We start from the raw sequence: 71,978 nt of genomic DNA on the forward strand, positions 1-71,978 counted from the left end.
TAATTTAAATAAATAAAATAACAAAATTTAAAAGTTAGCAAAATATCTTACATCTATTTAAAATTACATGATTATAGTTATCTTATTTTAAATTTAAATAAGGTCAAATTATTTAAAAAAATTTAATTAAAAAAAAAATTAATATCTGACCTTAAATTTAAAAATAAGATAAGATATAATCAAATTTAAAAATAAGATAGATAATTAAGCAAAAAAGATAGATATTTACTATTTTTCAAATTCAAATTACACTAATATCATGAATTAAATTTAAAAAATATTAATTAATTTAATTATGATAATTAGAATTGAACTAGGAATAGTAAATGTATAAATACAGAACTATACAAAATATCGGAACTTAAATCAATGAAATAGCATGAAAAATTGAAGAAAAACAAAAAAAATGCGAGCTGTACGGACGGTATGTTGTGCATACCCGTCCGCGCGCGCATAGGAGTGCACTACCGAGGTTTCTCGGCGCAAGAGGGTCACCAGCACGATTTCCGCGTGCGGATGCTGGTTGCCCGATTCCTAGATTTTTTCGACACTTCAAAAAATCATAACTAATTCAAATTAAATCGAAATTGAGTTCCATACTATCCAATAAAAATAATTCCAGAAACAGATATTCAATTATTTTTCACGAAAATTCATAAACATCAATCAATCGTCATATAACACTCAATACAACATGATACCATCAAAAACATCAAACAATCGTTTTAAAGTCCAAATTTCTTGCAAGCAAATCAATTACCATGGCTCTAAGGCCAGTTGTTGGAAATTATTTTACCAGGACCTTAGATCTACTCACAAGTATGTTGATTAACACCCTAAATATGAACTTTCTAAAACGATGAAATAAACACATATAAAGTTTAGTAAACCTTACATTGGGTGCATCGGAATAATTGTTGGAAATTTATTTTACCAGGATCTTAGATCTACTCACAAGTATGTTTATTAACATCCTAAATATGAACTTTCTAAAACGATAAATTAAACACATATAAAGTTTAAGAAACCTTACATTGGGTGCAGCGAAATTAAATGACTCCTTCCGTTCAGATATCTAGCCCTTGATTCCTTTCTGTAGCAGAGCATTATCAATATCTGAACCTGGATCTCTTTCTCTGAATCTTTGATGCTGAATCTTCTTTGTTGATGATCTTTCTTCACGATCTTCCTCACTATGACTGAGGTATCACTTGCTGTGTGTGGGCACTACTCTTACACTAAGAATTTCGAAATCTCAATGAGGAAGAGAGAGAGAGTGGGTTCAGCCAAAGATAGGGAGAGAGAAGGCTCAGGTTTTTCTCTGAAGGAAAAATAGAAAATTTAAGTGTAATTTTCCTAAAGCCTTCACTATCTATTTATAGCATTCCACTAGGGTTAGGTTTGAATTATTTGGCATTAAAATAATGAAAAAATCAGTTTAAATTTCCTACAAAAGTGGCTGGCCCTATACAAGTGGATTTGGGCCTCACTTTTTGCAATTTTGCAGTTTTATCTTTTCTGCATCTGATTTTCTCAAAAACGCCAATTTTCTAATTCAACCATTTAAATGCCAATTCTAACTATTTAATAACTATAAATAATTATTAAATAATATTGTCATTTATCATATTTATTAATTGAACCATACAAAGTATCATAATTAACAAATATGCCCCTAAAACTCTTTCTTTACAATTTCGCCCTTACTTAGTGAAAAATTCACAAATAGACATAGTCTAATTTGAGAATTATAATTGATTAATCAAAACCAATTACATGAGTCTTACAAGCAATATTATCTCAACTAGTGGGGGGACCATGGGTCTATATAACCGAGCTTCCAATAAGTAGATCAAGAATTTAGCACTAAAATTCACTAACTTATTAATTCTTCGTTGAATCCACGCATAGAACTTAGAATTGCACTCTCAGTATATAGAATGCTCTATATGTTCCACCATATAGACACATCATTAGTTATCCATTGTTATAATCCTAATGTGATCAATGATCCTCTATATGAATGATCTACACTGTAAAGGGATTAGATTACCGTTACACCCTACAATGTATTTATTCCTTAAAACACTTGACCCCGTATAAATGATATTTCAGCTTATGTGAAATGAGTACTCCACCATTTATGTTCGTTTGGTCAAGCTCGAAGGAGATTATCCTTTGCTTACTATTCGCCAGATAGAAGCTATAAATTCCATGTTTATGATAGCGCTCCCACTCAATTGCACTACCGTGTTCCCAAAATGTACGTATCACCCTGACCTAAAAGTAGGCTTAACTAACAAATCAAAGAACACGAATAGCCTTTCAAGATTGAGCCTAATCATAACAGGATTAAGAACATTTGATCTAGGATCAACTAGGCGATATTGACTTGAATAGATATTACAGTAAGTTTAATAAATCTAAGTCAAAGTTCAATATCGGTCCCTTCCGATGCATAATCCATGCATCCAACCTGAGCTTTACTTTACCCAATGCTCTGGAAAGAACATAGCATTTCTCCAAATGCAAGTAAACTCTGTTGTAGATTATCATATCAGTAAAACCCTATGTCTGATAAATCTAGGAAACTTTATTCACATAGTCATGTTTACTTTCCAATGTGTTGACGGCGCAATAAACAGGATCAAGTATGTGAAAAGGGTTTCAGATGAATTCATACATTATGTACATATAATCATGAAATAAATCATGTGAACCATGCAACATTAAATGTTATTTCTGATCTATATTAATAAGTAAATCTGATTATATTGAAATGAGTTTTATTTAGGGCATAAAACCCAACAAACTCCCACTTGCACTAATATAAAACAAAAAGTGTGTCTCAAATAATCTCAACACCTTGATATACAAATCAAGTGTAGTAGTAGTAAACTCCTCGTAATAGGATCTGAAAGGTTGAATTAACCACAACCTTTTCTCCACCATTACTCTTCCTTAATCACAAAATCATTGATAATGTGAAATTCCTCTCTATATGTCTACTCTCTTGGGATACTGGATTCTATATCTTTGGCAACTACTTTTGGTTAATCAGGAAATTAACACTAGTAGTTTAAGGCAATTTGGAATGATGCCAAAAATGTATAGAACTTTCCTTAGACTGAATAAGTACCTTTCTTGTAGCTTTAACATTCAGTCTCTCTCTGGTAAACCTAAAGACTTCAGATAGGTTTTTACACTTCTCCAAAATCACTATTCCACCCCCAGAGTAACCACCATCTTATCAGAAAGATTTACTAGCACAAAGGCAAATTTCAAAATCTGATATGGTGTAGTCTAAGAGTTTTAAACACACCCTTATAGACTAACATATAGTTCCTCCTCTTAATCTTAAGATTTACTTGATTGTCTTCTAATGTTCTTCTCCTGGATTAATCTGATACCTACTCATTACTCCCACTCAACACCAGGTGTCTGGTCTAAGGCATACAAAAGCATATCTAAGACCTCTCACTGTTGATTTAAGAAATTCTTTCATGGCTTTATCTTTTCTGGAATAGTTAAGACTTTTCCTTAGATAAATAAAATCTATGTCTAAGAAGTTGTGAAGCTTCTATAGATTGCCATTAGAAAGAAAATGCTTCAGCATCTTACTAAAGTAAGTTGCTTGCATTAGAGTAAGTAATTACCAGGTATACCACAAGCCATAGGTTTAGATAAACTCAAACCTATAATACTAGGAACAGGAAGTTTTGTTAAGTCTATTGAATGGACTTATAAACGAAAATTTCCTTTTATGTCCTTGTAATAGAAAACTTTAGGTTACTCCATGTGAATGGATTAAACCACAGTTATATTGGCTTTCTTCTTAGTTTCTTATCTTGACAATCCATTACTTGTTTAAACTCACAATGGATTTTAATCACTAGTGTCTCCCAAGTCATAAGAAGGTGAGTTCCTAGAAACTCTCCCACTACGACAAGGTACCGTGAATTATGTCGAAGAAAACTAAATGGTATTAACCTCTTTGGTTGTGACAAGACAACAGAGGCAGTGGGATCATCATATGTCATATAAGATGATAGAACACTTTTGGAATCAAGAATTAAATATCTCCTTTATTTGCTACTTGTTTTTCAGACTTAGTCATTTTCTTAGAAAAGTAGTATTTGTTTGAACAAACACTTTCTTATCTATTGACAATGGGATGGTCCACCCCTAATCACTTAGAATAGCTAACAAACCATGGTTAACAGTTCTAGCTTTTCTTAAGATTTTGATTAGGTCATCCATGAATCTAGTAATTATTTACATTAAGTACCCGACCATTACATCATTCTGAAATTGTATTACCATAGAAGGATTTAGGCAACGACTAGTAACTAATCATCAATATGCAACTCGAAATTTCTGGGGAGGTAAGTTTGGATATAATTCAAAAATCAATTTAATGATCTTTGAACTGCATATCTACTAACTATTTCTCCACCCCTATCAGTTCGCAAGATCTTTAACCACTTACCTTAATGGTTTTAACCATTGCTAGAAATTAATGAAATTTTTCAAATATTTCAAATTTCTTTGCTAAAAGGTATAATCTAGAGTTATCGTTTTAAGAATACAACGAAAAACTCATATCCACCCCTGAATGTACATCCATCTGCGAATGAGATGAACTACTTTCAGTGGATATAGGCATATTAACTCTTTGCAGAGATTGATCTTGTCAAATCCACTATGAACAAGATACAAATGCCATAGATTAAAAAAAATGTGGTTGTGTCTTTTTGATGACTTAGGTTTAGTTACATCAAAGAGTTCTTAGAATAGTGCAAGTGGATCCTGGTCACAGAATACCTAACTCATATTCCATACAGTTTAAATCCATTAATAAAAGATGGATATTAAACACTTGAGAAAGTGTAACTGTATTGTATCTGGAATTAGAAATATAAGAAAATTTCTGTTTGGATTCTAAAATTAAAGTCAAAGACTTAAATTCAACCAAATATAATGAGTAATTCTTTCTTGGACCACCACTACTATTTAAACTTTAAGTCAGATTTGCCCATACAAGTAGGAGATTTCTAAGATTGAGGATTTATATCAATTGGGAATAGAATTTCGGGATTATAATCATATGCGTCATTTAATTTCTTAAGAGAAAATATATAATGACATGAAATGATTTATAGACCATTCATCCAATGATATGTTATTAAGCTAATTCGAAATGAATAAGCTAAGAGGAATTAAGATAATTTCGTTTAAAATAAGAATCCAACGATGCTTCGATTAGCGAAAGTCAAAGTAATCTTATTTATACAATCTTCTTGTTTCATATCGTAAAAATACTAGTCTAAGGTGTCATCAATTGATGAACAGCTAGATGTCGCATATACAATATTTATCTTTCGAGATCTAACACTATTATGAATGTCTAATGGTGAAAATCCACTAGGGATTTATCTCATTAGATAAACAAGCCAAGTTGGACCAACAATGAAGATTCGAAATTAAACTACAGCTTAATAACAGAAAATAACATGGTTCAATATAAATTCATACACAATTCAGAAATTATAAGCATATAGCAAGTAGGAATGACAAGTGAAAATACTAAAACTTATAATCCTAAATAATTTCCAAGGTTTTCAATAAACTGATATCAGTGTCCCGTTTAGGCGAGAGTCAAAGCTACCATTCATTGAATAGAGTTGTCAGCTCGTCTAAAATGTTAAACATTCTAGCAACCTTTTATTCGATCAAGATTGGAATTCAGCGTTGTCCCGTTTAGGCGAGAGTCAAGGCAATTCTATGTTATGAGCTTCCACCATTGTTTCATAATTTGCAAGTCAAGTATGGTCGCCACCATTAGGGTGATCCATACCATACAAAACACTTACAAACTACTTATCATGCGAGGTTAAACGGTGCGAAATTGCTAATGAACGTTCCTCCATTAGGGAGGATTACTCACTAAAACAAACGCGGTGTAAAACCCACAATGGAGATCGAATGTCTTAATAATAAAGCTCATTATTTAAAGAGAGTTATATTTTCTTTGATTCCCTTTATTTATTCTATTTATTTTAAATATATATTTATTTAATTAAAATTTCTAATTTAGAATAAAAAATTCTAAATATAAATTTTAATTTAATATTTATAAATTTTACTTAGATGGATATGAAATAATATGAATTATTTCCATCTTAGAAGTAATTTCCAATAAATATTTAGAAAAATATTTAATTTAAGTTGTTACAAAATTAATTTTAATTAATTTACAACTCAAATTTAATTTTCTATAAATATATATTGCATTTCGAAAAATTAAAGTATATAAGAATACAATTTTCGAAAAATGCATATTAAAATAAAAAATAAATCCTGGAAAAATTATTCTAATCTAATGTTGGCCCAAAATTAATTAATAAAATTAATTTACAACAAAAAAGATAATTTTCCTATTGAATTAAATATATAAGAAAAATTTCAAATATTTAAGTATGATGATGAAAATCAACTTAAATATTAATTTTCTATTTAATTAAATACATTAGAAAAACACTTCAAGCAAAAATATCATCTATCTAGATTTTTCTTTGACTAATTAATTCAATTTCTAATAATATACTTTTATTCAATTTATTTTAAATTAATCAATAAATGAAAAAATCATTGATTTAAGTTGATCCAAGAATTAATTAAAATAAATAATTAATTTACAACTTAATCTATTTTTCAAGATAAAATTCGAAATTCTAGCATTTAAGAAATGCAATTTCGAAATTTGATTAATAAAATAAAGAAAAAATATATTTTGAAAATTATTTAAATTTAGTTGAAAAAATAAATTTCAACTAAAAATAATTTTCTATTTAATTAAATGTCATGAAAAAGAAATATTTAAGTATCATGATGAAAATCAACTTAGATATTTAATTTTAAAATTAATTAAATGTATTAAATTCAAGAAATAAATAATTAAGTGTAGAGAAAGCTTAATTATTAGTCTCTAGTTTAATACTAGGAAAAATATACTTAAAATAAATTGTACCAAAATTAATTATATAAATAATTAATTTCACAATGTATAATATTTTCCTATTTAATATTAGAAATAATAAGTAGTCTAGAAATAACTATCTAGAAAATATCTTCTTTGACTAAGTATCTTTTCCACAAAATTTTTAAAAAAAATATCTAATTTAAGTTGTATTAGAAAAAATCTGAAACTTAAATTTTTTTCAAATTTAAATTTAATTAAATATCAAAAATTAAGTTGTAACCACTTAATTTGATAATATTCCATTTTAAGTTAATATTCGAAAAGATATTAACTTAAAAAATATCTAAAGAATCTTAATAACCAATGCCTAAAATTCCTCAACTTAATTTTGAAATTTGAAATTCAAAAGATATTCAGATTTAAGTTGGTTAGTTGTAGATAACTAAATATCAACTTAAATAAGAATATTTAATGAAAAATTTAAATTAAGTTCCAGAAAGAATCTAGATGGTTATAATTCTATATTTAATTAAATACAAGAAAGTACATATAGTTTAGCTTAGAATAAAGAATTCTTTAAACTATAATTTTCTTAAATTAATTTCAAAATAAATGAAATTAATTATGTTGCTAATCAATTTTATTAGGTTAAACTAGTGTAATTAACCTAGTACAGTTGTTCAAATCAGGCAAATGGGCCTTCACAATTGGGGTGGTTCATGTGAGGGGGTGCTGGGTTCAGTATGTCGTACCCACTTCTATGGCTCCCAACTCTCACACAAGGCCCAAAAGAGAGGAATTTAACCTTAATAAGAACAACTGTTATTAATTGAATAAGCCCAATAACTAAATGGGCCTAAATAAATTCTATCAAGAACTATGATAATTTATTTTAGCAACAACAACCTATATGTATCTATAATTAAATTAAACACATAGGCTCACACAGGCACACTTTGGATGGGTCCTATCATGTTGCTAGGTCATACACAGATGAAAGAAGATTGTAAATATACCTGTTACAAATTATTAACTTGACCAAGGGAGCCATCAGATCATTAGATCTCGCAAAAAGTAACCATGGCTATTTGCAATCAAGTAATAATACGTTTTGAAAACTTACAAACAAGCTTAAACACATACTCCTGCAACAAGGTTAGCTGGAGAGTTGGATGTAGGATTTATTTAATTTTAAATTAAATAATTAATTTCGGAATAATTAATTAATTAAAAAATAATTTTTCGAAAATTTTAAAAAAAAATTGAATCATTCAAAATTTAAAAAAAATTTAAATTTAAAATTAAACCTACAATTTTAAAAAATTAGGTTTCAACCAACCTAAATATCATTTCAAAATTTGCTAACTACTTTTAAAATTTAAATGTTATTTTATAAATAAAAATTAGAAAAGATAAGTTAAATATCCTTTTCAGATTTTAAATTTAATTTAAATAAATAAAATAACAAAATTTAAAAGTTAGCAAAATATCTTACATCTATTTAAAATTACATGATTATAATTATCTTATTTTAAATTTAAATAAGGTCAAAATATCTAAAAAAGATTTAATTTAAAAAATATATATAAAATCTGACCTTAAATTTAAAATTAAGATAAGATATAATCAAATTTAAAAATAAGATAGATTTTTAAGCAAGAAGATAGATACTAATTCTATTCAAATTCAAATTACACTAATATCTTGAATTAAATTTAAAAAATATTAAATTAATTCAAAATGATAATTAGAATTGAATTAGGAATAGTAATAGTATAAATACAAAACTATACAAAACATCGGAAGTTAATTCCATGAAAAAGCATGAAAAATCGAAGAAAAACGAAAAAATTGTGAACTGTACGGACAGTTTTCGCGATCGCAAGAAAATTTCAGCACAGCTACGATTTTTTTCGAATCTTCAAAAAATCCTAACTAATTCAAATAAAATCGAAATTGAGTTCTGTAAAAGGCTAACTTGCTTAATTTTTTCCATACTACCCATTAAAAATAATTCCAGAAACAGAATCGCAATTATTTTTCACGAAAATTTACAAACATCAATCAATCATCAAATAACACTCAATACAACATGATACCATCCAAAAACATACAAACAATCGTTTTAAAGTCCAAATTTCTTGCAAGTAAATCAATTACCATGGCTCTGAGGCCATTGTTGGAAATTTATTTTACCAGGATCTTAGATCTACTCACAAGTATGTTTATTAACATCCTAAATATGAACTTTCTAAAACGATAAATTAAACACATATAAAGTTTAAGAAATCTTACATTGGGTGCAGCGGAATATAATGACTCCTTCCGTTCAGATCTCTAACCCTTGATTCCTTTCTGTAGCAGAGTATTATCAAGATCTGAACCTGGATCTTCTTCTCTGAATCCTTGATGCTGAATCTCCTTTGCTGATGATCTTTCTTCACAATCTTCCTCACTATGATTGAGGTATTGCTTGATGTGTGTGGGCACTACTCTAATCACTAAGAGAGGTTCGAAATATAGATGAAGAATAGAGAGAGAGAGTGGCGGCTAGAGAAGAGAGTGGAGGCTCAGGTTTTTCTGATTCAGAAAGTGTAATTTTCCTGAAGCCTTCACTATCTATTTATAGCATTCCACTAGGGTTAGATTTGAATTATATGGCATTAAAATAATGAAAAAAAATCATTTAAAAAAGATAACATAGGTGGCCGACCCTGGCTAGGTGGACTGGGCCTTGATTTTTGCAATTTTGCAATTTTACCACCTTTTGTATCTGATTTTCTCAAAAATGCCAATTTCCTAATTCAACCATTTAAATGCCAATTCCAACTATTTAATAACTATAAATAATTATTAAATAATACTGTCACTTATCATATTTATTAATTGAACCATACAAAGTATCATAATTAACAAATATGCCCCTGTTAACTCTTTCTTTACAATTTCGCCCTTACTTAGTGAAAATTTCACAAATAGACATAGTCTAATTCGTGAATTATAATTGATTAATCAAAACCAATTACATGAGTCTTACAAGCAATATTATCTCAACTAGTGGGGGGACCATGGGTCTATATAACCGAGCTTCCAATAAGTAGATCAAGAATTTAGCACTAAAATTCACTAACTTATTAATTCTTCGTTGAATCCACGCATAGAACTTAGAATTGCACTCTCAGTATATAGAATGCTCTATATGTTCCACCATATAGACACATCATTAGTTATCCATTGTTATAATCCTAATGTGATCAATGATCCTCTATATGAATGATCTACACTGTAAAGGGATTAGATTACCGTTACACCCTACAATGTATTTATTCCTTAAAACACTTGACCCCGTATAAATGATATTTCAGCTTATGTGAAATGAGTACTCCACCATTTATGTTCGTTTGGTCAAGCTCGAAGGAGATCATCCTTTGCTTACTATTTGCCAGATAGAAGCTATAAATTCCATGTTTATGATAGCGCTCCCACTCAATTGCACTACCGTGTTCCCAAAATGTACGTATCACCCTGACCTAAAAGTAGGCTTAACTAACAAATCAAAGAACACGAATAGCCTTTCAAGATTGAGCCTAATCATAACAGGATTAAGAACATTTGATCTAGGATCAACTAGGCGATATTGACTTGAATAGATATTACGGTAAGTTTAATAAATCTAAGTCAAAGTTCAATATCGGTCCCTTCCGATGCATACTCCATGCATCCAACCTGGGCTTTACTTTAACCAATGCTCTGGAAAGAACATAGCATTTCTCCAAATGCAAGTAAACTCTGTTGTAGATTATCATATCAGTAAAACCCTATGTCTGATAAATCTAGGAAACTTTATTCACATAGTCATGTTTACTTTCCAATGTGTTGACGGCACAATAAACAGGATCAAGTATGTGAAAAGGGTTTCAGATGAATTCATACATTATGTACATATAATCATGAAATAAATCATGTGAACCATGCAACATTAAATGTTATTTCTGATCTATATTAATAAGTAAATCTGATTATATAAAAATGAGTTTTATTTAGGGCATAAAACCCAACAATAATATGACTCCTTCCGTTCAGATCTCTAACCCTTGTATCCTTTCTGTCGTAGAGTATTATCAAGATCTGAACCTGGATCTCTTTCTCTGATTCTTTAGTGCTGAAACTCCTCTTGCTGAAAGTCTTTCTTCACGATCTTCCTCACTATGATTGAGGTATCACTTGCTGTGTGTGGGCACTACTCTAATCACTAAGTGTTTCGAAATCTTAAGGAAGAAGAGAGAGAGGGAGTGGTCGGCCAAGGTAGAGAGAGAGGCTCAGGTTTTTTCTTAATGAAAAGTGTGTTATTTTCCTGAAGCCTTCACTATCTATTTATAGCATTCCACTAGGGTTAGGTTTGAATAATTTGGCATTAAAATAATGAAAATATCAGAGGATAATTCCTATAAAAGTGGTCGTCCATGGCAGTGTGGATTTGGGCCTCACTTTTTGCAATTTTGCAGTTTTATCACTTTTGCATCTGATTTTCTCAAAAACCCCAATTTTCTAATTCAACCATTTAAATGCCAATTGTAACTATTTAATAACTATAAATAATTATTAAATAATATTGTCATTTATCATATTTATTAATTGAACCATACAAAGTATCATAATTAACAAATATGCCCCTAAAACTCTTTCTTTACAATTTCGCCCTTACTTAGTGAAAAATTCACAAATAGACATAGTCTAATTTGAGAATTATAATTGATTAATCAAAACCAATTACATGAGTCTTACAAGCAATATTATCTCAACTAGTGGGGGGACCATGGGTCTATATAACCGAGCTTCCAATAAGTAGATCAAGAATTTAGCACTAAAATTCACTAACTTATTAATTCTTCGTTGAATCCACGCATAGAACTTAGAATTGCACTCTCAGTATATAGAATGCTCTATATGTTCCACCATATAGACACATCATTAGTTATCCATTGTTATAATCCTAATGTGATCAATGATCCTCTATATGAATGATCTACACTGTAAAGGGATTAGATTACCGTTACACCCTACAATGTATTTATTCCTTAAAACACTTGACCCCGTATAAATGATATTTCAGCTTATGTGAAATGAGTACTCCACCATTTATGTTCGTTTGGTCAAGCTCGAAGGAGATCATCCTTTGCTTACTATTTGCCAGATAGAAGCTATAAATTCCATGTTTATGATAGCGCTCCCACTCAATTGCACTACCGTGTTCCCAAAATGTACGTATCACCCTGACCTAAAAGTAGGCTTAACTAACAAATCAAAGAACACGAATAGCCTTTCAAGATTGAGCCTAATCATAACAGGATTAAGAACATTTGATCTAGGATCAACTAGGCGATATTGACTTGAATAGATATTACGGTAAGTTTAATAAATCTAAGTCAAAGTTCAATATCGGTCCCTTCCGATGCATAATCCATGCATCCAACCTGAGCTTTACTTTAACCAATGCTCTGGAAAGAACATAGCATTTCTCCAAATGCAAGTACACTCTGTTGTAGATTATCATATCAGTAAAACCCTATGTCTGATAAATCTAGGAAACTTTATTCACATAGTCATGTTTACTTTCCAATGTGTTGACGGCACAATAAACAGGATCAAGTATTTGAAAAGGGTTTCAGATGAATTCATACATTATGTACATATAATCATGAAATAAATCATGTGAACCATGCAACATTAAATGTTATTTCTGATCTATATTACTAAGTAAATCTGATTATATTGAAATGAGTTTTATTTAGGGCATAAAACCCAACAATAATATGACTCCTTCCGTTCAGATCTCTAACCCTTGTATCCTTTCTGTCGTAGAGTATTATCAAGATCTGAACCTGGATCTCTTTCTCTGATTCTTTAGTGCTGAAACTCCTCTTGCTGAAAGTCTTTCTTCACGATCTTCCTCACTATGATTGAGGTATCACTTGCTGTGTGTGGGCACTACTCTAATCTCTAAGTGTTTCGAAATCTTAAGGAAGAAGAGAGAGAGGGAGTGGTCGGCCAAGGTAGAGAGAGAGGCTCAGGTTTTTTCTTAATGAAAAGTGTGTTATTTTCCTGAAGCCTTCACTATCTATTTATAGCATTCCACTAGGGTTAGGTTTGAATAATTTGGCATTAAAATAATGAAAATATCAGAGGATAATTCCTATAAAAGTGGCCGGCCATGGCAGTGTGGATTTGGGCCTCACTTTTTGCAATTTTGCAGTTTTATCACTTTTGCATCTGATTTTCTCAAAAACGCCAATTTTCTAATTCAACCATTTAAATGCCAATTCTAACTATTTAATAACTATAAATAATTATTAAATAATATTGTCATTTATCATATTTATTAATTGAACCATACAAAGTATCATAATTAACAAATATGCCTCTAAAACTCTTTTTTTACAATTTCGCCCTTACTTAGTAAAAAATTCACAAATAGACATAGTCTAATTTGAGAATTATAATTGATTAATCAAAACCAATTACACGAGTCTTACAAGCAATATTATCTCAACTAGTGGGGGGACCATGGGTCTATATAACCGAGCTTCCAATAAGCAGATCAAGAATTTATTACCTAAATTCACTGACTTATTAATTCGTTGTTGAATCCACGCATAGAACTTAGAATTGCACTCTCAGTATATATAATGCACTATATGTTCCACCATATCGACACACCATTAGTTATCCATTGTTATAATCCTAATTGGAGCAATGATCCTCTATATGAATGATCTATACTGTAAAGGGATTAGATTACCGTTACACCCTACTATGTATTTTATCCTTAAAACACTTGACCCCGTATAAATGATATTTCAGCTTATGTGAAATGAGTACTCCACAATTTATTTTCGTTTGGTCAAGCTCGAAGGAGATCATCCTTTGCTTACTATTCGCCAGATAGAAGCTATAGATTCCATGTTTATGTTAGCGCTCCCACTCAATTGCACTACCGTGTTCCCAAAATGTACGTATCACCCTGACCTAAAAGTAGGCTTAACTAACAAATCAAAGAACACGAATGGCCTCCTGAAATTGAGCCTAATCATAACAGGATTAAGAACATTTGATCTAGGATCAACTAGGCGATATTGACTTGAATAGATTTTACGGTAAGTTTAATAAATCTAAGTCAAAGTTCAATGTCGGTCCCTTCCGATGCATACTCCATGCTTCCAACCTGAGCTTTACTTTAACCAATGTTATGGAAAGAACATAACATTTCTTCAAATGCAAGTAAACTCTTGTTGTAGATTATCATATGAGTAAAACCCTGTGTCTGATAAATCTAGGAAACTTTATTCACATAGTCATGTTTACTTTCCAAAGTGTTGACAACACAATAAACAGGATCAAGGATGTGAAAAGGGTTTCAGATGAATTTATAAATCAAATAGACAAGCAATTGATAAAGTGAACCAAAACATACACAAATGAATGAAAAATACTTCTGTTTTTTTATTGATGTTGAATAAAATAGATTACATTGAAATGGAGTTTTATTTAGGTCATAAAACCCAACACCCACTGCCTCTGTTGTCTTAACACAGCCAAAGAGGTCAATACCATTTAGTTTTCTTAGACATAATTCACGGTACCTTGTCGTTGTGGGAGGGTTTCTAGGAACTCACCCTTTTATGACTTGGAAGACACTAGTGATTAAAAATCCATTGTGAGTTTAAACAAGTAATGGATTGTCAAAATAAGAAACTAAGCCAAGAGAACTATGGTTTAATCCATTCACATGGAGTAACATAAAAGTTTTCTATTACAAGGACATGAAAGGAAATTTTCGTTAATAATTCTATTCAATGGACTTAACAAAACTTCCTGTTCCTAGTATTATAGGTTTGAGTTTATGTAAACCTATGGCTTATGGTATATCTGGTTAATTACTTACTCTAGTGCAAGCAACTTACTTTAGTAAGATGCTGAAGCATTCTCTTTTCTAATGGCAATCTATAGAAGCTTCTCGACTTCTAGACATAGATTTTATTTATCTAAGGAAAAATCTCAACAGTGAGAGGTCTCAGATATGCTTTAGTATGCCTTAGACCAAACACCTGCTGTTGAGTGGGAGTAATGAGTAGGTACCAGATTAATCCAGAAAATGAACATTGGATGACAATCAAGTAAATCTTAAGATTAAGAAGAGAAACTATATGTTAGTCGATAAGGGTGTATTTAATACTCTTAGACTACACCAAATCAGATTTCTTGACTTGCCTTTGTGCTAGAAAGTCTGCTGATAAGATGGTGATTACTCTGGGGTTGAGTAGTGATTTTGGAGAAGTGTAAAAACCTATCTGAAGTCTTTAAGTGTACCAGAGAGAGACTGAATGTTAAAGTTCCAGGAAAGATACTTATTCAGTCTAAGGAAAGTTCTATACATTTTTGGAGCTATTCCAACATTTCTTAACTACTAGTGTTACTTCCTGATTAACGAAAAAGTAGTTGCCAAAAGTATAGAATCCAGTATCCCAAGAGAGTAGACATATAGAGAGGAATTTCACATTATCAAAGTTTTTGTGATTAAGGAAATGTAATGGTAGAGAAAAGGTTGTGTTTAATTCAACCTGTCACATCCTATTACGAGGAGTATACTACTACTACTACTACAATTGATTTGTATATAAAGGTGTTGGATTTTGTGACCTAAATGAAACCCATTTGAAAATTGGCGTTTTTGAGAAAATGAGATGCAGAAATGATAAAACAGCAAAATTGCCAAACCCCAGGCCGGCCACTAGTGTAGGCTTTTATCATTTATTTTTTCTATTATTTTAATGCCAAATAAATCTAACCTAAACCTAGGTGGTTACCTGTAAATAGATAGTGATGGCTCACATTCACACTTAACTCTGTCAGATGAAAGTTGAGCCTCCTATTCTATACCATAGCCGCCGCCCCCCTCTTCTTCTCTTTTCTTCTCTAAATTTTTGAACCTTGAGTGAATGAGTGAATGCCCACACAAAAATCAAGTGGTATCTCAATCATAGTGTGGAAGATTGTGAAGAATCCAATCAACAAGAAGGAGAATCAGCATCAAAGGAAAGAGAGAAAGAGATCCAGGTTCAGATCTTGGTGATGCTCTGCTACAGAAAGGAATCAAGGGCTAAAGATCTGAACGGAAGGAGTCATTATTTTTCCCTGCACCCAATTTAAGGTTTCCTAAACTTTATATGTGTTTATTTCATTGTTTTAGAATTCATATTAGGATGTTGATGAAACATACATTGTAGTAAATCTAGATCCTGGTAAAATATTTCCAACACTAATATCAACTAGGTAATATTGAATTAAATGGATATTACAGGAAATTTATCATATCTATACAAAGTTCAATATCGGTCCCTTTTGATGCATACTCCATGCATCCAACCCAAGCTTTACTTTAACCAATGCCCTGGAAAGGACATAGCACTTATCCAATGTGCAAGTAAACTATGTTGTAGATTATCATATCAGTTAAACCCTGTGTACTGATAAATCTAGGAATATATATTTAATCACATAATCTTAATTACGTTCCACTGTGCTGACGACACAATAAACAAGAACATAAATGTGATAAGGGTTTGGATGAATTTATAAATCAAATAAACAAATAAATGATAACATGAACTTAGTGACACAATAAATAATGAAAATACTTTTGTCTCTTTATTGATAATTGAATAATAACGATTACATTGAAATGGAGTTTTATTTAGGGAATAAAACCCAACAAACTCCCACTTGCACTAATATAAAATAATCAGTACATATCAATTAATCCTAAACTCTGACGGTGCTTTTTAAATGCAGTTCCTGCCAAAACTTTGGTGAATGGATCAGCTAGGTTATCCTCTGTGTCTACTTTCTCCACCAGTACATCCCCTCTTGCCAGATATTCTTTGATGATGTGGTATTTCCTTTCTATGTGTTTGCTTCTCTTGTGGCTTCGAGGCTCTTTACTGTTGGCTATGGCTCCAGTGTTATCACAAAGCAAAACTAGTGGTTTTTCCTTTCCAAGAACAACACCGAGTCCTGTGAAGAATTTTCTAAGCCAGACAAGTTCTTTAGCAGCCTCTGCCGCAGCTATGTATTCTGCCTCCATGGTAGAGTCTTAAATTTCCGTTTGTTTAGCACTTTTCCAAACCATTGCTCCACCCACAGAGTAAACACCATCCTAGATGTAGATTTCTTGTCATCAAGACATGGCTGGAAATCTGAATCGGTATAGCCTACGGGATTTAAAGCACCACCCTTGTAGACTAACACGAATCGCCTTGTACTTTTCAAGTACTTCAAGATATGGTTAACAACATTCCAATGTTCCTGTCCTGGATTTGTCTAATACCTGCTCACGATTCCTACTACATAACAGATGTGAGTCTAGTGCATAACATAGCATACATTAGACTCCCAACTACTGAAGCATAAGGAACCCTTCTCATGTCCTCTACCTCTTGAGGATTAGTGGGACACTATTCCTTAGATAGACAGATACCAAATCTAGAAGGCATGGTTGCCCCTTTTGGTGTTGGTCATTGAGAATCTCTCAAAAACTTTGTCTATGTAAGTTGTTTGAGCGAAAGCAAGGGAAGTGTTCTTCTGGTTTCTAATAATCTGAATATCGAGAACATAGGCAGCTTCACCCAAATATTTCATTTCGAATTGAGTGTCTAGCCATTCCTTGATGTCAGTCATTTTCTTGATATTGTTGCCAATAATCAAAATGTCGTCAACATAAAGGACCAGGAAGACTACCACTTGGTTTTCCTTGAGTTGGTAAACACAAGGTTCATCTTCATTTTGAAGAAAGCCGTAGGTCTTGATGATTTCATCAAACCTTTTGTTCCAGGAGCGAGAAGCTTTCTTAAGTCCATAAGTGGACCCATTGAGTTTGCAAACTTTCTTTTCCTGCACTGGAAGAACATAGCCTTCTGGTTGCTCCATGTAGATAATTTCTTCAAGAATTCTGTTAAGGAAAGCTGTCTTGACATCCATTTGCCAGATTTCATAATCGAAAGCGGCTGCTATGGAGAGAAGAATTCGGATGGATTTGAGCATGGCAACTGGACTAAAAGTTTCCTCATAGTCCACGCCGTCTCTTTGGGTGTAACCCTTGGCGACCAGTCTAGCTTTAAAAGTTTCGACTTCGCCTCCAACGCCTCTTTTCTTCTTGTAGACCCATTTACATCCGATTGGACGATAGTCATCGGGTGCATCTACATATTCCTAGACTTTGTTCTTTTTCATGGAATTCATTTCTGAATCTATGTCGGCTGACCATTGTTTTAGTTCGGGACTTGCCAGTACCTGTTTGTAGGTTAATGGGTCGTCATCAATACCGTCACAAACGATCATATTGATTTCATCATCCAAGCCATAACGAGATGGTTTAGTAGAAACCCTCCCACTACGATGAGGAGCGGTGACCTTCTGAACAGGAACTTTAGTGGTAGTTTTCTCGGCTGTATCAACTTGTAAAGGTTCAACTGAGGAAGTGGGATTATCCTCTACTTGAGTAGAAGCGGATGGAACATTAGAAGGAGTTATATCTGAAAGCATTTCCTCTAACACAACTTTACTTTTCGGTTTGAAGTCATTAATATAGTCATCTTCAAGGAAAGTAGCATTTGTAGAGACAAACACTTTGTTATCCTTGTGACTATAAAATAGTCCACCTCTAGTCTCTTTAGAATTTCCGACAAATATGTAAACTTCAGTTCGCGATTCCAGTTTGCCTTCTTTCTTTCTTAAGACATGGGCAGGGCACCCGAAATCCTATAATGGCGTAAACTAGGTGTACGACCATTCCATAGTTCGACGGGTGTCTTAGGAACTGCTTTAGATGGAACAACATTTAGAATGTCGTTTGCCATCTGTATATAGCATATTCTCAGCAGGACGTAGACAGAGTTGAATAACTCAGCATAGACCTAACCATTTATAAAAGATTGTGATTCCTTCTCTCTGCAACTCCATTTTGCTGTGGAGTGATAGGGGCAGTATATTGAGATTCAATTCCAAGTTCAATTAAATGATCTTTGAACTGCATATCCATATACTCTCCACCCCTATCAATTCGCAAGATCTTTAATGTTTTACCTAATTGGTTTTGAGCCAGAGCATGAAACTCCTGAAATTTTCAAACGTTTCAGATTTCTTTTGCATTAGGTAACTAAAAAAATATCTAAAGAAATCATCAATGAAAGTGACAAAATACTCATAACGGCCTCGGGCTTTGACATTCAGGGGTCCATATAGACATCTGAATGTACTAACCCAAGGGGCTGTTTGGCACGCTCTCCCTTTGCAGAGAAAGAAAGTTTGGTCATCTTTCCTTCTAGGAAAGATTCGCATACAGGTAATTCACCTAAGACGACATTTTTCAATGGTTCATCTTTGGTTAACCTATGGAGTCTATCATAGCCTATGTGACCTAAACGTAAATGACATAGATAAGTTTGATCATCATTATCAATCTCTTTTCTTTTAAGGTTTCTAGGTCTAGCAATATTGAAAAGTTCATTGTTTAGTGCGATTTGTATATCCGGTCGCAAAATGTAAAGACCGCTTACTTTAATTTGGAAATTAGCAGTTAATCATGTTTAATTATGAGAATTATTTATAGCTATTTAAATAATTATTTATACTGTTATTGTTGAATTCTGAAATGCATTTTATGTCATTTAGTGATTTTCATAAGTTTGCATTTTCGGTGCCCGGTAACATGGAACTCGGTGTTTGGCTCAGTAAAATCACAACTTAGTATGTTAGTATTGTGGGACGGTTTATCAGACATTAGGAATTACGGATTGGCCGGGAATTTAGAATTTCCCAAAATACCCCCTTTAGTGTTATTTATGTTGTGTTTGCATGGAGGGGCAAATTGGTCATTTTGCCCCATTGTTATTTTGTCCTTTAGTGGACTTAATAATTGAGAAATATGTGTTTATTAATGTTATATGTTGGCTGAAATGAATAAGTGGAATTCTTTATTTTCATTTTTACAAAGTTTCAAAAATTAGAAAGTTAGAAAAAAAAAATTAAGGAAAAGCTCTCTCTTTTTCCTCTCTATTTTCGGCCCTTTGAGGCAGCAAGAAAAGTGGATTTTGCTCTTGTGATTCAAGTGATTTTCAGCAAGTTAGAGTGATTCTAGTTGAGGTAATTCTTGTTTAGCTTCTCTACTTTTATTTTCTTGATTTTTTTATGAAAAATGGTGTAATGCATGCTTAGTTTAGGTTGTTGTTGTTGCTGTGATTTTGTAGTTGATTTCAGAGGTTTAAGCATGATTATTTGAGTTGATTTGAGCTGCTAGTAATGCATGATTAGTGGTGTTGTTTAAAGTTATGGTTTTTCTATTCAAAAGCTTAAGTTTTCAATGTGAAAGTTGTGAAATTGGTGGTTGTAGTTATTGCATGAGTTAGGGTTTGGTTTCTACAGTTTTAATATGCTTGAATATGAGGTTTTAATCAGGGTTTGATGCATGATATGTTGCTTAGTCAAGTTTTGAGTTTTAGAACTCAATCTTGAACCTTTAATGGTGAATTGGGTTTCTATGGTTGAAGCTCGGTTTTGTTGCTTTAGAATTGTTCCTCAAGGTCTAAATAGCAGGTCTGGAAGTTTTGGTATTGTTTGGATTTGATTTGATGAAACTATGAATTTTTGATTGTGGTCTGCGAGGAACCGGAGTTCCGGTTGTGCATCCGGAATTCTGGATGAGGGTTCAGGAATTCCCAGAATCGAAATTCCGGTTGCAGAACCGGTCTACCGGTTGGGGAATTTTCAAGAACCCTAGATTTCCTCGTTTTTATGTTTTTTGGGGTATTGCCATGCTTTTTATCGATAGGGAAACTTTTAGTTCCTAGTTTAAGTCCCTGGGAAGTGATTTAGCGTATCACTTAATAGTGTTGTGATTGTTATGGTTTAGGAGCCTGTAATCCGCCGCGCAGTTCGTTCCAGTCAAGTTGACCGACACACCTGAATTCGGAATTGAGGTAAGATTAGTATAACAGTATGCATATATAGATTACATGTTTAGCGTGCATGTAGGAAGCCTGTTAGATTACATTAGATATGTATGTTGGCTTCGAACCATCTGCTGTATCACATCAGTACAGGCTAGAGTATGACTAGCAGCTGGAGTATGACCAGTGTACTGAGTATAGGCTGACACTGTATCACATCGGCACAGGCTAGAGTATGACTAGCAGCTGGAGTATGACCAGTCTGCCGAGTATAGGCTGATACTCGGTTTGGTAGTACTGTACTATTTGACGTACCACATCAGTACATGCTAGAGTATGACTAGCAGCTGGAGTATGACCAGTGTACTGAGTATAGGCTGATACTGTAACACATCGGTACAGGCTAGAGTATGACTAGCAGCTGGAGTATGACCAGTGTACCGAGTATAGGCTGTTACTTGTCAATAGTACCGTCTTATGAACGTTCAGGACTCGGTATCGTGTGGGACACGACCGTTAGGGTTATGGTCAGGGGTATGGGCGTCTGATCATAACTCGGGATTTATGTATGTTTATTATTATGCTTTTCTTACTGAGTCTGTCGACTCACAGTGCTGTGTTTATGTGTAGGTAACGGTAAGGCTAAGGCTGATGGACCGTGAGAGCGAGCCGGTGAAGATTGTACATGTCGGGGCAGTTAGGCCTAGAGCGTACGATCCTCGGGACAGCAAGGCTATTTTTGTAATTGTCGCTAGGCGACAAGTATTTTGTATAGACAGTAAACTTTATTGTTTTGTAATCGGGATCCCGAGTATTTTGTATAAATATTTTACAAGTTTAATTAAAAAGCAAAAATTTTAATTAATCACAATTTCCATAAACCTCGTTGATTAGCAACGAGCTGCACAGTATGTTTAAAAATCACGTAATACGCCTATGCTAGTTAGGGTGTTACACAAAACATACAGCCCTTGTTCCATGTGAGCAACCCATAATTAAAATCCATTACCAAAAATTGTGCAAACAGAACTTGAAAAATTCAATTTATAATATTGTGTTTGTAAACATGAAACACGATCAAATTTCTACTAAAATTAGGAATAAACAAAACATTTTCTAAAATTAAAAATTTCCTTTGAAACTTGAGGCGGGCTCTTCCTTTGGCTTGGACCGATACTAACTCGCAATTTCCAACTTTGAGCTTTAACTCCTCTGGGTTAAGATAATCCCAAGTTTCAAGCAGCTGCAATGAAGAACAAACATGGTTAGTAGGTCCAGAATCAACAATCCATAAGGATTTGTCATTCTCTAAAACACATGATTCAAAGACAAAAGCACTACCTTCGTTCAAATTGTTTAGAAGTCTGGGACATCGTTCTTTTTGATGTCCCTTCTCATCACAATTTGAACATTGAAGAGTATGACAATCAATTGTACATGAAGAAGCAACATTGTTAGAAGCTTCATTCTTAAATATTTTCCTCTTACAAAAGTTTGCAAAACCAGGAGGTGGCATTGCAATCAGATTCCGTTCATGAGCTCACAATTCTGCTTCTAGCTTATCCATGTCGGAAGAGTTAAAATTGTTGATCATATAAGATACAACAAATCTATTATACTCTGGAGGAAGAATATTAAGTATGAATTGAACCCATTGTTCTTTTGATAATTCAATTCCAAGCAACTTTGCTTTTTGGAACTTTAGACTCATCATCAATAGGTACGAGTTAATGCAACTACCACAGTGCATTTTCACACTATAGAGTTCATTTGGAAAGGCATTGACAAGGAATGGGTCGGGCTGTGGGTTATTCATTTTGGCACTACAAATATCAATAAACTGAAGTAAATCATATGGTTCAATAAATTCATACACAAATTCTAAAAATAACAAGTATAACAAATATGTTTATAAAAAATACAAGAAATCTAAATATTTTTATTTTCTAAGGTTTTCAACAAACTGATACAGTATCCCGTTTAGGCGAGAGTCAAAACATCATCAATTGAATAGAGTAGTCAACTCATTTAAACATTCTAGCAACCTTTTATTCGATCGAAAAGAGAATCCAACGTGGTTCCATTTAGGCAAGAGTCAAGGTCATTCCTATTTCATGAGCCCCCACCATTGTTTCATACTTTTGTAAGTCTTACTAATAGTCACCACTATTAGGGTGATCCATACTAAAAAATTAAACACTTACAAATAATACTTATCTTTCGAGATTCTACGACATTAAATTGCTAATGAACGCTCCTCCATTAGGGAGGATTACTCACTAAAACAAGAACTATGTAGAACCAACAATGGAGATCGAATGTCTCTTGATTAAAGCTCATTATTTAAAATGTATTTTTATTTAATCATTTATTTTATTTATATTTTAATAATAAAAATTATAAATTAAAGTTGGTCTGAAAAAAAATTAATTTTAAAAAAATTTCCAACTTTAATTAAAATTTCAATATTTAATTTTCGAAAATTATACATAAATATATATAAAATTCGAAATTAAATAAATAATTAAAATGTAATAAAATAAAATTTGAAAAATATCTAATTTAAGTTGTTCTAAAATAACTAAATTTTCAACTTAAATTATTTTCAAACAAAATTTAATTAAATAACAAATTAAGTTGTAACCACTTAATTTGAAAAATATTCCATTTTAAGTTGATCCAAAATTTAACAAACTTTCAACTTAAAAAATATTCTAAGAATCTTCAATAACTAATTCCTAGAATTCCTCAACTTAATTTTGAAATTCAAAAAATATATTCAAATTTAATTTGACAAAAAAATTAGTTAGAAATAACTAATTTACAACTTAAATAGGAATATTTAATGAAATATACAAAATAAGCTTCAGAAGAATCTAATTAGTTATAATTCTATTTTTAATTAAATACAAAAAAATACATATAATTTATCTTGAATTAATTTCATTAAACTAAGTGTGTTTTTCTTAAATTAATTTCAAAATATTCGAATGAAAAAAAAAATTCATCTATTTTGAAATTAATTATGTTGCTAATAAAGTTTTATTAGGTTAAACTAATTTAATTAACCTAGTACACTTATTCAAATCAGGCAAATGGGCCTTCACAGTTGGGGTTGTTCATGTGAGGGAGGGTTGGGTTTAGATGTCGTACCCACTGCTAGGGCCCCCTAACTCTCACACAAGGCCCAAAAGAGAGGAATTTAACCTTAAAATGAACAGCTCTTATTAATTGAATAGGCCCAAACACTAAATGGGCCTAAATAAAATCTATCATGGTTTGACATTTTATTTAGCAACCTAGTCCATTTTAATTTCAAAAAATTAAATGGACTTCCTATATGCATCTAAGCCCAAAGAAAACATATAGGCTCACACAGGCACACAAATTTGGATGGATCCTATCATGTTACTAGGTCATACACAAATGAAAGAAGAATGCAAAATTTACCTGTTACAAATTATTGGTTTGACCTATTGACAATTGAACCATGGGTTAAAATCAGATCATTGGATCTGTCAACAAGTTAATCATGACAATTTAGATCAAGCAACAATAGGTTTTATAAAACTTGTTTTACAATCAAACAATATAAAACACATACACCTGCAACAAGTTGGATAGTTGGATATAGGATTTATTTAATTTTAAATTAGTTTAATTTAATTTAAAAAAATTCGAAAAATAAATAAATAAAAATATTTTTTTTCGGAATATAATAAATAATAAATAAATTAATTAAAAAAATTAAAATTAAACCTATGAATTTGAAAAATTAGGTTTCAACTAACTTAAGTATCTTTTTCAAAAAAAATGCTAACTACTTTTCAAATTTCATGTTATTTTTGAAATAAAAATTCAATAAAATAAAATGATAATTTAATATCATTTGTCTGATTTTACAATTTAATTTAAATAAAAAATGACAAAATTTAAAAGTTAGAATAATATCCTATTTCTATTTAAAATATCATGATTAAAATGATCTTATTTTAAATTTGAAATAAGGTCAATTAAATAAAAAAAATTTAAATATTAAATATGTGACCTTAAATTTAAAAATAAGATAAAATAATCAAATTTTAATAAATAAGATAATTAATTAAGCAAAAAATAGATTTTTACCTATTTTCAAATTCAAATTTCACTAATATCTTTAATTAATTTAAAAAATATATATTAATTAATATAATTCTGATAATTAGATTTGAAATATGAAAAACAAAAATCTAAATACAAAATTATACAAAAAATTCGAAATTAATTCCATGAAAAAGCATGAAGAAAATGAAGAAAATTGAAAAAAAATGCAAGTTGTACGGATTTTATCCTCGCGCGTCCCAGGAGTCCATAGTCGAGTTTTGCCGCACACGGATCATGCACAACAGGATTTCCGCACGCGGAATGGGGTTTCAGATAGCACCTGGGCAAGAAAATTCAGAATGCCCGTGTCTGAACACGGGTGACACCCGTGTGTCACGTGCATCCGCACGCGCATGGGGTGTGTCACCACCCCTATCTTTTTTCAAAACTTCAAAAAATCATAACTAATTCAAATTAAATCGAAATCAAGTTCTATAAAAAAAGTGAATTGCTTAATTTTTCCCAAATTATCCAACAAAAAAATTTCCAAAACGAAAATTTAATTATTTTCATAAAAAATTTCACAAACATCAATCAATCATCAAATAACACACATATCAACATGAAACCATCAAAATCAAACACAAATCGTTTTAAGTCCAAATTTCTTGAAAGTAAATCAATTACTATGGCTCTGACGCCAGTTGTTGGAATTATTTCACCAGGATCTAGATTTAATAACACGTATGTTATTAACATCCTAAATATGAACTTGTAAAACGATATGAAATAAACACATATAAAGTATAAGAAACCTTACAGTGGTTGCAGCGGAATATAATGTCTTCTTCCACTCAGATCTCTAACCCTTGTATCCTTTCTGTAGCAGAGTATCACCAAGATCTGAGTCCGAATCTCCTTCTCTTGAAACAAGATTCTTCACAATCTTACACACTATGATTGAGTACTACTTGATGTGTGTGGGCACTCACTCTTTCACTATAGGCTCGATTTATAAGAGAGGAAGAGAGAGAGAGAGTGTGTGGTTTTGGCTAGGGTTGTGAAGGAGGCTCAAATTTTATCTGAAGGAATGAGATGCATCATCTTTTACCTTAAGTCATCACTACCTTTTTATAGGAAACCACGTAGGGTTAGGTTAGATTTATTTGGAATTAAAATAATGAAAAAATAAATGGTAAATTTTCCATAGAGTGGCCGCCCATAAATGGATAATGGGCCCCACTTTGCAATTTTGCCATTTTTCTCATTTTCCTTCTTATTTTCTCAAAAATACAAATTTTCTAATTAAACCATTTAAATGCAAATTCTAATTATTTAATAACTAAAACTTAATTATTAAATAATATTGTCATTTAATATATTTATTAATTAGGCTTATCAAAGTCTCTTAACTAACAAATTACCCCTAAAAACTCTTTCTTCACAATTAAGCCCTTGCTTAGTAAAAAATTCATAAACTAGACATAGTCTTATTTTAGAATTATAATTGATTAATTAAAATCAATTAACTGAATCTTACAAGAAGTATTGTCTCAACTAGTATGGGGACCATGGGCCTATATATCTGAGCTTCCTATAAGCAGACCCAGAATTTACCAAGTAAAATTACTGACTTATTAATTCCTTGTTGCATCCACCATGAAACTTGGAATTGCACTTTCAGTTATATAGAACGCTCTATATGTTCCACGATATAGATACGCTATCAGTTATCCATTGTTATAATCCCAATAATCAATGATCCTCTATAGATGATCTACATTGTATAGGGATTAATTTATCGTTACACTCTTCAATGCATTTTATCCTTAAAACACTCAGCCACCTATAAATGATATTTCAGTGAACTAACATAATCTCTGAAATGAGTACTCAACCATATGTTTAGCGCTCCCACTCAATTACACTACCATGTTTTCAAAATGTACGTATCACCCTGACCCAAAAGTAGGCTTAAGTAACAAATCAAAGAGCATGTATAATACTCTTGAGATGGAACCTAACCATGTCAGGATTAAGATCATTTGATCTAGGATCAACTAGGTAATATTGAATTGAATAGATATTACGGTAAATTTATCATATCTATACAAAGTTCAATATTTGTCCCTTCCGGTGCATACTCCATGCATCCAACCCAAGCTTTACTTTAACCAATGCCCTGGAAAGGACATAGCAGTTATCCAATGTGCAAGTAAACTATGTTGTAGATTATCATATCAGTTAAACCCTGTGTACTGATAAATCTAGGAATATATATTTAATCACATAATCTTGATTACTTTCCACTGTGCTGACGACACAATAAACAAGAACATAAATGTGATAAGGGTTTGGATGAATTTATAAATCAAATAACCAAATAAATGATAACATGAACCAAATGACACAATAAATGATGAAAATACTTCTGTCTCTTTATTGAGAATTGAATAATAAAGATTACATTGAAATGGAGTTTTATTTAGGGTATAAAACCCAACAAAACCTTCCAAGAAGGTGAAAACTGAGGAACCCCACATTATATTCAAAGAGGAAGACGAGAAGAACGTGAGATATCCTCATGTCGATCTGCTGGTCATAACCATTCAACTGGCCAATAAGAGGATCAACAGAGTGTTAATAGATAATGGCAGCTCGGTAAATATCATTTATATGGAGACTATAATGAAAATGGGGCTCGAAAAGGCCAAGTTAAGGCCTTGTATGGTGAATCTTTACGAATTCACCAGGGATAGAATCGCTAGCCTTGGCATAATCGAGCTTGCTTTAACTGTAGGCGAGGCACCTTTAACTGCTACTGTTTTGCTAGACTTCTTAGTTGTCGACCTACCCTTGGCTTACAACATATTGTTGGATCGTCCACCACCTATCTTTAAAGTTCCAAACACCAGATGGCGTGGGAGTGGTGCGTGGTGACCAGATGCTCACTTGCAATTGCTATCGCATAGAGTTGCAGCATAGAAGGGTCGATCATCAGTTGATGACGATCTTGGCAGGAGAAAACAAGAAGAAAGAGGAAGATCTGATCCCCGAGTTCAAGATGAAAGAAACCTGCTAAAACAAATTGAAGAATTGGACGACGTTATACTCGACGCAGGAAATCCCACCAAATGTGTGTCCATTGGGATGAACTTGACGAATAGCTCAAATAGCAATTAATAAGCTTTTTGAAAGCGACTCAGGATCAACTCGCCTGGAGTCATTGGGATATGATAGGGATTGACCCTAAGATTATCTTCCATCACTTAAATGTTGATCCAAACTACCCGAGGAAGAGCAAAAAAGGAGGCCCTTGGATTCCGAGAGGCAAGGGGCACTAAAACAGGAAGTTGACAAGCTGGTAGTCAATGATTTTATATGCGAGGTATTTTACCCCTCGTAGATAGCCAATCCTTTTTTGTCTCGAAACCTAATGGAACTTAGAGAACTTGTATTGACTTCTTCGATATGAATAAGGCATGCCCAAAAGACTGTTTTCCTCTTCCCAGGATCGACCAGTTAGTGGATGCAACTCCAGGGCACGAGCTTATGTCATTTATGGACGCATATCATGGATATAACCAGATAAAAATGTATGTCCCAGATCAAGAACATACAACCTTCTCGTCAGTATCCGATAATGAAACCCAATTTGATGGCGACTTGTTCACTGAATTCTGCGAGAGGAATCCAATTATCAAAAGCTTCTTGTCAGTATCTAGGCCTCAGGCAAATGGACAAGTGGAAGCCATTAATAAAACCCTAAAGGATACTATCAAGAAAAAGTTAGACGCTGCCAAAGGAAGATGGGTTGACGAGCTACCTCAGGTGCTCTAGGCCCACAAAATTACCGAGAAAATAGCCACGGGACACACTCCTTTCTCGCTAGCATTTGGCTCGGAAGCAATGCTGCTTGTTGAAGTGAACATATTGACTCATAGAAGAGAGTTTTAGAATCAAGAACAAAACTAGGAACTTTTAAAATTGTCCTTGGATCTATTTGAGGAAAAACGAACTGAGTTCCAAATCATCAACGGTGCATACAAACATCGAGTCATAAGATACATCAACAAAAGAGTCAAGAAAAGACTATTTAATGTTGGAGACTTGGTGTTAAGATGAGTCTTTGCAAATAAGAGAGATGCATCAGCAGGAGTGTTCAACCCGAAATGGGAGGGTCCATATGTCATCCAAGCAGTAGTTGGAGTCGAAGTCTATAAATTAGCTCGACTTGATGGCTCGCTAATAAAAAACTACCACTACTACAAAATTGGGTATTCCCAACGGTTAATAAGGGGGCCAATTCTGAAAACCGTTGGAAAAGGTAAGGGAAGATTTTTCCCAACGGTTTAGAACCGAAGCAAAGAAACCCTTGGGAAAAACTAATGCCAACAGTGGAGAACCGTGGGCAATAGTAAATGAAATTTTTTAAAAGAAAACAGTGAACGCCAACAGTGGAGAACCGTTGGTAATATGATTACTGTTAGAAAATATTTTTTTGTTTAAAAAAAAGTATCAAATTTTTTTTTTAAAAAAAAAGTTAACAAGTTTTGTATTTAATTAAAAGATTAACAAAAAAAATTGAGCAATTTTTTTTTTTAAAAAAAAAAGAAAAATAAAAAAGTGTATAAATAGAACATTATAAAATACTATTGTAGAATTATTTTGAATTTAGTCATAACAAAATATTATAATACTAGTATTTTAAATTTTAATGGTATTTGCCTAAAAATATTATTTTTGAAAGAAAAAAAAATACCATTTTATTTGATTACATTTTTTTTTGGAAATGGTTAGCATTTATACATGTATTAGTGACATTTAATATAAAATGTTACTAATTTATAAATAGTTAATTTTAATAATATTTAAAGTGTAACTAAATTATAACCTAATCACATTTGTAAAAATAATTTAACTGATTATATTGTTCTACATTTTAAAATGTCAGTAATTTGTTTTATATAATAGAAAATGTTATTTTCATTAAAAGAATAATGCTTTCAAATATTAGTAAATAAATTATATATAAAAAAAATATATAAACAATATTTTTTTTAATTATCTCAAAAAAAAAAAAACATTATACTTTTAAGAAGTTAACTGGTATTTACATTTTATGGTTAAATCACATTCGATCTCTAAGCCGCCTCCAGCCATCACTCGTCATCGCTGGTCTAAGTCGCCTCCACCACATCACCACCTCCACCTCTTCTCCCTTCCACGATCAACAGCTCTTCCCACCCTCCGAGCTCTGTTATTTCTCCTTTTGCTTGAGATGAAAATGCAGGTTTCAAACTCATACTCATGGTTTCTCTTTGTTATTTCTTTACTTTTTCTCATTGCAAGGTGACATCCATGGTTTCTCTATGATTATTTTTCTTATTAAACCATTTGTCTACAACATTTTAGATTTGAGGTAATCTAACCTCTTCTTTATTTGTGAAAATTTTCGGTAACATTTGAATCATTTGTTTAATTCAGATTTTTGTATATTCATGTGATTATATATATGTGTTCAGTTCAATAATGGCGTAAATTTTGTTTTATATTGTGTTTGTCTCATCTTTTTGGTTTAAAAATTGTTGTTGAAATTAATATCAATATGTATGCCTATTTCTATCTTTCTTTTACAATATTTATAATTTAGATTTGTTATTTGCGTTTGACATCGTAAGTTTATAATAGAAGTTGGGTTTAGTTACAGTGCAAACTTTGTTATAAATCTTTTGAGAAAATGGATTAGGTTTGAGAATATTACAGCACCTTCAAGGTAACTAATTATAGATTTTCTCTCTTAATTGTTTTAAATAATTGATTGATTTGGAATTAATTTAATAAACGTACATTACTGAATTGAAGATTTTGATTCATTTACTGTGCAACTTGGAAGATATGGCTGCTAATCCTTTCCATTCATTGTGCAGAAGTGTAGTTGTTGTTGTGGTACTGGAGCAAGATTAGGAATATATGTTGCATCATTGGTTTGGAGGTGTTGTGGTGTGTCCCCTCCAAGTGCTTAGTTTTGATTCAAGAAACGTGTGTCGTCTGCTCAAGCAATTATCAAGTTGATCAAATGGATTCACCGAAGAAGAGAATTAGAAAGTGAAGAAGCAGGTGTATATATTGGTAACTACTGCTCTTATATATAGAATCTGGTATACTAGGAATGATAAGTATTGGAATCATTCAAATCATTTTGTGGAGTCAATTTTTCATCATACAAAGATAAATATGAAAGGGAGGCTTACACGAATTAGCTTCAATAAAGTTAGTCAAATAGATAGAGAGTGAATAGAAATGTTGTAAATGTTACAAGTCTATTATCAGGCCTTTAAGGTACTGTTGAACAATTGTAAGGTTTCAAATTGTGGAATATATATTTAAATGATGATTTATAAAATAATATATTAGTGTAGTGAAATAATAATTTGAATTTATATTTTATGATTTTTATTTCATTAATTTTTATTTATATTATCATTTTTGTTAATTTTTATTTATACTATTATTTTTGTTAAAATTCATTTATATTATTATTGTAACACCCTAACTAATATAGGCGTGTTAGCGTGATTTTTAACGTACTGTGCAGCTCGTTGCTAATCAACGAGGTTATTAAAAATCGTGAATAATTAAAATTTGCTTATTTAATTAAAAACATAAAGTAATACATTATGAAATTTTACGATCCCATTTGCAAAATACATTTATAAAAGTTTGCTATTTATATACAAAAGTTTTGTCGCCAAGCGACTATACAGCAAAAGCCTCGATGTCCCAAAGACCGTACTCTGCAGGCCTAACCGCCCCGACATGTACAATCTTCACTTGCTCGTTACCACGACTCCTCAGGTTTAGCTTTGCCCTTACTTACACATGGAAATAGCACTGTGAGTCGACAGACTCAGTAAGAAAAGTATAACATAAGACATACTAATATCCCAGGTTATAATCAGGTGCCCATACACCCAACCATAACCCTAACTGAGTTAGGAACATTCTCAACAAAGTATGACTAACTGCGATTCCAACCTATACTCAGTACTCTAGTTGTACTGATGTGGTAGCAGATAACTCATACTATCTGATAGCCTAGCATATATTTGTTGGCATCTGGGTGCAACTCTATGTACACCTCACTGTTGCCCTGATATGCTAATCTGATGGCTATATATTTGCCTAACATATATATGTTGGTATCTCGATGCAACTCTATGTAAACCTCACTGATACCCTGATATGTTATTTTGATGGCAACTAACATGTACGCTAAACATGTATAAACATATGCATATCATTATACTAATCTTACCTCAATTCTGAATTTAGGTATGTCGGTCAACTTGAGTGGAACAACTGCTCGGCGAATTATAGGCTCCTAAATAACATTGATAACAACATGAATAAGTGACTCGCTAAATCACAACCGGGACTTAGGTTTTAAACCAAAAACCTATCTACATCAACTTAATATGGCAATACCATAACCTAGCAGGGAATTAACCAACCAAAGCTCTGGAACTAACTCAAATCGAAAACACGAAAAAGTTCAGGAAACTGGTTTCTGATCCGGTTAACTGGTTTTACAAGGCTTGTAAAACCGGTTCGGTTAATCAGTTTTACACCAGGTAGCCTAAAAATTTCTAAAACCTAATCAATTCCACTCCAAATCTTACCAAACCTTCCAGACCTGCATAATATAACCCAATAAACGATTTCCAAGCAATAAAACAAATACCCAAGCTCAGAATCAAGTTTCACCATTAAAGCTCCAAGTTTGAGTTCTAAAACTCAAACCATGGTTAAACTTACTAATAGCCATTAAATCATGCTCAAATCTACACAATATACCATAACTAAACCTCTGAAAACAATATCAAACAACTACAGCAACTACAACAGCAAAAATCATCAATTCATGCAAAATTCCATTTCTTAAAACTCAAGAACTAAAGAGGAAGTTGCAAGAGACTTTACCTAAGCTTAGATCCTCCTACAACTGCTAGAAATCACAGCATCTTGAAGAAAAAAAAACATGGAACCTAGCTGGTTCTAGGGGTTTCGTGAGAGAGAGAGCAAATTTGTTTTCCTCCAATTTTTGGTATTTTAGAATAAAATGAAAACAACATAGGGTTTAATTGATAATATCAGCTTAACATAGATTTAAAAAACTGATTTTTAACTAAAAAAAAGTCCACTAAAGGACAAGAAACTAATGGGGAAAAATGACCATTTTGCCCCTCCCACACTAAACATCATAAAAGGTCACTTAGGGGCATTTTGGGAAATTTTAAAATCCCAACTATTCCCGACATTCCCAATGTCTAACATTATTTTCCCGCTATACTAAAAATACTAGGATGTGATTCTAATAGTCAAACACCACGTTCCAATGTTGTCGGGCACAAAACATGCAAAATTATGAAATTTCTATATATGACATAAAAATACATTTATAATTCAAATAAATCATCATAAATAAATAATTTAATACTAATAAATAATTTTCATAATTAAGCCCTAATTATCTACTAATTTCCAAATTAAAGCTAAGTGGTCTTTACATAAATGATGTAACTCGCATTACTGATGTAAGCTTTAAACTTCAGTTACAAATAAAGAGAATCATTTATATTAAGTAATTACAAAGTTTCATTCTTTAAAATTAGAAAAGGGGCATTTATGTATGACTAATCAGAAATTATTTGAAAATACATTGTATAATGCAAACCCGCCATTTCAATTTTTTTTTAAAATTCAAAGGTTCTCGACTAAACCTCTTGACGAAAGTGGAGTCGAACCGTTATAACTACCTGACCAAACCTTTTTATTGAGAAAGGGGTCGAATTATTATAATACCTTGATCAAACCTTTTTGACAAAGAAGGGATCAAACAACTATAATTTTTGATTTATAACCTATCTGACGGGAGAGAAAAATCAAAAGTCATAACTCGCGTATAAAACTGAATACTAACAGTTCTCGCGAGTTAGGAAAGTACTCAACGAGGCATCACGATGCCTTGATGAAGTAGTTAAACCTAGAAAATTCATGCGAGCAAATTAAAAATATACAAAGTGATAGAATCCAAGTATATTTAAGTTTGCTTAAGGTAAATTATAACTGCAATTGCGAGGCAGAATTGACAACCGCTCAAAAATCGTAAAGTTTGGTAGATTACTAACTACTTAAACAAGAAGATTATGAGCAATGGAGAAATCCAAAAGTGCTGTATATTTGATAAAAATATAGTTGTTTACATTGTGAATAAAAATGCAAGCAAATACAATTTTATTAAGTTCGAATAAAAATAGTACAAGGCATTTAAGCTAAGAAAAACCTAAGACGTGTTACAAACTTGTCTTTACAAAAATGCCACTAGGGGCAAATCATTAAGTCATTCTCCTAAACGAAGGATGAAAGAGGAAGCCGATGAACTCGAGAAAGACCGTCTGCATATAGCTTGAAAAAGACCGTCTACACGGAGCTTGATAAAAGACCGACTACACATAGCTTGAGAAAGATTGGCTACACGTAGAGAGCCTTGATCTCTGCACAGGCCTCATTCCCCTCATCATCAGAAGATCCCATTTCCTGAACCCGAGATATCATTCCCAGCCTTAGGAAATTTCTCAATACTGGAGAGAGGCTGACATAAAGATCTTTTGGCAAAGGTTAGGGTCTTGGGTTGGCTGGATTCTTTGATAGAAACAACGCCAACTTCCTTCCCAGATCCATTTGAAACCATGCCAATCTTCCTCTAAAATTCTTTGCCAGCTCGAGGAGGATCTTCGAGATCGCTCACAAGGTCTCTACCCTTTAGGATCACTTGTGAGGATCAGCCATGGCAGGTCACGGGGTTTCCCTGGTTTGGATTGGTCGGAAGCTCCTCAGCCATGAAATCCATCGTTTTCGGCTTCAGTTAAGGCTTGAAGTCTGTAGGAACGAATGGAAATTTGTTGGTGCATCTGGGTATTATGAATTTGGAAGGCTAAACTTCTGAACTCAAAAGAGACACTTTGGCAAAAAGGAAGTAATCCATTCTAAAAATGGATTTCACTAAAAAGCCAGAAGGGTTGTGAAAAATGACAAGCTTGAGCTGCCCTTTTATACATTAAGTTTAGTGACAAGAAAGCCAAAGATTGAGAAATCTAACGGTTGGGAATCGTGTAGAATATGAATAGGAGATTCATAATGATTTTCGAAACCATACAACTGCCAAAATCAAATGAGGTGTCCTTTCCAAGAAAGAATTTTGGTAAAAATGCCCTCTGTAATTATTAAAAAGCTCTTTTTACTAAAAAAGAAATTTTTAAGGGGCAATTGTTATACCCAAAATTTGGCTGGAGGACACATGTCAAGATAAATGGAATGTGAATCGGTGCCATATCTTTTTCGGAATAACTCATTAATTACGAGTTGAGATATCTCCAATAGTAGCAAAGCTAGGAAATGATTGAGTAATAGTGACAGAAGCCTCGTAGCTATAAAAGCCCCGACCTTGACAATCACTTCTATGCTTAAACATTTCGTTGTAAAGTGATTTAGTTACTATATTGGTTACAGAATCTTCACGCACAGTTGGTGCTACTGCGAACCAGCACTGGTATCGGGAGTTTCCACCCATACAATAATTGGATCCGCTACCACAACAATTGTGGATACTGCACCTTCCTTCATGACATGGTGGATTGCCAAATTCAGGACCACATTTGTGATTGGGTCTTTCATCTACATAAACCATTCCAAGGCATAATATATTAGCCAAACATAGTGTGATGAGAAGACTGCTCAAGGACTTCATATCTTTCTTCTCGTTTTTAAAGATATGACAAGTAGCAAAGTTTGAGTAGTTTTGTTGTGTGTGTGCTTTGAAAGAGGGTTTCATGGTTATTTATAGGTGAGCTAGCTCAATTAGTTATGTTGTCTATTATAATTTACACTTACATAAATATTAGGTAGAGAATGTTTGAAATATTAAACTTGATTTAATAAAGTTAAGTTTTAAAAGTTTCTTGTTCCTACTAAAGTTTCTAGACTATTATTATAATTACTAAAGTGTCTAGAGTTTTCTTATTTGTTTGAGTACTCATTTTCTAGAATTATCTTTCACTTGTGTTAGTAGAGGGAACTATGTAGAACAATGTAGAAACTATCCATTTAATAATGTTTGTAGATTAGTCTATAGAGTCTTATAAAAAGACATGCAATCTTATCACTATGTACCAAGTCACAAATCACACAAATTGAGATATAAAATATAGCTTCTTCCATTCAAGTATTCTCTCCAAAGTTCTTATTTTCCAACAAAGTGGTACCAGAGCCAAGTTTGTGAAGAAAAATGGCAAGTGGAGGAATGATCCCCTTCCAAGTTCCAATGCTCACCAAGAGCAACTTTGATAATTGACGTATTAAGATGAATGCGCTACTAGGAGCTCAAGATGTATGAGATATTGTTAAGAAAGGTCATAAGGAGCAAGACGATGTTGCTCTTTTCCAAACACAGCGAGATGCCTTAAGGGATTCAAGAAAGGGGGACAAGAAAGCTCTCAACCTCATTTATCAAGCGGTGGATGAAGATGTGTTTGAGAAGATCTCAAATGCAACAACGGCCAAAGAAGCGTGGGAGAAGCTTCAAGCTTTCAACAAAGGAGCAAAGGAAGTGAAAAAGATCCGTCTTCAAGCTCATAGAGGTGATTTTGAAACTTTATTTATGGAAGATAATGAATCAATTTCTGATTATGTACTAGAAAATTGTCAATCAGTTAAGAAGAAATGATGAAGAAATAAGTGAAGTAAAGGTTATAAAAATTATTCTTTGTACTGTGAGTCCAACATTTGAGTACATTGCTACAATCATTGAAGAGAATAAAGATTTAGAATCCATGACTATTGAGCAACTCATGGGTTCTTTACAAGCCTATGAGGAGAAACAAAAAAGGAAAAGGAACGAAAGAAGAAGATGGAGCAATTACTAAAGCTCACCTTGGAAGAAGAAAATTTCGGCAACAGTAAATATCAAAAAGGAAGAGGACGTGACCAAGAAAGTGAGTGGTCGAGGACAACGAACAGAGGAAGGGGGGCTATAATAGCAATAATTTCAACAATGGAGAACGAAGTCGAAATTCACAACCACTAAGAGGGCGCAGAAGAGGCAACTCATTGTCAAGGAGTGACAAATCTCACATCAAGGGCTGCAATTACAACAAGTACGATCATTATGCCTCCAAATGTAGATCAAGGAGGGTCGAAGAAAGAGCCAATTTTGTCGAAGACAAAGGTGGAGAAGAAGGAACTTTGTTGCTTGCCTGCAAGGACAAAGATGAAGGTCAAGAAAATAAAGGGTATCTTAACACCGACGCTAGTAATCACATGTGCGGAGAAAGAAGAATGTTTGTGGAGCTCAATCAAATGGTAAAAGGGAATGTCTCTTTTGGAGATGAATCAAAAATACCTGTGGAAGGCAAAGGTAAGATTCTTATACGCTTGAAAAATGGAGGTCATAATTTCATCTCAAATGTTTACTTTGTGCCCAACATGAAAAATAATATTTTAAGTTTGGGTCAATTACTGGAGAAAGGTTATGATATTCACTTAAAAGAAAATAATCTTTTTTTAAGAGATGGTAAAAGTAATTTGATTGCTAAAGTTCCCATGACAAAGAATAGAATGTTTCTCTTGAATATTAACCATGATGTTCCAAAGTGTTTAAAGGCATGCTACAATGAGTCATCGTGGCTTTGCATCTACGCTTTGGACATCTCAATTTTTGTGGACTTAAACTCTTAGAGAAGAAGGAGATGGTTCGAGGCCTTCCATGCATCAACCAACCAGATGGACTTTGTGAAGGATGTTTGCTTGGAAGGAAATCCTGAAGAAGTTTTCCAAAGGAGTCACAATCAAGAGCCACAAAGCTGTTGGGTTTTATGCCCTAAATAAAACTCTAGTTCAATGTAATCCAGATTATTCAATATCAATAAAGTAACAGAAGTATTTTTCATTCATTTGTGTATGTTTTGGTTCACTTAATCAATTGTTTGTATGTTTGATTTATAAATTCATCTAAACCCCTTTCACATACTTGATCATGTTTATTGTGTTGTCAACATAGTGGAAAGTAAACATGACTGTATGAATAAATGATTTCTAGATTTATCAGATCACTCGGTTTGACTGATATGACAATCTACAACAGAGTTTACTTGCATTTGGAGAAATGCTATGCTCTTTCCAAAACATTGGTTAAAGTAAAGCTCAGGTTGGATGCAGGGAGTATGCATTGGAATGGACCGATATTGAACTTTGAAATAGATTTATAAAACTTACCATAATATCTATTCAATTCAATATCACTAAGTTGATCCTAGATCACATGATCGAAATCCTGATACGGTTAGGCTCAATCTCAAGAGTGTTATTCGTGTTCTTTGACTTGTTAGATAAGCCTACTTTTGGGTTAGGGTGATACGTACATTTTGGGAACACGGTAGTGCGATTGAGTGGGAGCGCTAACATAAATATGGAATCTATAGCTTCTATCTGACGAATAGTAAGCAAAGGGTGATTTCCTTCGAGCCTAACGAAACGAGATAAATGGTGGAGTACTCATTTCACTTAGCTGAAATATCATTTATACAGGGTTAAGTGTTTTCAGGATAAAATACATTGTAGGGTGTTACGGTAATTAAGTCCCTTTACAGTGTAAATCATCCATATAGAGGATCATTGATCACATTAGGATTATAACAATGGATAACTAATGATGTGTCTATATGGTGGAACATATAGAGCATTCCATATACTGAGAGTGCAATTCTAAGTTTTATGTGTGGATTCAACGAAGAATTAATAAGTCAGTGAATTTAAGTAGTAAATTCTTGATCTGCTTATTGGAAGCTCGGATATATAGACCCATGGTCCCCCCACTAGTTGAGATAATATTACTTGTAAGACTCATTTAATTGATTTTAATTAATCAATTATAATTCTCAAGTTAGACTGTGTCTAGTTGAGAATTTATCACTTATTAAGGGCAAAACAGTAAATAGAGATTTTGAAGGGCATATTTATTAATTAGGAAACTTTAACTAGTTTTATTATTAATAAATAAATGAAAATATATTATTTGATAATTAATTTTAATTATTAAATAATTAGATTTGACATTTATGGGGTTGAACAAAGGAATTGGCAGTTTTTTACAAAACAGGAAACTATCAATGTAGGAAAAAAAAAGTTGGAAAAGTGGCAAGCCTTGTTTCCACAATGCCTTGGCCGGCCACTATGCTTCCCTTTTCACATTGATTTTTCATTTTTTAAATGACAATTAATTCAACCATAGCCCTAGGTGATCTTCTATAAATAGAAGGCAAAGGCTTCAGTTTTTGAACACACTTTATTCTGACAGAATTTTCTCACTCAAAAACTCTCTGAGCCGCCACCCTCTCTCTCTCCATACCTTCTCTGTTTCGAAATCTATGAGTGATAGAGTAGTTCCCACACACATCAAGTAATACCTCAATCATAGTGAGGAAGGCTGTGTAGAATTCAGAAACAACAAAGAAGGACTATCGGGCTCAGATCTTGATTATACTCTGCGACAGAAAGGAATTAAGGGTTAGAAATCTGAGTGGGAGGAGACATATATTCCACTGCACCCAATGTAAGATTTCTGATACTTTTATGTGTTTAATTTTTCATCGTTTTAGAAGTTCATATTTAGGTTATTAAATCAACATACTTGTGAGTAGATCTATGTTCTTGGTAAAATAACTTGCAACAACTAGCACCAGAGCCATGGTATTTTATTTTCTTGCAAGAAATTTGGACTTAAAACGATTTGTTTGTGTTTTTGATGGTATCATGTTGTTTTGTGTGTCATATTGATGTTTGATTGTTGTTTGTGAATTCTGGGAAAAATAGTTACTACTCTGTCTCTGTAATTATTTTTATTCGATAGTTTGGGAAATTCTAAGCAATTTACTTGTTTACAGAACTCGATTTCGATTTAATTTGAATTAGTTATGAATTTTTGAAAATTGGAAAAATCGGGATGATGGACACCCTCTCACGCGCGCGGAAGGGCTGCAAGCAGCCTTCCTGCGCCATGAAATCTCGGCGTGCATCACCTGGGCGCGCGCGGATGGGCATGCCTGGCATGCCATCCGTACTGTTCATCCAATTTTTCAATTTTTTCGATTTTTCATGCTATTTCATGGAATTAACTTCCGATTTTTTCTGTAGTTTTGTATATTGATTTTTATTTTTCAAATTTCAAATCTAATTATCAGAAATAAATTAATTTGATTTTTCAAAATTAATTTTAGATATTAGTGTAATTTAATTTTTTGAAAATAGGAAAAATCAAGTTTTGCTTTGCTCTTTTATTATTTCCTTTAAAATTTGATTATTTTATTTTTTTTTAAGGTCAAAATATTAATTTTTTTTGGTAACTTGACCTTAATTAGAATAAGATCCAAATAATCATGATATTTTAAAAGAGGAAATAAGGTATTTTTTGTTAACTTTTAAATTTTGTTATTCTTATTTAAATTAAATTATAAAATAAGAAAAGGGTATGTATTTACCATTTTCTATTTTATTATTTAATTTATTAAATAACATGAAATTTAAAAGGAAAGTTAGCAATTTATTTTGAAATGACATTTAGGTTACTTAAAACCTAATTTTTCAAATTTGTAGGTTTAATTTTTTAAATTTTTTTTGAAAACCGATTTTTTTTTTATTTTTCGAAATATATATTTAAAAAAAATTAAATAAATCCTACATCCAACTATCCAAATCTAACTTGTTGCAGGAGTATATTTTTTAGATTGTTTGTAAGTTTCCTAAAACCTATTATTGCTTGATCTAAATTGCCATGGTTAACTTGTTGAAAGATCCAATGATCTGATTTTAACCAATGGTTCAATTGATGATAGATCAAGTAAATAATTTGTAACAGGTAATTTTTACAATCTTCTTTTATCTGTGTATGACCTAGTAACATGATAGGATCCATCCACATGTGTGTGCTTGTGTGAGCCTATATGTTTAATTTCTGTTATAGATACATATAGGTTGTTGTTGCTAAATAATATCATAACCTGATAGATTTTATTTAGGCTCATTTAGTAGTGAGCCTATTCAATTAATAACAGTTGTTCATTTTAAGGTTAAATTCCTCTCTTTTGGGCCTTGTGTGAGAGTTGGGAGCCTTAGAAGTGGGTGCGACATACTGGACCCAGCCCCCCCTCACATGAACAACCCCAATTGTGAAGGCCCATTTGCCTGATTTGGATAACTGTGCTAGGTTAATTATATTAGTTTGACCTAATAAAAAATTGATTAGCAACATAATTAATTTCATTCTTCCTTGAAATTTATTTAAGAAAAACATAGTTTGAAGAATTCTATTCTAGAAAAACTATATGTATTTTTCTTGTGTTTTATTAAATATAGAATTATAACCATGTAAATTCTTTCTGAATCTTAATTTTATAATTTCATTATATATTCCTATTTGAGTTGAGATTTAGTTATATCTAACAAATCAACTTAGATTTGAATATCTTTTGAATTTCCTATTATAAATTAAGTTGAGTAATTTTAGGAATTGGTTATTAAGATTCTTTGGATATTTTTTAAGTTGATATTTTATAAATATGGGAACTTAAAATGGAATATCTTCTAAATTAAGTGGTTACTACTTAATTGATAATATTTAATTAAGTCATTGATTGTAAAATATTTAAGTTGGATATTTAGATTTTTTTTTTAACAACTTAAATAAGATATTTTTCAAAATTATTCCATTTTTGAAATTTAATTAAAGTTTTTTTACTTTAATTTGTAATATTTCATTATTGAGATATGGAATATAAATGATTAAACAAAATACATATTTTTTAATAATGAGCTTTAATCAAGAGAAATTCGATCTCCATTGTTGGTTTTACATAGCTATTATTTTAGTGAGTAATCCTCCCTAATGGAGGAACGTTCATTAGCAAGTTAGCACCGTTTAATCTCGAAAGATAAGTATTCTTATAAGTTTTTTATATAGTTTATGACCACCCTAATGGTGGCGACTGTATAAGACTTACAAGAGTATGAAACAATGGTAGAAGCTCATAAGAAAGAATTGCCTTGACTCTCGCCTAAACGGGACAACGCTGAATTCCAATCTTGATCGAATAAAAGGTTGCTAGAATGTTTGACATTTTAGATGAATTGACAACTCTATTCAATGGATGATGCTTTGACTCTCGCCTAAACGGGACACTGTATCAGTTCGTTGGAAACCTTGGAAAATAAACTATGTTAAATTTAGTATTTTTATAACATATGTGATTATTTGTTATTTTCTGAACTTGTATATGAATTTATAGAACCGAAACCTCACTTCTATTTATTGATATGTTGTAGTGCCAATATGAATAACCCTCATCCCGATCCACTCCTAGTTAGTATCTTTGCAAAAGAACTCAATAGTGTGAAAATGCATCCTAGTAGTTGCATTAACTCACACCTATTGTTGATGAATCTGAAATTCTAAAAGGCAAATCTACTAGGAATTGATTTATCAAAGGAACAATGGGTAAGACTCATACTTAATAGTCTTCCTCAGGAGTACGATAGTTTTGTTCTATATTACTTATTGAACAATCCTCACTCCTCCGACATGGACAAACTCGAGACTGAGTTGAGGGCCCATGAGCGGAATCTGATTGCAATGGGACCTCCTGGTATTGCAAACTTTAATCAGAGGAAGAAGATTAAGCATGATGGCTCTAACAAAGCTGCTTCTTCAAGTACAATTATCAGACATCATGTTCTATGTGCGAATTGTAATGGAAAGGGACATAAAGAAGAACAATGTCCCTGGCTTCAAGACAATTTAAACGAAGGTGATACTTTTGTCTTTGAATCATGTGTTTTAGAGAATGACAAATCCACTTGGATTGTTGATTCTGGATCTACTAACCATGTATGTTCTTCATTGCAGCTGCTTGAAACTTGGGAGAATCTTCACCCAGATGAGTTAAAGCTTAAAGTTGGAAATGGCGAGTTGGTATAAGTTAAAGCAAGAGGAACAGCCTGAATCATGTTTCATTCAAAGAAGTTTTTGCTTTTAGAGAATGTTATATATATTCCCAATTTTAGTAGAAACTTGATAAGTGTTTCATGTTTACAAACACAATTTTATATATTGAATTTTTCGAGTTCAAATTGTTCAATTTCTCGTAATGGATTTCATATATGTGTTGCTAACATGGAACAAGGGCTTTATGTTTTAAGACCTGATACTCAAATCTCACTAAATACTGAACTTTTCAATGTAGCTAAACCTAGAAGCCTTAAGAGAAAAGAGATTGAGAATGATGATCAAACTTATCTATGACATTTACGTTTAGGTCATATAGGCTTTGATAGACTCAATAGGCTAACCAAAGACGGTCCATTGAAAAATGTCGTCTTAGGAGAACTGCCAGTATGCGAGTCTTGCCTAGAAGGAAAAATGACCAAACGTTCTTTCTCTGCAAAGGGAGAGCGTGCCAAACAACCCCTAGGGTTAGTACATTCAGATGTTTGCGGACCTCTGAATGTAAAAGCCCGAGGTGGTTATGAGTATTTCGTCACTTTCATTGACGACTTCTCTAGATACAGTTTTCTTTACCTAATGCAAAAGAAATCTTTTCAAGAATTTCATGCTTTGGCTCAAAACCAATTAGGTAAAACATTAAAGATCTTGCGAACTGATAGGGGTGGAGAATATATGGATATGCAGTTCAAAGATCATTTAACTGAACTTGGAATTGAATCCCAATATACTGCCGCAAGCACTCCACAGCAAAATGGAGTTGCAGAAAGAAGAAATCACACTCTCTTGGAAATGATTAGGTCTATGCTGAGTTATTCAACTCTGTCTACGTCCTTCTGAGGATATGCTATTGAAATGGCAAACGACATTTTAAATGTTGTACCATCTAAAGCAGTCCCTAAGACACCCGTCGAACTATGGAATGGTCGTACACCTAGTTTACGCCATTATAGGATTTGGGGGTGCCCTACTCACGTCTTGAGAAAGAAAGAAGGCAGACTGGAATCGCGAACTAAAGTTTCCATGTTTGTCGAAAATTCTAAAGAGACTAGGGGTGGACTATTTTATAGTAACAAGGATAACAAAGTATTTGTTTCTACAAATGCGACTTTCCTTGAAGATAACTATATGAAAGACAACAAACCGAAAAGTGAAATTGTATTAGAGGAAATGCTTACAGATACTGTTCCTTCAAATGTTCCATCCTCTTCTACTCAAGAAGAGTAACATCCCACTCCCTCAGTTGTAGCAACTGAGAAAACTACTACAAAAGCTCCTGTTCAGAAGGTCACCACTCCTCGTCGTAGTGGGAGGGTTTCTACAAAACCATCTCGTTATGGCTTGGATGGTGAAATCAATATGGTCGTTGGTGACAATATTGATGACGACCCATTAACCTATAAACAGGCAATGGCAACTCCGCAACGGAAGCGATGGTCAGCCGGCATGGATTCAGAAATGTATTCCATGAAAAAGAACAAAGTCTGGGAATATGTAGATCCACCTGATGATTATCGTCCAATTGGATGTAAATGGGTCTACAAGAAGAAAAGAGGCGCTGGAGGCGAAGTCGAAACTTTCAAAGCTAGACTGGTCACCAAGGGTTATACCGAAAGAGAAGGTGTGGACTATGAGGAAACTTCTAGTCCGGTTGCCATGCTCAAATCCATCCAAATTCTTCTCTCGATTCCTGCCGCTTTCGATTATGAAATTTGGCAAATGGATGTCAAGACAGCTTTTCTTAATGGGCTTCTTGAAGAAACCATCTACATGGAGCAACCAGAAGGTTATGTTCTTCCTGGGCAGGAGAATAAAGTTTGCAAATTAAATAGGTCTATTTATGGACTTAAGCAAGCTTCTCGCTCATGGAACAAAAGGTTTGATGAGATCATTAAAACCTATGGCTTTCATTATAATGAAGATGAACCTTGTGTTTACCAACTCAAGGAAGACCAAGTAGTAGTATTCCTGGTCCTTTATGTTGATGACATTTTGATCATTGGAAACAATGTCAAGAAAATGACTCACATCAAGGAATAGCTTGACACTCAATTCGACATGAAAGACTTGGGTGAGGCAGCCTATGTTCTTGGTATTCAGATTATCAGAAACTGGAAGAACAGATCCCTTGCTCTCTCTCAAACAACTTATATTGACAAAGCTGTAGAGAGATTCTCCATGACTAATACCAATGGGGCAAATATGCCTTCTAGATATGATATCCGTCTATCTAAGGAACAGTGTCCTACTGATCCTCAAGAGATAGAAGACATGGCAAAAGTTCCTTATGCTTCTGCAGTTGGAAGTCTAATGTATGCTATGCTATGGACTAGACCTGACATTTGCTATGCAGTTGGAATCGTGAGCAGGTATCAGTCAAATCCAGGACAGGAACATTGGAATCCTGTTAAGTATATTTTGAAATACTTAAAGAGTACAAGAGATTATGTATTAGTCTACGAGGGTGGTGCTCTGAATCCCATAGGCTATACAGACTCAGATTTCCAGGCATGTCTTAAAGACAGGAAATCTACATCTGGGATGGTGTTTACTCTTGGCTGTGGAGCAGTGGTTTGGAGAAGTGCGAAACAAACCGTAATTTCGGATTCTACCATGGAGGCAGAATACATATTTGCGGCTGAAGAAGCTAAAGAGGTTGCCTGGCTTAGAAAGTTCTTCACCAGTCTTGGTGTAGTTCCTGGAATGGAAAAGCCTCTAGTACTGCTTTGTGATAACAATGGAGCTATAGCCAACAGTAAGGAACCTCGGAGCCATAAAAGAAGTAAGCATCTAGAAAGAAAATATCATATTATCAGAGAATATGTTGCAAGAGGAGATGTACTGGTGGAGAAAGTGGACACGCAGGACAACTTAGCTGATCCATTCACCAAAGTCTTGGCAGTGACTGCATTCGAAAAGCACCGTCAGAATTTACGGTTAATTGAAATGTACTGATTTGTTTTATATCAGTGCAAGTGGGAGTTTGTTGGGTTTTATGCCCTAAATAAAACTCTATTTCAATGTAATCCAGATTATTCAATATCAATAAAGTAACAGAAGCATTTTTCATTCATTTGTGTATGTTTTGGTTCACTTAATCAATTGTTTGTCTGTTTGATTTATAAATTCATCCAAACCCCTTTCACATACTTGATCATGTTTATTGTGTTGTCAACACTGTGAAAAGTAAACATGACTATGTGAATAAAGGATTCCTAGATTTATCAGAACACTGGGTTTTACTGATATGACAATCTACAACAGAGTTTACTTGCATTTTGAGAAATGCTATGTTCTTTCCAGAACATTGGTTAAAGTAAAGCTCAGGCTGGATGCAGGGAGTATGCATTGGAATGGACCGATATTGAACTTTGAAATAGATTTATAAAACTTACCGTAATATCCATTCAATTCAATATCACTAAGTAGATCCTAGATCACATGATTGAAATCCTGATATGGTTAGGCTCAATCTCAAGATTGTTATTCGTGTTCTTTGATTATTTAGTTAAGCCTACTTTTGGGTCAGGGTGATACGTACATTTTGTGAACACGGTAGTGCGATTGAGTGGGAGCGCTAACATAAATATGGAATCTATAGCTTCTATCTGTCGAATAGTAAGCAAAGGGTGATTTCCTTCGAGCTTAACCAAACGAGATAAATGGTGGAGTACTCATTTCACTTAGCTGAAATATCATTTATACAGGGTTAAGTGTTTTAAGGATAAAATACATTGTAGGGTGTTACGGTAATTAAGTCCCTTTACAGTGTAAATAATCCATATAGAGCACCATTGATCACATTATGATTATAACAATGGATAACTAATGATGTGTCTATATGGTGGAACATATCGAGCATTCTATATACTGAGAGTGCAATTCTTAGTTCTATGTGTGGATTCAACGAAGAATTAATAAGTCAGTGAATTTAAGTAGTAAATTCTGGATCTGCTTATTGGAAGCTCGGATATATAGAGCCATGGTCCCCCCACTAGTTGAGATAACATTACTTATAAGACTCATTTAATTGATTTTAATTAATCAATTATAATTCTCAAGTTAGACTGTGTCTGTTTGAGAATTTATCACTTATTAAGGGCAAAACAGTAAATAGAGATTTTGAAGGGCATATTTATTAATTCGGAAACTTTAATTAATTTTATTATTAATAAATAAATGACAATATATTATTTGATAATTAATTTTAATTATTAAATAATTATATTTGACATTTATGTGGTTGAACAAAGGAATTGACAGTTTTTTACAAAACAGGAAACTATCAATGTAGGAAAAGGAAAGTTGGAAAAGTGGCAAGCCTTGTTTCCACAATGCCTAGGTTGGCCACTATGCTTCCCTTTTCACGTTGATTTTTCATTTTTTAAATGTCAATTAATTCAACCACAGCCCTAGGTGGTCTTCTTTAAATAGAAGGCAAAGGCTTCAGTTTTTGAACACACATTATTCTGACAGAATTTTCTCACTCAAAAACTCTCTGAGCCGCCACCCTCTCTCTCTCTATACCTTCTCTGTTTCGAAATCTATGAGTGATAGAGTAGTGCCGACACACATAAAGTAATACCTCAATCATAGTGAGGAAGGCTGTGTAGAATTCAGAAATAACAAAAAAGGACTATCGGGCTCAGATCTTGATTATACTTTGCGACAGAAAGGAATCAACGGTTAGAGATCTGAGTGGGAGGAGACATATATTCCGCTGCACCCAATGTAAGATTTCTGATACTTTTATGTGTTTAATTTTCCATCGTTTTAGAAGTTCATATTTAGGTTGTTTAATCAACATACTTGTGAGTAGATCTATGTTCCTGGTAAAATAACTTCCAACAAAAGCTGCTTCAGCTCGTACTCACTGATGTTCGTGGCCCAATTAAACCAAACTCATTTGGTAAAAGTAAATACTTCCTTCTCTTTATTATTGATGATTTTTCGAGAAAAGTATGGGCTTATTTTTTGAAAGAGAAGTCAGAATTGTTCGAGAAGTTCAAGAAATTCAAAGCTCTAGTTGATAAAGAAAGTGGTCTTCCTATTAAGGCCTCGAAATATGATCGAGGAGGAGAGTTCACATCAAATGACTTCAAAAAATACTCTAAGGATCATGGAATTCGTCGTCCATTAACAGTGCCAAGATCCCCGCAACAAAATGGAGTATTAGAGAGGAAGAATCGAACCATACTCAACATGGCTCGCAACATGCTTAAAAGCAAAAGAATGCCAGAGGAATTTTAGGCTGAAGCGATAGCGTGCGCTGTCTACTTGGTGACTCGCTCTCTAACAAGAAGTGTACATGAGAAGACACCTGAAGAAGCATGGAGTGGAAGAAAACTTAGAATTTCTCACCTCAAAGTCTTTGGAAGTATTACTTATGTTCATGTTCCTGATCAGAAGAGAACAAAGCTTGATTACAAAAGTGAGAAGTACATCTTCATCGGCTATGACTCAAGATCAAAAGGCTACAAGTTGTACAACCCAAATACTGGCAAAACTATCATCAATCGCGACGTAAAGTTTGATGAAGAAGATTCTTGAAATTGGAACACAGAAGAAGATGAGTATGATTTTCTTCCTTACTTTGTAGTGGAAGATGTAGCGGAGTAACCAAGGATGGAAGAAGAATTTCAAGAACCTACTACTCCACCAATCTCGCCAACTAGAAATATACAAGAAGATTCAAGTGAGAGCTCAAATGAAAAGACACCGCGCTTTAGAAGCTTGCAAGAACTTTATGAGGTAACTGAGAATCAAAATGATATTTCTCTTATGTGTCTATTTTGTTATTGTGAACATCTAAGCTTCCAAGAAGCAGTAAGAAGTAAGAAATGGAGAGATGCGATGGATGATGAAATTGATTCAATTACAAAAAACGACACATGGAGCAAGCTGTTCTTCCACAAGGATACAAGCCAATAGTAAAGTGGGTGTACAAGGAAAAGAAGAATGCTAAAGGCAAGGTGGAGAGATATAAAGCAAGATTGGTGGAAAAAGGCTATAGTCAAAGGGAAGGCATCGACTATGAGGAGGTATTTTCTCTAGTTTCTCGTCTTGAAACTGTTAGACTAATAATTTCTTTAGCAACCCAAAATAGATGGAAGATTAACCAAATGGATGTAAAGTCTGCTTTCTTAAATGGTTTCCTCAAGGAAGAAGTCTACATCGAGCAACCATTGGGCTATGAAGTAAAAGGGCATGAAGAAAAAGTTTTAAAGTTGAAGAAGACTTTATATGACCTAAAATAAGCACTAAGAGCTTGGAATACACGAATTGACAAGAACTTTCAAGAAAAGAATTTCACTAGGTGTCCATATGAGCATGCACTCTATATCAAAATTAAGAATGAAGATATCTTGATTGTATGCTTGTATGTGGATGACTTGATCTTCACTGGAAGCAACTCTAGTATGTTTGAGGAGTTAAAGAAAGATATGGCAAAAGAGTTCGAGATGACAAATATTGGGCTCATGTCTTATTACCTCGATATTGAGGTAAAGCAAGAAGACAAAGGCATTTTCATCACTCAAGAAGACTATGCCAAGGAAGTACTTAAGAAGTTCAATATGGATGATTCTAATCTAGTTAGCACACCATTAGAATATGGAACAAAATTATCAAAGCATGACGAACGAGGAAAAGTGGATCCAACTCTTTTCAAAAGCCTTGTTGAAAGTTTGCACTACCTAACTTGTACAAGGCCGAATATTCTCTATGCTGTTAGCTAGAATCGTTCACCGCTTTATGGAAGCTCCAACAATAACTCATTTGAAAACTGCAAAGAGAATACTTCGGTACATCAAAGGTACGACCAATTATGGTCTATTTTATTCATCTTCTAACAAATATGAGATAGTTGGATATAGTGATAGTGATTGGAGTGGAGTCTTGGACAATAGAAAGAGCACTATTGGATTTGTGTTCTTCATGGGAAACACAACATTTACTTGGATGTCATAAAAACAACCAATCGTTAGACTATCGACTTGTGAAGTTGAATGCGTTGCTGCAACTTCATGTGTTTGTCATGCTACTTGGCTAAGAATGTTGTTGAAGGATTTGAACGTGCGACAAGAGGAGCCAACTGAGATTTGTGTTGATAGCAAATCAACAATTGCACTAGCAAACATTCTTTCACGAAAGAAGCTAACACATCGACACCAGTTATCATTACATAAGAGAATGCATTGGAAGAAAAGAAGTAAGAGTGGAATATGTCAAATCTCAAGATCAAGCAGCATAAATTTTTACAAAGCCACTCAAGAGAGAAATATTCATCAAACTACGAAGTATTATTGGAGTCACAAATCAAGTTTAAGGGAGGTGTTCAAATATTAAAATTGATTTAATATAAAATTGATTTAATATAGTTAATTTCTAGAATTTTCTTGTTGCTACTAAAATTTCAAGACTATTCTTATAATTACTAAAGTGTTTAGAGTTTTATTGTTTGTTTGAGTACTCTTGAATTTTCTAGAATTATCTTTCACTTGTGTTAGTAGATGGAACTATGTAGAACAATGTAGAAACTAGCCATTTAATAATATTGCGAGATTAGTCCATAGAGTCCTATAAATAGAGATGTAATCCCATCATTATGTACCAAGTCACAAATCACACAAGTTGAGATATAAAATGTAGCTTCTTCCATTCAAGTATTCTCTCTAAAGTTCTTCTTATTTTCCAACAGAAAAATGCTAGACTGAAATAATATCGGGCCTTATGTAATCACTCATTTATTTAAATATATTTATTAATTTTATTATATTTAATATGTGAACTATACTACATTAATATTTTTGTATAGACTCATTAATTTAATTAAGATTTTAATGATGTGGAATCTAGCTTTGAACTATAATAATTATTTAATTTTTTTTAAATGGATATTTAACTCTAAATGTTTCCACATTCATATTATCTAAATTGCATTAATGATATATTAATATGACACATCCTCACCGTAATGACTTATGGTAATGCTATACTATTAAAGAACATTATTATTGAGTATGTTCAACATTATCTATATAGGTAGCGTTTTTTTTTGTTGGTTACTTATATTTTTTAAAAATTATTAAAATAAATTATATGAGTTGAGGTTTAATAGTACCATTACTTTATGAAATGATATCTAGGAGAGTGCTAGACACTCCACTCATATTTTTTAATATTTATCTTACAATACGGTACCAGAATTGTTTTACGATAATTGGTTAGAAATATTTTAAAAAAATTATTTTAGTATATTATATAAGACCTGATATTTTTTTTTATAAGATATGAAATTTAATATTTAATTATTTTAATAGCAATATAACTTGAAGAATACTAAACACTCATCTTGCCTTTTAACATTTCTTTAATATGAACGTGTTGACAATGAGTAATGATACATGATATTAAATTATATATATAACAAACACTTATGTCATAAATAATATAACATAAGTTTTATTTTAAAATATTATTCACTTAAAAAAACAATTTTTAAGATAAATATATATAAATTTTACATATAATTTATGTGTCCGCATTGATATATTTTTAATATACTAGATGAAAGTGACGTGGCGAGCCACGTAAATGTTAGTTTTATTTAAGTTTTAGTAATTTTTTAAAAAAAATTCAGTAACTAATTATGAATTATTTTTTATTATTTGTTTTATAAAAATAGACTTGTTAAGAATGTCATAATTGTATATATAAACTTATGATGTACACATTGTTATTAATAATACAAAAAAATTTGTAATATTAGAAGTACTTATGAACTATACTTATGATTATGATTAAAACATGTTACACTTATTAGATTGAAAGAGACTTCATATTAATGATAAATCAAAGAGAAGAGCTTGCAGTAAATACATCTTTCAACTACCTATATAAATATTTATATATATATAGTTCACAGGTAAGATTATTTACAGTATACAATTCTTGTAAATTTTAGAGATTTTCAAAGGTAGAAGGAATCTCTCCACTAACCCCACAATTGGTAATACCACTGTCAAGTAAGCAATAAAAAATTAGGATTTATCTCAGTGGAATAGATAAAATGGAATTATATACAATCCATACTACATACGATACTTCTAATTTGTAGGGACCATGGGTTGGACAAATTGTTCATGGGAAAGTTCCTGTATTCAAAATTGTTTTAGAAGAATAAATATAAATAATATCACGTAAATTAAAAAATTAGAAAGATAAGTATAGAATAATAATAAGATTCAATTGGACAATAGAAATTTCATAAACAAAAAGAACACATATAACTTAAACTTACAAAGATGATAGCTCTGTCAGTTAGAACTCTAACTGCAATTACTATATATAATAATAAGAGTGTTTTTTTTTTCTTTTCACTATCTCACCATTTTTTGAACATTAAGGTTAGTTCATGATAATTCATTCTTTTCTTCTTTCTTGATTCTGATCGTTCCAAATTTGGGTCACAACAGATTTGAGAAGATTTTTTTTTAAGAAGAGAGAGAATGTGAGAGAAAAAAAGGAGTAGCAATATAGGTAGGAGGTGTGATATTTACACAGAGGGAGAAAATATTAATCAATCAATATTACCTTGCACTTACGAGTGCTGAAATATAGTTTACCAGGTTGCCAATGTTAAATTGGAATGGAATTGTATTAAAACTTTCCCTGATTTGTCTGGCATAAGTAAAGCAACGTGTGTAAAATTTGGCCCGGATGCGAAGTACCTTGCAGTTGGATCAATGGACCAAAACCTCTCTCCATATTCTCGACTCACTCCAAATCCCGAGTTCGACTCAGTAGTACCCCATTGAAGCTCTCTCTCTCTCTCTCTCTCTCTCTCTCTCTCTCTCTCTCTCTCTCTCTCTCTCTCTCTCTCGGAAAACAATACCAGACCTCGCCGAGACTTACGCCTGTGTTCCTTCGACGGAGCGAGCCCGAGGGATTCTCATCTCCGGAAGTCCGAAATCCAATTCAATTCTCTACACTAATGGCCGATCCGTAATCATTCTCAATCAATGTGAGAGAAAATACCAAATAAATACCAAATAAATAAATAATTACCTTTTTCCATTCAATAAAGTATCCATTGACACAAGCTTTGACCTTTAGGCTGAATAATTTATAAAGGCTTCACATTACTTCTATCAACACCACCTCTTGATTCATCGGGAGTACCCCCGCTAAATAGTTCAATTTCCTTTTCCACTTTTTTTTATTGGATAGATATGATACATATATATCCCAAAATTAATCTAATTCCCATATGAGAATTTATGTGCTCATTTCAATTACGGTACATTTCAAAACATACATATTTTCTACATAAAAACAAATAATTAAATTTAAAATTGAACAAACCATAGACTATTCATAATCCAACACAAGAAAACCAACTTGTAGATTTATGTGAAAGAAGATAAGTCCTGCACATGTCCCCTAAACAGGCAGGAAACTGGTCACAATTTAAAGGGGATGAAGAAAAAAAAAAGAATTTGATTATGAGCATAATATAACAATTGAAGATATGTACCAAACGAGTCTGTTGTAGTTCGACTGCTCGTAATGCTTGCCTTGAACGAATCGGAGCAATCGTGCTCCATCGTATTGAAGAGCCTCCACCAATCGACTGCTAATCGTATTGAAGAGCCTCAACTAATTATCGTGCTGGCCTTGACCGAATTAGATCAATCAAAGCAACAAATCGGACCAATCGGAGCAATTGGGCTCCATCGTATTGACGAGGATTATCTAATCGACTGCTCATCCTTCTCGTTCTGGGCTGCTTTAATTTATTCTTCAAAGAATTCAAATACAGGGTCAATCGCAATAGAGGTTTGAATTTGAGAGAAAAAATAGCAAATAAATAAACTGCCACTACAAGAAAAGATAGTAGTAGGGCCGACAAAAGTTGCCCCTAAAAATCTTTATAATCGTCCCTAAAATGTATTAGGGACGACAAGTTGCCACTAACATGTCGCTACTAATACTTCGTCCCTAATGCTCCTTTTTAGAGGCGACAAAATAAATCCTCCCTAAAAGTGATTATTAGGGGTAATTTTTTATTGCCTCTAAAAGTAATAAAATCGCCCTTATTTTAGAGAAATTAGGAGCAAAAAAAATCTTCCCTAAAAGTGTAATGTCGTCCCTATTTGCATGCAAGTATACCAACATTTAGTAGCATTAATCGATCCTATATTATTTAACATCAACAATTAAATGTAATATATCAAATGAATTTCAATTTATAAACATTCATAAAACTTGTTTCATGATTCAAATTATCTAAAACAAAAAAAATATTCCAAATGTCTAATAAACTCGTGTCTAGTAAATCTCATTACATCAATATATGAGTGAGTGTTGTAAAGTCTTGAAACTTAAGTCCAAGCACACTGAAGCTTGATTTGACATTCCTACATACAAAACAATCAACAGATTATTAATTATATCAATACTAAGAGATGCTACGAGAACAAAATAATCACAAACCTCAATAATGCTAGTAAAATTCTTTACCTCGTGATCTACTATTGTTATCCGTCAGAGTCTAATTTAGATTGAGGGGAAGCTCTGGGTAACAGCAGTGGCAACAAGATTTCCAAAATTAGCAACAGCTTAGCAAAATAGAGAAAACAACAAACAGTATCTTTGATAAATTTGTATATATATATTCTCAAAATAGAGAAAACAAGAAATTATACAATATGATTAAGTTATAGTGTTCATAAATCAAAACAAATATTCCATAAAAGCTATAGACGTTTTAGTTAGCCAACTTTCATATTTCGTAAATAAATATATTGTTAAGTGTCAAACGTGTACAATATTTATATATGAATGTATATACACAAATGGATGGATAAGTATGTAATTGTTGGGTTTTATGCCCTAAATAAAACTCATTTCAATATAATCACATTTACTTATTAATATAGATCAGAAATAACATTTAATGTTGCATGGTTCAGATGATTTATTTCATGATTATATGTACATAATGTATAAATTCATCTGAAAGCCTTTTCACATACTTGATCCTGTTTATTGTGCTGTCAACACATTGGAAAGTAAACATGACTATGTGAATAAAGTTTCCTAGATTTATCAGACATAGGGTTTTACTGATATGATAATCTACAAAAGAGTTTACTTGCATTTGGAGAAGTGCTATGTTCTTTCCAGAACATTGGTTAAAGTAAAGCTCAGGTTGGATGCATGGAGTATGCATCGGAAGGGACCGATATTGAACTTTGACTTAGATTTATTAAACTTACTGTAATATCTATTCAAGTCAATATCGCCTAGTTGATCCTAGATCAAATGATCTTAATCCTGTTATGATTAGGCTAAATCTCGAGAAGCTATTCGTGTTCTTTGATTTGGTAGTTAAGCCTACTTTTAGGTCAGGGTGATACGTACATTTTGGGAACACGGTAGTGCAATTGAGTGGGAGCGCTAACATAAACATGGAATCTATAGCTTCTATCTGGCGAATAGTAAGCAAAGGATGATCTCCTTCTAGCTTGACCAAACGAACATAAATGGTGGAATACTCATTTCACATAAGCTGAAATATCATTTATACGGGGTCAAGTGTTTTAAGGATAAAATACATTGTAGGGTGTTACGGTAATCTAATCCCTTTATAACAATGGATAACTAATGATGCGTCTATATGGTGGAACATATAGAGCATTCTATTATACTGAGAGTGCAATTCTAAGTTCTATGCGTGGATTCAACGAAGAATTAATAAGTTAGTGAATTTTAGTAATAAATTCTTGATCTACTTATTGGAAGCTCGGTTATATAGACTCATGGTCTCCGCACTAGTTGGGATAATATTGCTTGTAAGACTCATATAATTGGTTTTGCTTAATCAATTATAATTCTCAATTTCGACTATGTCTATTTGTGAAATTTTCACTAAGTAAGAGCGAAATTGTAAAGAAAGAGTTAATATGGGCATATTTGTTAATTATGATACTTTGTATTGTTCAATTAATAAATATGATAAATGACAATATTATTTAATAATTAATTATAGTTATTAAATAGTTAGAATTGGCATTTAAATGGTTGAATTAGAAAATTGGCGTTTTTTAGAAAATCAGATGTAGAAAAGATAAAACTGCAAAATTGCAAAAAGTGAGGCCCAAATCCACTAGTATAGGGCCGGCCACTTTTTTAAGAAATTTAAACTGATATTTTTATTATTTTAATGCCAAATAATTCAAACCTAACCCTAGTGGAATGCTCTAAATAGATATTGAAGGCTTCAGGAAAAACACACTTCTGATTCAAAAAAAAACTGAGCCTCTCTCTCTCCCTATCTTTAGCCGCCACTTCCCTCTTCTTTTCTTCTTCAAAATTTCGAAATTCTTAGTGTGAGTAGTGCCCACACACAGCAAGTGATACCTCAATCATAGTGAGGAAGATCGTGGAGAAAGACTTTCACCAAGAAGGAGTTTCAGCATCAAACATTCAGAGAAAGAGATCCAGGTTCAGATATTGATAATGCTCTGCTACAGAAAGGAATCAAGGGCTAGATATCTGAACGGAAGGAGTCATTTAATTCCGCTGCACCCAATGTAAGGTTTCCTAAACTTTATACGTGTTTATTTCATCGTTTTAGAAAGTTCATATTTAGGGTGTTAATAAACATACTTGTGAGTAGATCTAAGATCCTAGTAAAATAATTTCCAAAAACTGGCCTCAGAGCCATGGTAATTGATTTACTTGCAAGAAATTTGGACTTTAAAACGATTGTTGGATGTTTTGAATGGTATCATGTTGTATTGAGTGTTATTTGATGATTGATTGGTGTTTGTGAATTTTTGTTAAAAATAATTCAATATCTGTTTCTGGAATTATTTTTATTGGATAGTATGGAAAAAATTAAGCAAGTTACTTTTTACAGAACTCAATTTTGATTTAATTTGAATTAGTTATGATTTTTTGAAGATTCGAAAAAAACGGAGTTGTGCTGAAATTCTCATGCGCGCGCGCGAAAACTGTCCGTACAGTTCGCATTTTTTTCGTTTTTCTTCGATTTTTCATGCTTTTTCATGGAATAAAATTCTGATTTTTTGTATAGTTCTGTATTTATACTATTACTATTCCTAATTCAATTCTAATTATCATTATGAATTAATTTAATATTTTTTAAATTTAATTCAAGATATTAGTGTAATTTGAATTTGAAAATAGTTAGTATCTATCTTTTTTGCTTAATAATCTATCTTATTTTTAAATTTGATTATATCCTATCTTATTTTTAAATTTAAGGTCAGATTTTAAATTTTTAAATTAAATCTTTTTTTTTTAAATAATTTGACCTTATTTAAATTTAAAATAAGATAACTATAATCATGTAATTTTAAATAGATGTAAGATATTTTGCTAACTTTTCAATTTTGTTATTTTATTTATTTAAATTACATTTAAAATCTGAAAAAAAATATTCATTTATCTTTTTTTAATTTTTTATTTAATTTTTATTTATAAAATAACATTTAAATTTTAAAAGTAGTTAGCAAATTTTGAAATGATATTTAGGTTGGTTGAAACCTAATTTTTCAAAATTGTAGGTTTAATTTTAAATTTAAATTATTTTTAAATTTTCGAATTTTTCAAATATTTTTTTTTAAAAAAAATTCGATTTTTTTATTTAATTAATTATTTTTGAAATTAATTATTTAATTTAAAATTAAATAAATCCTACATCCAACTATCCAGCTAACCTTGTTGCAGGAGTTTGTGTTTTAGCTTATGTGTAAGTTTTCAAAACCTATTATTGCTTGATAGCAAATAGCCATGGTTAACTTGTTGACAGATCCAATGATCTGATTTTAACTCATGGCTCCCTTGGTCAAGTTAATAATTTGTAACAGGTATATTTACAATCTTCTTTCATCTGTGTATGACCTGGCAACATGATAGGACCCATCCAAAGTGTGCCAGTGTGAGCCTATGCGTTTAATTTCATTATAGATGCATATAGGTTGTTGTTGCTAAATAAATTATCATAATTCTTGATAGATTTTATTTAGGCCCATTTAGTTTTTGGGCCTATTCAATTAATAACAGTGGTTCATTTTAAGGTTAAATTCCTCTCTTTTGGGCCTTGTGTGAGAGTTGGGAGCCATAGTAGTGGGTACAACATACTGAACCCAGCACCCCCTCACATGAACCACCCCAATTGTGAAGGCCCATTTGCCTGATTTGAATAACTGTACTAGGTTAATTACACTAGTTTAACCTAATAAAATTGATTAGCAACATAATTAATTTCATTTATTTTGAAATTAATTTAAGAAAAATATAGTTTAAAGAATTTTTTATTCTAAGCTAAACTATATGTATTTTCTTGTATTTAATTAAATATAGAATTATAACCATCTAGATTCTTTCTGAAACTTAATTTAAAATTTTCATTAAATATTCCTATTTAAGTTGATATTTAGTTATCTACAACTAACCAACTTAAATCTGAATATCTTTTGGATTAAAAATTTCAAAATTAAGTTGAGGAATTTTAGGCATTGGTTATTAAGATTCTTTAAATATTTTTTTAAGTTAATATCTTTTCGAATATTAACTTAAAATGGAATATTTTAGATATTTTTTAGGTTAATATCTTTTCGAATATTAACTTAAAATGGAATATTTTTAAATTAAGTGGTTACAACTTAATTTTTGATATTTAATTAAATTTAAATTTGAAAATATTTAAGTTCTATTTTTATTCTAATACAACTTAAATTAGATATTTTTTCAAATTTTGTGGAAAAGATACTTAGTCAAATAAGATATTTTCTAGATGGTTATTTCTAGACTACTTATTATTTCTAATATTAAATAGGAAAATATTATAAATTGTGAAATTAATTATTGAAATAATTAATTTTGGTACAATTTATTTTAAGTATATTTTTTCCTTGTATTAAACTAGAGATCAATAATTAAGCCTTCTCTAGACTTAATTATTTATTTCTTGAATTTAATAAATTTAATTAATTTGAAAATTAAATATCTAAGTTGATTTTCATCATGATACTTAAATATTTCTTTTTCATGACACTTAATTAAATAGAAAATTATTTTTAGTTGAAATTTATTTTTACAACTAAATTTAAATAATTTTCAAAATATAATTTTTCTTTATTTTATTAATCAAATTTCGAAATTGCATTTCTTAAATGCTAGAATTTCAAATTTTATTTGAAAAATAGATTAAAGTTGTAAATTATTTATTTTAATTTTGGACCAACTTAAATCAATGATTTTTAATTTATTGATTAATTTAAAATAAATTGAATTAAAGTATATTATTAGAAATTGAATTAATTAGTCAAAGGAAAATCTAGATAGATGATATTTTTGCTTGAAGTATTTTTCTAGTGTATTAAATAGAAAATTAATATTTAAGTTGATTTTCATACTTAAATATTTGAAATTTTTCTTATATATTTAATTAAATAGGAAAATTATATTTTTTGTTGTAAATTAATTTTATTAATTAATTTTGGGCCAACATTAAATTAGAATAATTTTTCCAGGATTAATTTTTTATATTAACATGCATTTTCGAAAATTGTATCCTTGAATACTTTAATTTTTCGAAATGCAATATATATTTATAGAAAATTAAATTTGAGTTGTAAATTAATTTAAATTAATTTTGTAACAACTTAAATTAAATATTTTTCTAAATATTTATTGGAAATTATTACTAAGATGGAAATAATTCATGTTATTTTCATATCCATCTAAGTAAAATTTATAAATATTAAATTAAAGTTTATATTTAGAATTTTTCATTCTAAATTGGAAATTTTAATTAATAAATATATATTTAAAATAAATAGATTAAATAAAGGGAATCAAAGAAAATATAACTCTCTTTAAATAATGAGCTTTATTATTAAGATATTCGATCTCCATTGTGGGTTTTACACCGCGTTTGTTTTAGTGAGTAATCATCCCTAATGGAGGAACGTTCATTAGCAATTTCGCACCGTTTAATCTCGAAAGATAAGTAGTTTATAAGTGTTTTGTATGGTATGGATCACCCTAATGGTGGCGACCATACTTGACTTGCAAATTATGAAACAATGGTGGAAGCTCATAAGATAGAATTGCCTTGACTCTCGCCTAAACGGGACAACGCTGAATTCCAATCTTGATCGAATAAAAGGTTTCTAGAATGTTTAACATTTTAGATGAGCTGACAACTCTATTCAATGAATGGTAGCTTTGAGTCTCGCTTAAACGGGACACTGATATCAGTTTGTTGAAAACCTTGGAAATTATTTAGGATTGTATGTTTTAGTATTTTCACTTATCATTCCTACTTGCTATATGCTTATAATTTCTGAAGTGTGTATGAATTTATATTGAACCATGTTATTTTCTGTTATTAAGTTGTAGTTTAATTTCGAATCTTCATTGTTGGTCTAACTTGGCTTGTTTATCTAATGAGATAAATCCCTAGTGGATTTTCACCATTAGACATACATAATAGTGTTAGATCTCGAAAGATAAATATTGTATATGCGACATCTAGTTGTTCATCGATTGATGTCACCTTAGACTAGTATTTTTACGATATGAAACAAGAAGATTGTATAAATAAGATTACTTTGAGTTTCGCTAATCGAAGCATCGTTGGATTCTTATTTTAAACGAAATTATCCTAATTCCTCTTAGATTATTCATTTCGAATTAGCTCAATAACATATCATTGGATGAATGGTCTATAAATCATTTCATGTCATTCTATATTTTCTCTTAAGAAATTTAAATGATGCATATGATTATAATCCCGAAATTCTATTCCCCATTGATATAAATCCTCAATCTTAGAAATCTCCTACTTGTATGTGCAAATCTGACTTAGAGTTTGTATTAGTAGTGGTGGTCCAAGATAGAATTACTCATTATATTTGGTATAAATTTAAGTCTTTGACTTTAATTTTAGATTCCAAATAGAAATTTTCTTATATTTCTAATTCTAGAATACAATACAGTTACACTTTCTCAAGTGTTTAATATCCATCTTCTATTAATGGATTAAAACTGTATGGAATATGAGTTAGGTATTCTGTGACCAGGATCCACTTGCAGTATTCTAAGAACTCTTTGATGTAACTAAACCTATGTCATCAAAAAAATACTACCACATTTTTTTAATCTATGGCATTTGTATCTTGTTCATAGTGGATTTGACAAGATCAATCTCTGCAAAGAGTTAATATGCCAATATCCACTGAAAGTAGTTCATCTCATTCGCAAATGGATGTACATTCAGGGGTGGATATGAGTTTTTCGTTGTATTCTTCAAACTATCACTCTAGATTATACCTTTTAAGCAAGAAATTTGAAATATTTGAAGATTTCATTAATCTCTAGCAATGGTTAATACCATTAAGGTAAGTGGTTAAAGATCTTGCGAACTGATAGGGGTGGAGAAATAGTTAGTAGATATGCAGTTCAAAGATCATTAAATTGATTTTTGAATTATATCCAAACTTACCTCCCCAGAAATTTCGAGTTGCATATTGATGATTAGTTACTAGTCGTTGCCTAAATCCTTCTATGGCAATACATTTTCAGAATGATGTAATGGTTGTATACTTAATGTAAATCATTACTAGATTCATGGATGACCTAATCAAAATCTTAAGAAAAGCTAGAACTGTTAACCATGGTTTGTTAGCTATTCTAAGTGATTAGGGGTGGACCATCCCATAGTCAATAGATAAGAAAGTGTTTGTTCAAACAAATACTACTTTTCTAAGAAAATGACTAAGTCTTAAAATAAAGTAACAAATAAAGGAGATATTTAATTCTTGATTCCAAAAGTGTTCTATCATCTTATTTGACATATGATGATCCCACTGCCTCTGTTGTCTTGTCACAACCAAAGAGGTTAATACCATTTAGTTTTCTTAGACATAATTCACGGTACCTTGTTGTAGTGGGAGAGTTTCTAGGAACTCACCTTCTTATGACTTGGGAGACACTAGTGATTTAAAATCCATTGTGAGTTTAAACAAGTAATGGATTGTCAAGATAAGAAACTAAGAAGAAAAGCCAATAGAACTATGGTTTAATCCATTCACATGGAATAACCTAAAGTTTTCTATTACAAGGACATAAAAGGAAATTTTAGTTAATAAGTCTATTCTATGGACTTAATAAAACTTCCTGTTCCTATTATTATAGGTTTGAGTTTATCTTAACCTATGGCTTATGGTATACCTGGTAATTACTTACTCTAATGCAAGCAACTTACTTTAGTAAGATGCTGAAGCATTCTCTTTCTAATGGAAATCTATAGAAGCTTCACAACTTCTTAGACATAGATTTTATTTATCTAAGGAAAAGTCTCAACTATTCCAGAAAAGATAAAGCCATGAAAGAATTTCTTAAATCAACAGTGAGAGGTCTTAGATATGCTTTTTTATGCCTTAGACCAGACACCTGCTGTTGAGTGAGAGTAATGAGTAGGTATCAGATTAATCCAGGAGAAGAACATTGGAAGATAATCAAGTAAATCTTAAGATTAAGAAGAGGAACTATATGTTAGTCTATAAGGGTGTGTTTAAAACTCTTAGACTACACCATAGCAGATTTCGAAATTTGCCTTTGTGCTAGAAAATCTTTCTGATAAGATGGTGATTACTCTGGGGGTGGAATAGTGATTTTGGAGAAGTGTAATAACCTATCTGAAGTCTCTAAGTCTACCAGAAAGGGACTGAATGTTAAAGTTGCACGAAAGGTACTTATTCAGTCCAAGGAAAGTTCTATACATCTTTGGCACCATTCCAAATTGCCTTAAACTACTAGTGTTAATTTTCTGATTAACCAAAAGTAGTTGCCAAAGGTATAGAATCCAGTATCCCAAGAGAGTAGACATATAGAGAGGAATTTCACATTATCAATAATTTTGTGATTAAAGGATGAGTAATGGTGGAGAAAAGGTTGTGTTTAATTCAACCTTTCAGATCCTATTACGAGGAGTTTAATACTACTACACTTGATTTGTATATCGAGGTGTTGAGATTATTTGAAACACACTTTTTTGTTTTATATTAGTGCAAGTGAGAGTTTGTTGGGTTTTATGCCCTAAATAAAACTCATTTCAATTTAATCAGATTTACTTATTAATATAGATCAGAAATAACATTTAATGTTGCATGGATCACATGATTTATTTCATGATTATATGTACATAATATATAAATTCATCTGAAACCCTTTTCACATACTTGATCCTGTTTATTGTGCTGTCAACACATTGGAAAGTAAACATGACTATGTGAATAAAGTTTCCTAGATTTATCAGACATAGGGTTTTACTGATATGATAATCTACAATAGAGTTTACTTGCATTTGGAGAAGTGCTATGTTCTTTCCAGAACATTGGTTAAAGTAAAGCTCAGGTTGGATGCATGGAGTATGCATCGAAGGGACCGATATTGAACTTTGACTTAGATTTATTAAACTTACTGTAATATCTATTCAAGTCAATATCGCCTAGTTGATCCTAGATCAAATGATCTTAATCCTGTGATGATTAGGCTAAATCTCGAGAAGCTATTCGTGTTCTTTGATTTGGTAGTTAAGCCTACTTTTAGGTCAGGGTGATACGTACATTTTGGGAACACGGTAGTGCAATTGAGTGGGAGCGCTAACAGAAACATGGAATCTATAGCTTCTATCTGGCGAATAGTAAGCAAAGGATGATCTCCTTCGAGCTTGACCAAACGAACATAAATGGTGGAGTACTCATTTCACATAAGCTGAAATATCATTTATACGGGGTCAAGTGTTTTAAGGATAAAATACATTGTAGGGTGTTACGGTAATCTAATCCCTTTACAGTGTAGATCATTCATATAGAGGATCATTGATCAAATTAGGATTATAACAATGGATAACTAATGATGCGTCTATATGGTGGAACATATAGAGCATTCTATTATACTGAGAGTGCGATTCTAAGTTCTATGCGGGGATTCAACGAAGAATTAATAAGTTAGTGAATTTTAGTAATAAATTCTTGATCTGCTTATTGGAAGCTCGGTTATATAGACCCATGGTCCCCGCACTAGTTGAGATAATATTGCTTGTAAGACTCATATAATTGGTTTTGATTAATCAATTATAATTCTCAATTTAGACTATGTCTATTTGTGAAATTTTCACTAAGTAAGGGCGAAATTGTAAAGAAAGAGTTAATAGGGGCATATTTGTTAATTATGATACTTTGTATGGTTTCATTAATAAATATGATAAATGACAATATTATTTAATAATTATTTATAGTTATTAAATAGTTAGAATTGGCATTTAAATGGTTGAATTAGAAAATTGGCGTTTTTGAGAAAATCAGATGCAGAAAAGATAAAATTGCAAAATTGCAAGAAGTGAGGCCCAAATCCACTAGTATATGGCCGGCCACTTTTGTAGGAAATTTAAACTGATATTTTCATTATTTTAATGCCAAATAATTCAAACCTAACCCTAGTGGAATGCTATAAATAGATAGTGAAGGCTTCAGGAAAAACACACTTTTGATTCAGAAAAAAACTGAGCCTCTCTCTCTCCCTATCTTTAGCCGCCACTTCCCTCTTCTTTTCTTCTTCAAAATTTCGAAATTCTTAGTGTGAGTAGTGCCCACACACAGCAAGTCATACCTCAATCATAGTGAGGAAGATCGTGAAGAAAGACTTTCAGCAAGAAGGAGTTTCATCATCAAAGATTCAGAGAAAGAGATCCAAGTTCAGATATTGATAATGCTCTGCTAGAGAAAGAAATCAAGGGCTAGATACTGAACGGAAGGAGTCATTTAATTCTGCTGCACCCAATGTAAGGTTTCCTAAACTTTATACGTGTTTATTTCATCGTTTTAGAAAGTTCATATTTAGGGTGTTAATAAACATACTTGTGAGTAGATCTAAGATCCTGGTAAAATAATTTCCAACAGTAATATATTGCCAATATTATTTTTATTAGAGCACTAACAGTAGTATAGTTAATGTTACCAACTGTGCATTTTCATTAAAGCTAACTAATTTGCTACTTTACTTTTCATTAAAGCTAACAGTAGGATACGTACCTTCCATGTTTTGATCCCCAATGCAAAAGTCTTCCCCTCCAGAAATTGAAGTGTAGCCAAGTGACAAGTCATCTGTAATAATACAAAGACAAATGCCAGAAAAAATAATCTCTGAAGAATATCTATAAAGCACTATGTTCTGTTTCAATATGAACTTCAAGAAACAAGAAAAAACTATATATCTGGACTGAGAAGAGAATGAAAAATGTGCCAGTTTATAACTTTTAGATCCAATGATTTGTACTGTTAATCATACTGAAAATCATTAGCCATCACTCTAATAAAATCATAAAAGATCCCAAAATCGGAGATAGAAAAGGGGCCACTGTATAAAGATTTAGGCAAGTGTTCCCACAATAAATAATATTACTACTTGCTGGCAAGAGATCATCAAGCCTCTGCCATGAAATTTCCTGCAAACCCACAATAAATAAGAACTTCCTCTCAACACTAGAACCAATGCTGCAAATTACTGGAAAATTCTAATGTAGAGATAATGAAGAAAAATATAATTGATTAGGCATGTAATGCAGGGTATTCTATTAACTAGCATATAGAGCAACTCACTCTTTATTAAAGAGAAGAATTTCTCCTGCAGAGGTGGGATCCTTGCTCATACTAAATTACAGAATGTCACCCTACATAGGAATATAAAAAAAGAGGAATAAATAAATATATTATTATTTCATTATTGGTTTTAAAATAATAATAATAATAATAATAATAATAATAATAATAATAATAAAATAATAAATATCAGTCAAATAGAGAGTAAAAATAGGATCTCAACTCCCCACTCCCCTATTTTTACTCATCCTTTACATTACAGGAAAAAAAATAATAATTTTATTAGAAAAAATAGGTCTACAAGTAGGAGAAATTGAGAACAGAAAAGGGGTATCGATACTTTGAAAAAAATCTGAGAAGGAGAGAAAAGAAATATAGAAAAAAAAACTACGATACTTAGGGAACACTCTCATTCCTATTTCTTTTTTTCTTTTGATGTTTATTTTGCTCCTCTCTTGTTCTTTTTGTTTATTTCTTTCTTCATTTATGGAATGTCCTCATTCCATAAATGAAATTGGATGCCCTCATTCCACCAAAAATTTGGATGCCCTCATTCTACCAAAAATTTGGATGCCTCATCCATGGAATGCCTTCATTCCATCAAAAAATTGGATGCCCTCATCCATGGAATGCCCTCATTCCACCAAAAATTTGGATGCCCTCATCCATGGAATGTCTCCTCATTCCACAAATGAATTTACTGTCAAAACTATTTGCAGTCAAATATGAATTTTGATTAAACAACAGTAAATTAATCTCATTCACACCTTATTTATATTTATGCTCCAGACGACTTGTATATATATATATATACAAGAATAAATTTCTGTACACCGAATCGTTGGACGTAAAGAAAATAAAGTAGTTTAAAATCACCTACGATAGAAAGTATGAGTCAGTAGTGGTTTAAAAGGGTTGCAACAGAAAGTGATTCTGAGGGATAGATTATTCTTTTGAAAACACAAATCGTATCCAATATATATACACATGTCAAATTTTAATATATATTGGCATGAATTGAATAATGGTACTAGTACCTAAAAAGAAATTCGTATGAGGTGTGATTTCCTATGTGGGCCTTGATATATGTATATACGCATGTATATATATAATATATGTCCACCACGTGAAGCGAAAAGAAGAAAAGGAAAATATAATGTGCCTCTGTTTCAAGAATGAACACCTATTACATATGTATCAAATATATACATATAATATGTATAATGAGGACATTAAACTGTGTGAGAAAATAAGTGGCTTACACTTTAAAATTGTAAATCAAATCCCAAAGTCCAAGAAAATTCCACTCGTAGACTGCAGGTAAAAGTAAAATCAATCTTGTTATCAGGAAGTAAATAAAAAAAACATAGGTTAACAGATAAATATCATTATATACATATATAGTATATGTATTGGTGTAATCGCATCAAACAAAATTTCTACCGTGAGCACATGTGTGAGTTAACTGTTAGCATAAATTTTTTTTATATAATGGTTCCCATTAAAAACTAATGAAGGCCAATTTATATACCTCTCAAATTAGTCTTATTTCATAAAGTATAAAGACTAATTAAGTTCAGAGATATATTATACTACGAATGTGTGATATTTTCATCTCATTAATTTGAATTTAATTTCAAAATTCTTTTATAAAAGTAACGAGATATGATATATCAAAATCATATCTAACTTGCTCGCACAATTCGATTTAAGAAAAAAATAAAAAAACAATAAAACATTTATTATCTCAAATTGATAATAAATAATTATTATTCCTCAAATTGGAATAAATAATTAAAATATCAGCCAAACAATCTTTTTTATTTATAAAAGATAATAAAAAGATTCCAAAGTTAACAAATAATTACTTGTTTTTTTTTTTGAATGCTCTCTCTTTCGGGGAAGAGCCTTCCGTTCGATATGCTGAAAAAGCCTGTAAACACCATGGATGATCTTCTTGCCAAAGCTTCAAATCTTACAGTCTTGGATGAAGATGGATGGGAAATCAATGAGGCCGGGGGTTCTGTAGTTGGGGAACACTGTGCGAAGGCCAGATTTTGTTCTAACAGACCGATGAGTCGTCCTCTGCTGAAGACGATTTTAGGGCGTGTTTGGGGCATTGCTGATAAGAATTGGGGAGTGGAAATGAAATTCAGCAATAACAAATCCAGTTTCTTGGTCTTCTCTTTCAAATCTGCTCAAGATTTGAACAGAATTTTGAACAAGAGTCCTTGGTTACTTAATTATGGAACTCTGATTCTTGAAAGAATGGAGAATCTGCCGTGTGATTGGGAAAAGGAATTGCTGTGTTTTCCGATTAGTGGGCGCGTTCTTCACTTGCCTTCTCGCTTGATTACTCAAGGCAATATAGATTGGCGAATATGGTTGGTGAAGTTATAGAGGTTACGAATGTTGATATCCCTCGAATCGTGACCAAGGATTTCTTCACCTTCAAAGTATGGTGCGATATAACCAAGCCGATTTTTTCAGGGCTTCTCTTTCCTTCGGAAGGCAGAAAGATTTGGATCCCTTTCAGGTATGATAGTCTTCCTTTTATGTATTTTAATTGTGATTTTTTGGGGCATGATACTCGGGTTTGTGCAGAATCGCCCAAGATGTATGATGATGGTCTTGGAAATTGGAAGCCAAGCTATGGTCCATGGTTAAAATTTGATGAAAAACGTGATGCTAAGATTCAGCCGAATGTTGCTCTTGACCCCTCTGTGAAGAAGGCCTATAATTCTGTTTCCCTTGCTAAAGATCTTCCCCCCCCCCCTGCTGTCTTGGTTCAAGGTCAGGGACATGGAGTTTCTTCAACTCTCTATTCGAATTCAAAGAATCTGATAGAGTTAAATTCGGGGTTGGCTTGTATTGATTCGGGAAGAACTTCTCTTATTGATAAGGAAATGGATGGGATTAAGGAAAAGATGCAGGGTATAAGTGCGGCTGTGAATGTCAATAGTAAGAGAAGGGGCTTCTGGCGAGAGGACAGTTCGAATCCTCAAGGTACTGCAGCTATGGATACGGAGTTTGGACTGAATTCTCTAATGGGGAACGAAAGTGTAGATTCTTTTATGAATAATATTAATTTGATGGATGTTCCCATAACTTATGAAGATAGATTGGGTACTTACAATAAGGTGGAAGGTCCTTTAAAAAGAAGGAGGGTGACTCCAAAAAGACTCAAGAACAAAGGGAAGGAGGGTCAGGCCGAGATCAAGTTAAAGGAGTTGGCTAAAGAAGTTCGGGGTAATTCATCAAGGGGATTTTCCAATTTTCTGGATTTGAACCTTGACACTACTATGGAAGCGGTGAACCTAGATGTTCTAGGTCGCCGAGCGCCATGATTGCCATGTTTTGGAATGTCCAAGGTCTTGGGAACCCTTGGACATTGAATTCCCTGAAATCCCATGTCAAAGATTATCATCCCGAGATGATTTTTCTGTCGGAAACTTAGTTGACTAGTTGTGGAATGGAGTTGGTTCGGGTGCAATTGAGCTTTGCTGGATGTTTTACGGTGGATGCTAGGGGAAAGAGCGGAGGCTTAGCGCTTCTTTGGTCTGATGATTTCAAAGTAGAGATCAAGTCTTTTACGGTTTCTCATATCGATGCGTTGGTGGAAAATGACTTAGGGTTCGTTTGGCGGTTTACTGGCTTCTATGGAAGCCCGGATCCAGGAGGAAGGGTGGAAAGTTGGAAGTTACTGAATAGACTAAGAATATGTTCACCAATGCTTGGATATGTGGCAGCGACTTTAACGAAATTATTAGTCAGAAGGAAAAAAAAGGGATGAAAAAAACCAGATTACCTTATGAAAAATTTTAGAAAAGCTATCTCGGATTGTCAATTACGGGAAATTTCTTCGGCTGGGAATTCCTTTACTTGGTGTAATGGGCGTGCTTCTAATTTGATCTTTGAAAAGCTGGACAGGGTGTTATGTAACTCGGTTTGGTTGGATATGTTTAACTTTAACAAAGTTACTCTTCTATAGTGGTGGAACTCAGACCATAGACCGATATTGTTGGAAGCTCATCAAAGTGATAGAAGGAGTTCGTTTCGAAGAAATTGGGGTTCGAGATTCCATTACGAGCAGGCGTGGGCGGATAATGATGATTGCATTAAGATTATAAAGAAGCCTGGGGGGATAAAGTGATGGGTAGGCCTCTTGATAACCTGAATCATCTTATTAATAAGTGTGGAAGGAGACTCTATGAGTGGAACATTAAACAAAAGAAAGCTAACTTTGCCAGATCCAAGGAGTTAAAAGAGAAGATTGATTGGCTCTCCAAGTCGCCTAATATAATGGATTGGATAGCTCGTCAAAAGTTGGAAAAGGATCTCAATTGTGTGGAAGAAAAAAGGGAGATGTATTGGAGACAAAGAAGCCGAGCACTATGGTTGAAACATGGAGATCGAAACACAAAATTTTTCCACTTTAAAGCTTCATCTAGGAGGAAAAAGAACACCATTTTGGGATTGTATGACAACCAAGGACGCTGGCGAACATCTGAAACAGACTTCACTGATATTGCAATAAGTTATTTTCAATGCTTAATCTCGAAATCTAATGGTGAAACCGAGACAAAAGAAGCTCTTAGAGGATTATTCCTTGCCGGATTAGTACTGAAGAGAATCGTGCATTGCTAGAACCTTTTTCTAGTGAAGAAATTAAGTCTACCTTATTCCAAATCCATCCTTTAAAGGCCCCAGGGAAGGATGGACTCCAGGTCTTTTTTTCCAAAAAAATTGGGACTTAACTGGTTCAGATTTTACTGCTGCCTGCCTTGACATCCTCAACAATAATTCAGATTGCAGTTCCATAAATGAGACTCTTATATGCCTTATTCCAAAGGTTAAGCAACCCTCTAGGATGTCCGAGTTTCGTCCTATTAGCCTTTGTAATGTGGTCTATAAGGTTCTGTCAAAGTGCCTCGCCAACAGAATGAAATTAAGCATGAATTCAGCCATTTCAGAGAATCAGAGCGCTTTTATTAATGGCCGAATTATTCAAGATAATGTCATCATTGGTTTTGAAAGTCTTCATTGCATGAGAAAAGGGCGTTTCGGGAATGGGAGCAAGATGGCCTTAAAACTTGATATGTCCAAGGCGTATGATCTCGTTGAATGGGATTTCTTAGAGGCTATGATGGATTGCTTGGGATATGAGGGTGAATGGGCTAAGAAGATAATGAATTGTGTGAGATCGGTCTCTTTCTCAATCCTTTTAAATGGCTCTATCAAAGGTCACTTTTGGCCTGAACGGGGATTAAGGCAAGGGGATCCCCTTTCGCCTTTTCTTTTTCTCCTTTGTTCTGAAGGGCTTTTGTGCATTATACATGAAGCGGAAAGGGCTGGCAAAATTCATGGTTTGCGGTTCGGTGGCTTAGATCAAAGGCTTTCCCACCTATTTTTTGCAGATGACAGCCTTGTTTTTCTTGATGCTACTTTGGAGGAATGCAAGACGATCAAAGAGGTTTTAAAAAGGTATGAGCTGCTCTCGGGTCAATGTATTAATTATGAAAAAACTGAAATGTGTGTTGGGAGCAAAATTGATTCATTCTCGGCAGGTATGTTGGCTGCTCATTTGGGAGTCTCCTTAGTTGAAAATCACACTAAATATCTGGGTATGCCTTCCTTTGTGGGAAGAAACAAAAAGCAAGTGTTTGGCAAAACTAGGGATAAGGTGGAAGCTAAACTTCAAGGATGGAAGATGGGCCTATTTTCTCAAGCCGGAAAGGAAGTATTGATTAAAGCAGTGATACAAGCTATTCCTTGCTATATAATGAGTTGTTTTCGGATTACAAAAGGCATTCTCAAGGATATTGAAAGTATGATTGCTAGATTTTGGTGAGGATCTACTACAAAAAAATCACAAAATCCATTGGGTAGATGGAAGAAGCTTTGTAGACTTAAGGAGCAAGGAGGTATCGGGTTTCGTGATCTAGAAGACTTTAACCAAGCTATGTTGGCAAAACAAGGGTGGAAGTTGTTGACTATGCGTGATTGCCTTATGGCTAAAATCTTAAAAGCCCTCTACTTTCCCCACGGTAACTTTTTGGAAGCAAGCATAGGCCACTTTGGTTCTATAGTTTGGAGAAGTA

At 32.5% G+C, this 71,978-nt stretch overlaps 1 long non-coding RNA gene and 1 pseudogene across 1 annotated transcript; one reads left to right on the forward strand and one right to left on the reverse strand.

Moving 5' to 3' along the window:
* The first annotated feature begins 31,377 nt into the window (after window positions 1-31,377).
* LOC115713485 (uncharacterized) lies at window positions 31,378-38,047 on the forward strand (annotated as a pseudogene).
* A 14,353-nt stretch (window positions 38,048-52,400) lies between these two features.
* LOC115714738 (uncharacterized) lies at window positions 52,401-54,056 on the reverse strand. Its single transcript, XR_004011113.2, has 2 exons — window positions 53,712-54,056; window positions 52,401-53,617 (listed from the first exon to the last, which is right to left on the reverse strand). It is a non-coding gene; the product is annotated as an uncharacterized LOC115714738 (long non-coding RNA).
* Window positions 54,057-71,978: the final 17,922 nt, after the last annotated feature.

The sequence above is a fragment of the Cannabis sativa genome, chromosome 4 (genome assembly GCF_029168945.1).
Source record: "Cannabis sativa cultivar Pink pepper isolate KNU-18-1 chromosome 4, ASM2916894v1, whole genome shotgun sequence".
Taxonomy (NCBI): Eukaryota; Viridiplantae; Streptophyta; class Magnoliopsida; order Rosales; family Cannabaceae; genus Cannabis; species Cannabis sativa.